This window comes from Pleurodeles waltl, chromosome 5 (assembly GCF_031143425.1).
Source record: "Pleurodeles waltl isolate 20211129_DDA chromosome 5, aPleWal1.hap1.20221129, whole genome shotgun sequence".
In the NCBI taxonomy this organism is placed as follows: domain Eukaryota; kingdom Metazoa; phylum Chordata; class Amphibia; order Caudata; family Salamandridae; genus Pleurodeles; species Pleurodeles waltl.
This window is the reverse complement of record NC_090444.1, coordinates 1,000,301,971-1,000,374,059: the sequence shown is the minus strand read 5'-3', so window position 1 is coordinate 1,000,374,059 and position 72,089 is coordinate 1,000,301,971.

Genomic DNA, 72,089 nt, shown 5'->3' with positions numbered 1-72,089 from the left:
GTGGTTCGACTGCCAGGATCGTAATTTGGCGGTTGGACCACCAGGAATGCGGTGGTCCGACAGCCACTGCAAGTTTGGCGTTTCAAGACCACCAAACTTGTAATGTGGCCTTATGGGCCCAATTACAAGTCTGGCAATCCGAGGACCACCAGACTTGCAGTGACGGTTGAACCACAGCAACTGTGGCAGTCCGACCACCACATTACGACCTTGGCAGTCGGACCACCAGGGGACCGCTGTTCCCATCCGAAACATTGCTTCTGACGGGGTGACGGCAGTCTGAGTCGTGTTCAGCCAGAGGAGCACTGAAGTCTACGCCACCTGGCTGATTATGAATCACCTTATCGCCAGACTTTCCATGGCTGTTACCCTGCCATGGAAAGTCTGGCAGTACGGTTGTGCTGGGGGACCCCCCTGCCCAGCACCACCAGAATACGCACAGTCTGCTTTGCAGACAGTGTGCATTTTGAGGGTGTTGGACAGGCCCTCAGGGCGACCGCATTGGACTCGGCTCCATGTGGAGCCAAGTCCAATGCACTGCACATTTTCCACTGGGCTAACCAGCAAAAGACAGCCCAGCAGAAAAATTGTAATGGGCCTGGTCGGGAGACAGCCAGCTCCGCGGTAGTCTCCTCACTGTGAGTCTGGCGGTCAGGTTTTCTCAGTCCAAAGATTTGAGCAGGTGCAGCCTTTCGTCTGTCTTCGTCGTGTCTAGCAGTTATCTGAAGAAGGTAGCCAGCGGTGCCACTCTGGCTATTGGGGCAATGGTTGGGGAAGGCTTAGGTGTGACTTATATTTGCCTGTGACAGGTGCTGTCCTTTTGAAGCTTGTACAGTTGGTCAGCACAGACTCCAGGCCATTCTGTCAGAAGGAGGTGACACCTCCCCAAAAACCAATGCCCATTTGTTCCTTTTCCTGAAAGCAATTTACATCTCCCAGCACGCTACCAGGTGACAGTTGGGGATAATCTAAGAAAGGGCTACTCAATCAATCAGGATTTATAAAGTGCTGCAAATCACCCGTGAGGGTCTCAAGGTGCTGGAGTTGCGGTGCTCTATTAATTCGAACAGCCATGTCTTCAATACTTTTCTGAATTTTCAGAGCAGTGCAGCATTCCTGAGGTACAGGAGAAGGTTGATCCATGCTTTGGCCAACAGGTGAGAGAAGAAGCATCCTCCACTGTTGGATCAGCAGCTCTGGGGTGGTTGCCTGCAAGGAAGAGGGAAGCAGATCAAAGGAGTCTGGTCGGTTGGTAGAAGGTTATTCATTTGTTGATGCATGCTGGTCCATTGTTGTTCATGACTTTGAATGCCTGGGTCAGCACCTTTGTTAGACCTGACAGCCTTAGGGTAGTCACCCCTAACTTTTTGCCTGCCTCCCTCCACTTTTTGGACACTGTTTTTGCTGGCTTTTAGACTCTGCGCACTTTACCACTGCTAACCAGTGCTAAAGTGCATATGCTCTCTCCCTTTTTAAACATGGTAACTTTGGATCATACCTGATTGGACTATTTAATTTACTTATAAGTCCCTAGTAATGTGCACTATATGTGCCTAGGGCCTGTAGATTAAAGGCTACTAGTGGACCTGCAGCACTGGTTGTGCCACCCACTTAAGTAGCCCCCTTAACCTTGTCTCAGGCTTGCCAATGCAAGGCCTGTGTGTGCAGTTTCACTGCTACTTCGACTTGGCATTTAAAAGTACTTGCCAAGCCTAGAACTCCCCTTTTTCTACATATACGTCACCCCTAATGTGTGCCCTAGGTAACCCCTAGAGCAGGGTGCTGTGTAGGTAAAAGGCAGGACATGTACCTGTGTAGTTATATGTCCTGGTAGTGTAAAACTCCTAAATTCGTTTTTACACTACTGTGAGGCCTGCTCCCTTCATAGGCTAACATTGGGGCTGCCCTCATACATTGTTGAAGTGGCAGCTGCTGATCTGAAAGGAGCAGGAAGGTCATATTTAGTATGGCCAGAATGGTAATACAAAATCCTGCTGACTGGTGAAGTCGGATTTAATATTACTATTCTAGAAATGCCACTTTTAGAAAGTGAGCATTTCTTTGCACTTAAATCTTTCTGTGCCTTACAATCCACGTCTGGCTGGGCTTGGTTGACAGCTCCTTGTGCATTCACTCAGACACACCCCAAACACAGGGTATTCAGCCTCACTTGCATACATCTGCATTTTGAATGGGTCTTCCTGGGCTGGGAGGGTGGAGGGCCTGCTCTCACACAAAGGACTGCCACACCCCCTACTGGGACCCTGGCAGACAGGATTGAACTGAAAGGGGACCTGGTGCACTTCTTAGCCACTCTTTGAAGTCTCCCCCACTTCAAAGGCACATTTGGGTATAAAACAGGGCCTCTGCCCTACCTCATCAGACACTTGCTGGAGAAGAAACCTGAACCAGAAACTACATCCTGCCAAGAAGAACTGCCTGGCTGCTCAAAGGACTCACCTGTCTGCTTTCTACAAAGGACTGCTGCCTTGCTGTTGGCCTGCTGCCTTGCTGAACTCTTGTCTGGCTGTGAAAGTGCTCTCCAAGGGCTTGGATAGAGCTTGCCTCCTGTTCCCTGAAGTCTCAGGACCAAAAAGACTTCTCTTTTTCACTTGGACGCTCCGTGTGCCGAAATTTTCGACGCACAGCTTGTTCCGCGGCACGAAAAACGCTGCACACCGACGCTGATCGACGCGACGCCTTCGGGACGATCGAAACTTTGACGCACGGCCTCGCAAGGACAACGTCGCCCGACTTCCAAGGAGAAATCGACGCGACGCCTGCCGTGAGATCGAAACTTTGACGCACGGCCCCGCAAGGACAACGCCGCCCGACTTCCAAGGAGAAATCGACGCAACGTCTGCCGTGAGATCGAAACTTCGACGCGCAGCCCCGCAGAATGACGCGCAGCCGGAAAACAAGCAGGAAAATCCACGCACAGACCCGGGACATCTGGTAATCCCCGCGATCCACAGAAAGAGACTGTCCGCGTGCCGGAAAACGATGCACGACTCCCCCGCGTGGAAAATAACGACGCAAGTCCGTGTGTGCTGGGGAGAAATCGATGCACACACCCTTTTTCCACGCACCTCTTCTTTTGTGGCCCTCTGAGGAGATGTTCCCACTCCAAACCAGGTACCTGTGCTTGAAAGAGACTTTGTTTATATTCTAAAGACTTAAGACACTTTATATCACTTTTCAGTGATATCTCTACAATTTCACATTGCAACTTTATTCTTTTTGACCTACAATTATCCTGATAAATATTATATATTTTTCTAAACACTGTGTGGTGTATTTTTGTGGTGTTATATGGTAGTATTGTATGATTTATTGCACAAATACTTTACACATTGCCTTCTAAGTTAAGCCTGACTGCTCGTGCCAAGCTACCAGAGGGTGGGCACAGGATAATCTTGGATTGTGTGTGACTTACCCTGACTAGAGTGGGGCTTTTGCTTGGACAGGGGGTAACCTGACTGCCAACCAAAAACCCCATTTCTAACAACCTTGAACTGGCATCTCTTCTGGATCAGAAGCCGTTGTAGTTTCTTGAGGTTCAGGTGATATGAGTCTGTCTGGGGAGGTCAAGGATGAGACTTGTCGGTAAGTTTTGTATTGTCTGTAATCTCTTCAGGAGAAGTGTACTGATTCCTTAATAAAGAGTGTTACCAGATTCCAACCTGCTGGTAATGAGGGTTTGAGTAACGGTCATTCTGGTGTTGGTTGGGAGCCACCTAAAGATCTTATAGAGCATGTGTAGGGTGTGGAAGCAGGCAGACATGACTGCGTTTACCTATTTCCACATAGATAACTTGCTGTCCAAGATGATTCAGAGGTTGTGGGTGTGTTCTGTCAGGGCAGGGGAAAGGGCGAGTTCAGCAGGCCATCAAGTGTGGTTCCATGGCGAGGTGTTGTTCTAAAAAATGAGGACTTCTGTCTTGTTCATATTGAGGTTGTGACAGTTGTCCTTAATCCAGTCAGCATCCTTCATCATAAATCTGTGGAATGTGGTTCTGGTGGTGGAGCGGTCTTCTGACAGTGAGTGAATAAGCTTGGTGTAATTGGCATATGAGATGATGTTGAGTCCATGTAATCTGACGGTGTTCACCAGGGTTGTCATGTACATGTTGAAGAGGGTGGGGCTGAGGGACAATCATTGTGGAACACCGCAGATGATCTTTTTGGGTTCCAAGATGAATGGTGGGAGATAGATTCTCTGGGTTCTTTCAGTGAGGTGTGAAGCAATCCAATTGAGAGTCTCTCCCTGAATTCCGATTTGGTGGAGTCTGTTAATCAAGATGTAGTGGGAGATGGTTTTAAAGGTGGCAGGCAGATCAAGGAGGATGATGGCTGCTATTTTGCCATGATTTAGGATGGCCCTAATGACATTGGTGGCTGCGATCAAGACTGTCTCGGTGCCATTGTTGGCTCTGAATCCCAATTCAGAGGGGTCCAGGAGGTTGTAGTGTTCCAAGTGTTTGGTGAGTTGCTGTTTGATTGCCTTTTTGAGAACATTCATTGGAAAGGAGAGCAGGGAGATGGGCCAGTAGTACTTCAGATCTGCTGGGTCAGCGGATGACTCTTTAGGAGGGGACCTCACTTCAGCCTGTTTCTAGTCTTCAGGGAAGGAGACCATGGTGATGGAGGCATGCATTACTTTTTTGAGCCTGTCACCAATCATCATGCTACAGAGGTTGAAGATGTGGTGGGGACATGGGTCCATGGGTGCTCCTGAGTGTATGAAGTTCATGATGGAGATTGTGGCTTGAGTTGTGAGAGGGTCCCAACTGGTGAGAAGGTGTACAGGGTGTGTATTTGTGGGCGAAAGTAGGCTTATGCTGATGTTGGGGGGGTTAGGGTTGAAAGCTCTTGTAAATGGCTGGGATCTTGTCGTGGAAGAGTATTTAAGCACCAAAATGTCAACTTTTTAAAAGTGCCAATTTCAAAATAGTAATTTAAAATCAACTTTATCATCAGAGTGGGTTTTAAATTTAAATTCCTATTAATTTGAGTCCTTGAATCTTGGTTTTAGCTATTCCCAAACTGGACCAATGCATCATAAGGTGTTATTCTGTAACCCAGTGCTCTTCTACAAGAGAGCCCCCTAATGGGGAAACACCCCACTTGCATACATTATGCCTGGCGCAGGCATAATGCGGTGCAAGGGATTACAAAGTGGCACAATGTATGCATTGCGCCACTTTGTAAATACATGGCTGCCTATTTGCCATAACACCCCCATAATAGCATACTAAAATGATGATACTGTGCCGATATATGGCACTAGGCCATCTTAAATCAAGTCCATTGTATCAGCACAAGACAACAGGGCCAATCTCTCATTGTCCTGATCAGTGCAATTTTCTTTACCAATAAACTCAACAAAATCCCACACCATTTTGTCTAATTTTGTACTTATATTAAAAAGTGCCTTTGTTGTATGGGGTGACTAAGAAGAGCTCTTGAGAAGTGCACAGATTCCCCTTTCAGGTCAGCCTTGGATAAAGACAATCAGTAGGCGGTAATCAGCCCCTTTGTGTGGACTCCAGACACTACCCCTCTGACATGTAAGTGTGAGCCCTTCCCAACCTCCTCCCCATGAAGACCTATCCGTATTCAGATGCATGCAGTTGAGTGTCCTGAGTTGTGGGTGTCTGAAGGTAGTGCAGAGGTGTAGTTGTCACCTAACCCAAGCTAGACGTGTACTTGAGAAAGGCTCTTGGCATCCGGGACAGTGAGTGCAGAGAAATGCTTACTTTCTAAAAGTAGCATAAATCTGACCTCACCAGGAGAGAGGATTTGTAATTACCGTTCCAGTGGTACTAAACATGATGCAGCCACTCCTCTCAGATCAGGAATTATAGCTTAAAGGCAATATAAGGAATTCCCAATGCTGACCTATTAGAGATGAAGGTCTCATTGTAATGAAAAACAACTTTGGGGAGTTTTTCATTAACAGAACATTAGAAGTTAAAAGTATATGTCCTGCCTTTTGCTTACATGGCACCCTGCCCTATGGGCTTCCTAGGGCCTAAGTTAAGGCTTGGCAGAGGTTTTAAATGCCAAATCAGGGTGGCAGTTAGACTGCGCACACAGGCTCTGTGGTGGCAGACCTGAGATAGGTTTGCAGAGCTACTCAAGTAGGTGACACAATTAGTGCTGCAGGTCCACTAGTAGCATTTCATTTACAGGCCCTGGGTATAGGGTATACCACTCTACAAGGGACTTACAGGTAAATTCAATATGCCAATTGTGAATACACCAATGTTACCTTGTTTTAGGGGAGAAGACATGCATTTTAGCACTGATCAGCAGTGGTAAAGTGCTCAGAGTCTTACGCCAGCAAAAAGATACAGCAACAAAACATGAGGAAAGGGCAAAAAAATCTGGGGATAGTCCACCCTACGGAAGCCATGTCTAACCCCAACAGTGTTGGAATAACTGGCTGGTATTAGCCAGTTTGATAGATTATTAAGCTCAAAATTGGTTCTTGATATGTATGAGCCAATCTGAAAAGCAGACTGTGACATTCATCCTTTCAAGGTGGATAAATTGTGTATCATGATTATGGGTAAGAGCAAACCATTTATTTGAGGTGCTAGGAAACATACAAATGCTGTAGCAGATGATACATCACTCTAGATCTTTTTTTTGTTGAAACATAATATAATTTTTCCAGGGTCTGAGAGGTAATTTTGAGTAGGAATGCTTAGTGCAACATGGGCCCGTGAGTGCTTCATAAGGGCTTTGTTGTGAGGCAACATATGGATTCTGCATAAATTTGACTCTGAAAGCTTTGTGGACACAGGGCAACACTGTGCATTTGCTCTGCTGATAATAATTTACAGAATCTGAATGTGCCTCCCAGTCGTGGCTTGCATTAACAGGCATGATGGACATTGCCCTACCATCCTGAGGGGAGAGGCAAAAAGAGGAGACAAAACCCAGAGCAGCTGGAATGTAATGGATACTTGCTGATTAGCCATGAAGCTGGCTGAAAGTGTGCTTTTTTAAGGTTGAGCCTCTGAGTGCATACGGTAGCACATGTGTCTCGCTTGCAAGGCCCTGATGTGTTCACTAAAGGGCTTGGAGCCCGCCTGTCGCTCACCATTTGTTGGTTTGCATGGCACTTTTCTTTACAGCCTCGTAATTCATCACAGCATGCCTGGCATCATTTCCATTCCTCTGTGTGGAACATGGATCAAGCACTAATTGATTTCAATTTAATTAGTGCCCGACCGCTGCTCCTGGTGTCATCGAGGTACTATTTTGTTCTAACCTCCAGTGCCCCGCAAACAGAAGGCTTGTGACTCACAAAAACGTGCCCAGCAGGACAAACAAAATGTCAACGTTTTATTTTTGAAAGCTAACTTTGTTTCATTTTGTTAAGTCGTCTTTTCTCAGTTTCCTCTCATGTTTTTTTGCTGTTTTTGCTTCTGGGCACTGTTGTCAAAAGATGACAATTTACATTGTTTGAAATATGCGCAACCCATTGCATTGCAAATGCTTGTTCTGGATTGGAGGGGGTTCGACATGGTTGTGGCCTGATAAGCAGGTGCCAAGTGGGTGCAGTCTTCTTCGCCCTTGAGGCATAAACTTAGGCATTGACATCACAGTGGGGGACATGTTAGGTTGCAGTGGGATGTATAAGGTTTCATTTGGGGCATTTATTTCAATGGCTTGGGGCGGGGCTAACGGAGCTCCATTCATTTAATTGGCTGAGTGAAGGACATACCAATGTAGACAATGTAGAAGTGGAAGGTAACAATTGTAGGGCATCATGAATTTGGAGGCAATCTTACCATGTAGAAGGAGTCAAAATACTCTCTTCCAGTTAAGGAAACTGTGTGACAGCTTAAGTGGCATGTGTGTGTGCTTATTTCTGCAGCTGAGTGCTGCATTTGGAATGTGCTGTTATGGAGAAAAAGCTGATCCCACATTTTTTTAGTGCACTGCAGCACTAGTTTTTTCCTCAAATATTAGGCAGAAAAAGACCGGGCCCACGAATGAAGGAAGGATTGTGCTGGGACAATGAAGACAGTTAAGGGTGTAGCTGTAAGTTCTACTTCCTTTTCAAGACAGTGGGTCCAAGAAACAGAGGGGGGCCAGCCTACTTGTCCTGTGACTGTCTGCAGTCCACATATTTATTTGTTTGGGCAATGCCCAGGGCTGCCTTGGCTCCCTGTGTGGTTGGGATGTGAGGGCAGATGGGGTGTGACGAACAGGGAGTTAGAAAGGACCCTGACAGGCAGCAAAGTGATGGACAGTAACCTGCAGAATTTTTGTAAGCAGTCTCTGCTCTTTTCAGGCATGAGATCTGGTGTGGCGCTGATACACGGGGGACAGAATTAGGTGTTACTGCCAGAGGTTGAAGTCTCAGCATCCACTCAACAAACAATGATGGAATCTCCCTGTGCCTAAAAAACCGAGGTGAACTTGTATAATGTAACCAGTATTCATGTAAAACAAACCAATGCATTTGAATCAAGTTTGCACTATAAAAAAACAGTTAAAAAAAAACATGACCGGGTAATGTTCCCCTGATGTATCTTCATTTGGCCCGGGCATGACAATGATGATCAGGATATTTTTTTTTTTTATTAAACACTGCAGACAGGCCTCACCCTCAGTTAAGGTTGACTTTGACCCAAGCCTGGCACTGACAGTCTGTCTGTATCCTGTTGAGCGCATGTTCATACATTTACCCTGGGCCGGTCCGGAGCATCATATTATACAGATATTTCACAGTGCATGTTGTGTGCAGAGTTTGTATTTAGGTTCACCCTCCCAACCCTTTTAGGAGCTTGGTGAGTCGCTCCACATCGCCTCTACACATTGGCCGCTGGTGACGTCACAGTTTGGCTGGTGAAACAGACAGGCTTATGTCACATAACACTCACTGGCATTGAACCCTACATGTAGCAACTCACTTTCAGACTATTTGGGTTGAGTGATAGGTAAAGAAGTGTCCCAGTATTCTTCCACTGTGCTTTTTCTTGTCACCAGCGTCTGGACATTCATGACTACCCAAGAATGACATATTGATACAGGAGATGGAGAAACCCTTCCCTTATCCTCCTGTGAAGTCAGGTGTTCAATAGGAGATCATGTTGGGTGCTGAGAAATGAGGAGCATTTGAGGAGACTGCCTCTTCAAGGAAAGAGCCAGAATGCATTGCTGGGGAAAAAAGAGGTTAGCTGTCTGTGCACATGACACATGAGAAAGCAGTGAAGGCTGATTTCAGAGACATGAGATAGTACTAAGGCCCATATTTATACTTTTTTAGCGCCGCATTTGAGTCGTTTTTTGATGCAAATGCGGCGATAAAAAAGTATAAATATGGGCCTGAGTGTAGTTAGCTGGCCTGTCTCCGTCCAGAAGAGGTATACCTGCTATGCTTGGCATCTTGACGTGATTGAGGACTGGCTCCTTTGAGACATCCTGCAATGAAGTTATGATTTAGGAATCAGTAGAAATACCTTTGTGAATGTAACCGGCTAGCTGTGGGCAGAGAAAAGAGTTCATTCGAGAGCAGAGCCCTCTGAAGCCTCAGATACACACACATGCTCATCCTGCACTTAAGTTGCTTTATTATCAATCCTTTGTGCTGCACTGCTTTCTAGTCATGTGACTTGACTGATCTGAGGTTTATTGCCTGGTCTCATGCTGCTAGCTCTTTCTTATGTGAGGCAGGAAGTTACCTTTTCTACCCCAGAGTTTCATCTCCCTCTATATGAGAACTTGTGTTGACTTTGGCTTCTCTGTGTCCTCATTGAAAATTCTTTATTACCACCTGTTCACCCTGTGCAACTTTTGCCACGACTAACACATCCCTTTCCACTTTCTGCCACCCATTGCACTTGCTGTCTTACTACATATCTTCCAGTGACATAATTATACTGCCTGTAAGGCCACTTTTTTTGAGGAAGTTTGAATGGTGGGATGGTGCACCAGAGACACTGAAGCAGCATGAACAATCCCTGTTTGGAATGAGTTATCAATCAGTGTTGTCAAGTTGGATGTGTATCAGGTAAGAATGCACTTGAATATCATTCCCTGGTGCTGATGACGTTAACATTGTCATTTGTCACAGCTATGACCACTCAGTTCCTATGCAGTTCAGCTACGAAGTTTCCTGACTTATCAGTTTTTCACAAATCACCCGAAGCAACGAGCGAAGAAGAATGTATCTCCAGAGTTATCTTTCAATGTATCCCCAGTGCTGCCACTGTCTAGTGTCATTGTGAGCTAGCAGGCCCAACAGTGCATAAAACCCATTCACACTGTGCCTTACGCAGGACTTCTCAACCCTGAAAGTTCACACTGAGGCTTGACCGCCAGATGGGCCTCCCAGGAAACCAGCTGGACTGACTAACTACAACAACCACTGCTAGCGCCTGAAGCACACACCTGTTCATCATTGTGCCTTCCCCACTGGATCTGCATGTCAGACTTTCCAGCAAGAGAGGAACACCAGTGCTAGGTCAGATCACACCAAACATTATGGGCCAGCGGACTTGGTACAGTCTTGGCAGGTTGTGACAGTGTCATCACTTACTACCACTATACACATTGTTCATTCAGATATTGGCTCTTTGGACTGGTGAAGATTTGGTGATACAATTGTGAAGTACACAGCTTGTCATCATTATGTGTTTGGTTGTTGAACACACGTTTATTCATTATACAGGACAATGGTTTATGGCCAAAATAATACTTTCAAGAATAATTTGAGGTGCCATTGGCGTATTCATTTGTTTGTTTTTCTATAGCGATAAACCTTTCTCTTATGATACCTAAAGTGTTTTGTGAGTGGTATAGTGATCCACAACTCTGGTAGATCAATGTTATCTGTATTCTACAATGTGGGCATTTTGGATAGTCATGTATCTCATCTTAGGTGTTCCCATGTTCTGAAATAGTCTAATGTAGTTTTTCATAGTCCCTTGGCATGGGAGTCTTTCGGCTTCATTACACCTTTTTTGTTACATGATGCCATGCACTGAAGAATGAGAAAGTGATAGCTGCTGTAGAGGGAGGTGTTTGTATGTAGGATTCCAGGTCCATGAAATGCCCAGCTGTTAATGGCTTCAAAGATAGACTTCCCAGCTGGTGTCTTGCTTTCTTTATGAGAAGACTAGGTTGTCACTGATTACCTAAATGTGAAGAGCTCTGTGTACATTGTTTTGATTTGACTGTTTACACTACTTCAAACGAACATCCTTTCACAGGTTACTTGACGTCATAATTATTATCAGTGAAAGGTAATCTAAGCAGGACGAATGACTTTGTAGAGACAAAGTCACATGTTGAATTGCTCCACGAAGAGACAAAGAGTAGTTCAAGAAATGAATTGCTACTCTTAATATGACGGTGTGCCCCCCCTCTCAGGGAACATAGTGTAATTTGGATTTCTTACAGGTATTAATGCGCTAGTGAGTCAGGAGTCATACTCCTGCATACAGTACCTTTATTTCACGAAAGTTTGTCCAGGGACAATATAATTCAGGTGCTTTTTTCTCTCTACTCCACATTAGTTATTTATATCATAAGTGTCTAATTTGATGAAACTCATTGAATGCACATCAGAAGGATGATAGGCTTGGCCACACCAAGTGGAGTTGGAATGTTTGGCCCCACGCACTTCTCTGCAGTAAGCGCATTAACCCAATGAACTAACTTTCTGACATTTTTAGTGGCTTTTGATGGTGGGGGTATCCTATCCCTTTAAAGAGCCAAAGGGTTATTTCAGACAGTACTGTTGGGGAGTAGGAGTTGGCTCACTGGGCTCATCTTATTTGGACGCTCTGCACTGGGTCTCTCTTTTCTGCATTCACAGACACGAGTTTATCAAAGTAATCAGGCCTATTAAGTATTATGCCTAGGCTTTTTGCGTGTTTTTAATATTTAAACTTTTAATATTATTAATGCTGTAAAGTCTATACATTCAATTATATTTTTTGTCGAAATGTTTTTGCAGGGGGATAACAGGGGCTCTCTTCCTTCAGTTAGGATTGATCTCTGTGCTCACCCATCATTACACTAGTGTGTATTTTTCACCCGCCCCACCACTTTTAAAATCCACCAGCCACCTCGGGTGCCTCCATCATTCTATCACACCCACCATATCACGCTCGCTGCAATGTACGGAGGGATTTCTTTCTCTGTTTAACATATTTCATTTTGCAGTTTGATTCAGAGGCTTCCTTCACTGTACCTGCTGTAAGTCACTTCTTAATTTGGAAATACAAAAAATAACAAATAGTAACTACAGGGATTGGCGTGCTCTTGCATATGCAAACAATTATTCCCATACACATAATCACGCAAGTGCACAGAGCAGACGCACAAACCTGGCCCTCATTCATACATACACAGGAGGAGCAAGCTGCTGAAAATATAACTTGGCCGAAGTTGTCAGGAACACGTACTTTGCTCTGCACCTCAAGGGCCCACGATTTCAAACTTCCTTAAATCACTGCAAGAATGCCAGGTTCACAAGCCTTTGCCTAACCAGAAGCGAGGATATTACTTGAGGGCCAGTGCCTTTTCCTTTATCCTTGCTTCTGATTGGACAAAGGGCATGACAAGGAAGGCAAACCTAAATTTCATTAGTTGTACTGCAATGCAGATCAAACCGTGGAACCCTCTTCAGCTTTCAATGTGATATTGCAACTTTACATGGAAGCAAGTGACCATTTAGAAATGTTTGTTTTCATGTAAAAGCTGTAAAATGTGAAGGAATTAACTGAGGCGTAAGGCAGGATATTTTAATGGGTCGGTGCCTTTGCTCCCTCTAATCACAAGCCGCCCGTGCCACACAACCCAGTTTCTTACACCATAAAACCACCCATAGGTTTTGATGCAAATCCTTATCTACAAAAGGCAGGGATTTGCACAAGCATTTTACACCTCCCTGAGGCAGGCATAAACAAGGAGAAATATTTTAGTTTTTCTTAGTTTTCTTACTTTGCATGCTGCATTGTACAGCACACACTCAAGGCAGGAAACGTGTTAAAGGAAATCTTTTGTACTGGAAGCGTTCCCTTCTAGAACAAACACATTTCTTATTGAGCGCACACACCCTTGCACTACAGTGAAAGAGTGAGGCCCGTATTTATACTTTTTTTGCGCCGCATTTGCGTCGTTTTTTTACGCAAAAACGGCGCAAACTCGCAAAATACCATTGTATTTTGTAGGTTTGCGCCGTTTTGCATCAAAAAGCGGCGCAAATGCGGCGCTAAAAAAAGTATAAATACGGGCCTGAGTGTTTTTGTGCATGGATTACTAAAGTGCACCACTGCAGGGAGAGAGGAAAACAGAACCAGATATTAGAGGATATGTTGCTGGTCTGTGCGCTACCTTTTACATAATGTAGCGCACTACTGTAGTTACTGCGCTGCTCTGCATTTCTTGAAAGGGAAAGAGCAGAAGTGTGCCATAGTTTAGTTGCTGGTCTACTTTGCATGATTTTTTTGTAATTCTGGGCCTACATGTTTTCCTCAGTGTTATCATGTCAAAGGACAACAAGAATTTGCAATGCAATGGGTCTTGCGTTTGCTCAAGTTAGAGCTATTAGCGTTGTAAATTCCTAACTGGGCTTTTCTTGCCACATGAATTAAAAATGAAAAGTAAAACAGTTCATACAAGTAAGTCAATTCAAAGAGCCACAGCCGCCTTCAGCATAAGCGCATGAGTTATTGGCTCCCTGCGTGAATGTCTAGAAAGGATAGCGGCTGGGATGAAAGGCAAACCGAAACCGGAGGAGGGGCCATCACAAGCTGTAACAGGAGGAAGCGAGACTTAATGTGATGGCCCAAAAAAATGTTCACTTAGTGAAATCGCCTACGAGGGAACTCTGCACACAAAGGAGGGACATTACACAAAACGCACCAATAAAAATGAAGCATTTAAAACAAGCAGAACAAAGAATGAATAGCAAGAGTGGGCGAGGTTAAAAGCCTCCAGAGATAACAGGCTAGAGTGCTTTCGCGTTAGACCCTAAAGACACCCACTGAGCTTGTTGGCATAAGGAGTCAATCAATTGCCAAGTGGCTGAAAGCCATAATTGGCCGATGAGATGCTGCATGGCAATCTGTTTGCACTGGACAAGCACATATTCAAAAAGGTAAACACAAAACTACAAGCCGCACAATGCAGAGTTCCTGGCTAAAACAAAAAGCATTGGCATAGTCAATAGGTCTCACTTTTGGGACATTATAAGTGTTTAGCCATGCAGCTCATTATCCTGGGTGCTGTGTTGCCAGGGATTAAAGAGATATACAAATTTCATGTTGCAAGGTAGAATAGAAATAGCACACCATTGAACAACATTTTATTTACTGATTCTAGAGATCGGTTAAAAGAGAAACGTGTAGTAAGGCCTGCACTTATCATTCTGCTTGACGCAGCCTTTTTATTCATCCAAGGCGGAATAAGGGAGTACCTGGAACCAATCATTATTACAATTCTTTTATGCCATTACTTAGATGATGCTCCCTTCCAGTAAGACCTGGGTGTCAGTTTCTATATGTTGTGCTGTCCGCACAAGCAGCAGGGACAGAGCTTGTTACTAGAGCACCCTGTGTCCGGGCACTAGCGCTGGGAGATCAAATGTGCAGTACCACTTATAGTTGGACGTTTCTGTAGAGCCAGCGTCAACGCAGAGTGAGCTATGGTGCACTATCACAGGCCGTCACTAGAAGTTCCCGGATAGGAATGTACAGTGCTGGGTGAACTATGGGGCACTACCACAGGCCATCACCAGAGGTTCCCGGATAGGAATATACAGTGCTGGGCGAACTAGTTCCCGGATAGGAATATACAGAACTAGATGCACTATAGTGCACTACCACAGGCCGTCACTAGAGGTTCCTGGATAGGAATATACATTGCTGGGCGAACTATGGTGCACTACCACAGGCCGTCACTAGAGGTTCCTGGATAAGACTATACATAGCTGGATGCACTATGTTGCACTACCACAAGCTGTTACTAGAGGTCCCTGGATAAGACTATACATAGCTGGATGCACTATGTTGCACTACCACAAGCTGTTACTAGAGGTCCCTGGATAAGACTATACATAGCTGGATGCACTATGTTGCACTACCACAAGCTGCTACTACAGGTCCCTGGAGAGCCGGACTTCAGCTCTCAGAGTCGGTGGCTGAAAAACCATAGCTTGCTACTAGAAAAGAAGTCTGTACGCGGAGATCACCGCAGCAGGTCCTCAGCTCACACACGTATGTTAGCACTGCATTTTAGATTATTGTAAACGTTTTAGGTTATTTTAAACAGCTAAAGTTGTATTCATTTTTTGAGAAAAAAAAACGTACAGGTTTTGCTAATGGGCACTATTACGCCCCAATCCTACCTTTTAAGTATTTTCCCTCAGTATTAAGTCAATTAAAGAACTGATGAATACACAAGTCCCTCCTGGGACAGGGGTTCGAGAATGTTATCAAAAGACGGCGGCTTTGCTTTGGTTTACAAGTAACAGCGGGAGATGCTAGAAGAATGGCAGCAACAATGTGAGAAGGAGGGGACGGGAACGAAGATGCAATAAAATTCAAGCAGAGACGGGCGTCAAAGCTGAGTATCGCTTTTTAAATAAATAACAATACTTGGCCACTCCCAGCCAAACACAATGAAAGAGTGTCTGGAATGACGCCTCTGCCCACCAACATTTGGAGAAAGGATGTGGTGTGAAATCAACATCTGCTGACTTGGAAATTGGAGAACTGGGTTCGAGTCTCTTGTGCCTACAGCAACAAAAAAAAAAGAGACATGGCAATGTCAAAAATGTAAATACCATGTGTGCTGTAAAACGAAAATGACATTATCTGAGCGCGTATAGATGAAAAACACAACATGCTGAAAAGATAAGCCAACACAAATGAAAAAAAACGCTCGACTTCTGCCAAGCAAGATCGCATTGCCAAAATAGAGAAAAAGTAGTCCACAAACCGAATGGAAAACAGCGAGCCTTGCATGTTTTCTGTACTTGGTCGATGCGCTCGAGGAGGGCTGACCACCGGAAAAGGCATGAGGTATGCGTGCCTTCCACTAATTAAATCAAGCAGATTCTAACAGGCAAGGCCACGCACCAATGAAAGACACTGACGTGACGTGGACGGGGCTCTGAGCCCTTATTAATCACTCGCTAGTGAAATGCATGCGCATGCGACGCAGGCTCGACCCTAAAAAGAGGGGACTACTCTTATCAGCGGGACCACAATTAGTATATCTCAGAGATACTGCATTATGAATCCTTACCAAGGTTACCCAAGAGCCTCTCACATTTAGTCAAGTGCGATGTGTCATTGGATTAGTCACTGAAGTCTGCAAATCTCAGAACGGACACAAGTCAAGGGTGCAGTGCACCTTCATTTGTGCCTGGTGTTATAGTCTGAGGATAACCCCTCTTTTCCTCTGAGAGTCTGTTCATTGTCAGACCTCTTGCTGCTAGCAACTAAATGGATTGATGAACATTACCAGTGCATCTGTACCTATAACTGTGCGTTAACACATACTTCAAGGTAGGAATAGTATTTGTAATAAGAAAGATGAATGATTCCTACAGAGGATCGCCCCATTCCCCACTGCGTTTTCCTGCTCTGTTCTATCCGGCACTTCTGCAGAGAAAGCACGTATTTGTGTACCACGGGAGCCCTTCTATAGAGGATCCCCATACTGTTCATCCAAGCCCCTACAAAAGCTCCTGCTAGCCCAGACCTTTCTCTGAGGAAAAAAAATGATTGTCTGTCTCTTTGGCGTTCTAAGGACGCATTAGACGCTGGGTGGCAATGGGCAAGTGCCCAACTGCCCAGCTTGTAAAAATAAGATGAAGCTGCTATGCAGCCAATGCCCTGAACTTCACTAGACCCACGCATGAACCGCATGGTCCTTGTGATTTAAAGTGAACCCCAAATATTGAGACGGTGAGCCGACCTACACCCTGCTGGTTAGGAGGACACTTGTTGGCACTGCTAAAGCTTTGCTTGCTTGCCCACATGCTGCTAACTTAATTGGAAGCCCACAGACGGACCAAGGAGACGTAGTATGTCCACTCCAAACGTTGACATATTAATGAAGGAACTACTGAATGATCAAATACTGATCACAAACATATGGAGAGCTCCTCACATCCCTCATATGAGACAGAGCCAGACTGCCAAAGACTTTTACCACTACAAAGTACAGGAGATACTGTGGTGGCTCTCTCTTGTGAGTCGAATCCTCTCTTCCATGACATTACTTTTATCCACCTCCATTGATCTCACATTTGCTGTGGCCCTATTCCTTGAAGTATGTTTGGATACTTTTTATATGTTTGTTACAAGTATACACACCAATGAGGTTGCTATTGTTTTGTATCATTTGAAAGCTTGGCACTATTTGGTTCCTTTTGTAGAGCTAACAATGTGTTAAAATTAAACTTTAAGTATAGACACTGTGGATACCTAGGGGCAGATTTACAAGAAAGTGATGCATCGGTCCGGATGCGCAACTTTTCTTGCGTCCCCTTCCCCCCCCAACGACAGCATGGTTGCACCGTATTTACAATATGGCGCACCATGGTGGTTATTACCACAACAACGTCAACATTTTTTATGCTGTTGTGGTGCTTTGCTGCACTAGCCCCAAACAGCATGCTCTTAAGTGCAAGGCTGAGCATCGAGCAAGGTAGTTTTGGTGAACGCCGTGGAGTGACACGGCTGCAGGCCAATATTAGTAGATATGGCACTGCCCTTAATGTTTTAATGTATCCTTGTGCAACACAGCAGAGCACATTTGGATACTGGCCTGCGTTGTATGAAACAATGGTAAATCAGGGCCCAAATACCAAAGTGCAAAATTCCAGTTCGTACACAGGGAATTCACATCAATCAGATGCACGGGCTAACTGAACACAAATAGACTCGTGGAATAAAACATAGGACCACCTACTTGCGAAGCAATGTCTTCACTCATTATAAAAAGAAAATATCAAAATTTTGTGTTTTCTTTTTTCCAAATCCATTAGGTACATCAATCAAAGGCAGAATATCCTCAAATGTTTTTGGTATGGCAAGGACTCAACCAGGACAAAGCCAGGTAGGAATTTATGTTGTTTTTGTCCTACCCTGACTGAACAAATACGTTTGGCAAGTAAGATCCTTATGCTTAGCACATGTGAAAAGATACTCAGTATCTACTTTCATACCCAACCACCTATGTTTGTATGTGCAATTTGTATATAATTTTACTTTGGAAAACCCACCATAACTGCATCACCTGTTTCATAACCATATTGACTATTCAAATTACCATTGAGGGACCTGTGCGTGACATACTGAGTTAATGGTTTGGGAGTGGGGGAACCTTACTTAAGCAGCAACCACAATCCTTTCCTTTTCAGGGTGAGGCTCAAGAAAACCCCAAATTAACCTGTGGTCATCCATTTGGTAGCTTGGCACAAAGCAATCGGTCTTAATTACAGAGACAATGTGTGACGTTTTTATGCAGCACTCCAAACAGTGATAAAGTGAAAGCACAACACAAAAAAACCCACACGTAAGATATTAAATAGATCAAGACCAAAACAACAAAAATCCAATCTTTAGAAGTGGAGAAATGTGATTTTAAAAAATTCAGTGAAAATAGCACCAAAAAGCACAAAGCAGCAACCGTTGATAACTGATTACGCTGACTGGTACAAAGTGACAATTTCCGGCTGACCAAAATGGAGTATAGAATGGATACAGGGACCCTGTTAGGCCCGCTGAACAAGAAAACCTTAAAAGCTGGTTGAGGAGCATTGTGAGGTCCTGTATTGAGGATGCCTCACACAGCCAAGGTGATGCATCAGTTCCAAGGAGCTGCAAAGCTGCAATGCAAGGTCCTGCATCATCATTAAAGATCCCAATGATGAGGGCTTGTGATGAGAAAGCTGGCATTGAGTATGTTTCATGCAGCCAAAGAGATGTATTGGTTCCAAGGAGCTGTGAGGCTGCGATGTTGTTCTGGAGGCTGCTGTCAATAAGAGATTTGTGATGCAAGGACCTGCATCAGGGAAGCTTCGCACAACATCAGTTTCCATGTGGGCCACAAGGTTGATGTGGAGTCCTTGCAGTAAGAGAAACCTTGCACCAGAAGAAATGCATTGCTTCTGTTAAGGATTGTGCAGCACAGCAGAAGCTGTGCATTGGTTCGGCTGGATCCACTGATGGCCTGGCAAGACACCTTCAGGCCCACTTACAAGGGTCTACTGCTCAGGTGACACCACTTTGAAGGGTAGGACTCAAAGATGCTGCAGAGTTCAGGTGCTGGGCTCTAGATTATTGGAGACTGCAGGTCAGCTCAGCAGGGCAGCAGTCTTTCAGAGCAGCAGTCCAGTGGAGGTGCAGTCCTTTCAGCAGCACAGCAGTCCTTCTTCCTGGCAGAGTATCCACAGGTCCAAAAGTGTATCCACAGGTTCAGACGTGTACTGAAGAGCTGGTGTCTGGGCCTAATATTTATGCTAGTCCTTCATTTGAAGAGGAAGAAGCTTCTAAAGGTTTTCCTTTGAAGTCCACATACATCCTGCCTTCCCTGTCCTAGCCCCAGACTAACTACAAGGGATATGCAGCCGTTTGTGTGGAGGCAGGACACAGCAAATTCAATTGTAAGCAGGGCTGTGCCCAGCTCTGCCCTCTCATACAGCCAGTGATGGTCCATACTGGCACGCCTAAGCTCTCATTTTTGTCTGGCTGTATATAAGGAATACATAAAGCTCAACTGTCAGCAACACCCAGTCATGTGACCCAGAGCGAGGCAGCAGACACTAAATGGCTAAGGCAGGAAAATGCCAACTTCTGAAAAGGGGCATTTTCAAAATTGTAGTACAAAATGTGACTTTATCGTAAGAGATGATTTTTCGTTACAGGTCCAAAGACACCAGACATGAACAGATTACCTGCTCCGAGTTGGAAACTATCACTTATTTAATGTAATACAGTAACTTCAATGTCATCCTATGGGAGAGATAGGCCTTGTGATAGCAAAATAAGAATGTAAGAGTTTTTTACTACCAGAACATGTGAAACTAAAAAGTAGATATTTAACTTTTGAAATTCACTGCACCCTGCCCCCTGAGCTATAGAGGGCCTGCCCTAGGGTTGAAATATGTATTAAAAAGGAAGGTTTGGGCATGGCAGTAGGTTTATTTTGCCAGATCGACATGGAAGTTTACAAATTGAACACACAGGCTTCAAAGACAGACCTGAGACATGTTTAAAGTGCTACTTAAGTGGGTGACACAATCAGTGCTGCAGGCCCACTAGAAAGTATACACAACAGTGATGGATAGAATTCTTAAATGAATCTCAGCCACTGGTAAACACTCAGGCCGCATCCCAAGTCATCATTATTTTGCACAGCATGCCACCTCAGTTTAGACCCAGCTAAATCAGTCTTGAACCTGCCCCAATAGGAACAGTCCTACCCAACCTACCAAGCCAGATCCTCCCTGAAAGGAAATACAAGCAGTCCGGGACAGGTTTGACACCATTTATGGGCTCATCAGTCAGGTACAGCTTGGTTCCAGTGACACAGTGTGTAAGGGACTCACATTTGGGCATACTTGTCACACTTAGGGCAACACAGTAAGCATACAAAACAATAATGGATGGAATACTTGAATTAATCTCTGCCACTGGTAATCACTCTGGTTGTATCCCAATTTATCATTATTTTGCACACCATGTCACCTCAGTTTGGACCCATCTATAGGCAAATCAGTTTTGACTCTGTTCCAGTAGGAAAAGTCTAGCCCGAACTGCAAACCAGGTCCTCCCTGAACTGGAACACAAGAAACCCAGGACCAGTTTCGTCTTAGTTATAGGCTCATCAGCCAGGAATTGCTTGGTTCTAGTGAGGCAGAGTGCAGAGGTTCCACATGTGGGCATACCTGTCCCACTTAGGGCAACATAAAAAGTATACAAAACACTGATAGATGGAATGCTTAAAATTATGTCAGCCACTGGTAATCATTTGGAATGCATCCCAATCCATTGTGAGTTTGCACGCCATGACACCACAGTTGTGACCCAACTATATGCAAATCAGTCTGGACCCTGCTTCAATAGGAACAGCATAGCCCAAACTGCAAATCAGGACCTTCCTGAACCAAAACACAAGAAACCCAGGACCAATTTCACCCTAGATATAGGCTCATCATTTGTGTACAGCTTGTTTCCAGTGACACAGAAAAACAGACAACAATTGCTAATGTTAAGTCAAGGTCAATTTTCATGCATGATTTTAGGAATACAGAGGAAGCTTTTTGAGATAGCAGGGAAATTGAGGATGAAAAAAGGGAACCAGCACCGAAGCAAAGTGACTCCCCGAGGGATTAAGAGGTGCTGAGTCCTTTGGTGAAATTTATGGTCAGGGAGAACAACAGGGACAGACTGCTTACCAACTGGAAATGTCACTAGGAAACTTAATACTGGCATTTGAATGTGCAATAAGATGAGGATATAGTCCTGGGAGAAAGGCATGCCACAATTTGTCAGATGGAGAAACATGGACAAGTGATGAGTGAAAAGGAGTCCTAAATGGGGAAATACCTTGAAATAGGTAGAAGTGGCACAGTCCTAAAGAATAAAAAAGTAGCAGGCAGAGCTCCCAAGTCTAAAAAGTCAAAAATAAGAACAGCGACTCATCAAATATGTGGATTCTAGCAGGGCTAGAAATTGGGGGCAAGGACAGCTGTGTAAAAAAAGTCCATGGGTTACCTCTGTATGTTGGGCGCCAATTGCGGTCTGGGGGAACAGCAGACCTGGGCTGTAAGTGTAGATAGATGACCTAGTGATTAAGTAATCACCATGGATAGACTTCTGGGGGTAAGTTATACAGCTATAACACCCCTGGAGGTGTAAACATATTCAAGGTGGGGCTCCATTTTGAAAGTATGTTGATGGCTAAGATGCCTGAGACAAATCAAGGTGGGAATGACTATCAAAAAGGTCTGGAATGAACATGGATTTTAAATGTTGGAAAGGGTCGGGCAGGTAATGTGAAAACCAGGGCTAGAAAGGATTATGCAAAAACCCGATGTGAGATTACAAACCCCATGGTATGTCGGAAACAGGCTTCCTGAAGAAGATTGAGGCACTGGGCTGCCTCAATTTGAACAGGCAAGGTCAAAATAGGTGCCACATTGGGTTTACACGAAAAGGATTTACTAACTGAATAAGACAGGGGCAAAAGAAAGGGGGTGAGGGTCCAAGTAATAGAATAAGGTTTCGAAGAAAAGGAAGAACGGAGAAGGAGACTCTATAGCACAATTTCAGAAGTACATTGAGATTGCAACATCAGTTAGCATCAGTCAATGAATTGACACAATCTGCAACAAAGAATCATATAATAGTCTAAACACTGTGCAGCCAGTAGTGCATTTCTGCATTTTTGTTGAGGCTTCCTTTTATCGTATTGTACCTCAGGATGAGTTTACTTTCTCGTTGACATACACATAGTTCACTGTTACTTCCTCTTGTGTTCTTGGGCACAATTCCAATGTCTGCAAAGGAAAAAGTTCTCTTATGAGGGTGTGTCATATGGAAATGGTCTGAGAGTGAATGACCTGCAGCTGATTTATGAATATTCCTGTAATGTTCTTGGATACCCGTGCATAGAGGTCTAATGGTACTCCTAATATACGGTAACTGACAGGGACATATAATGATGTAGATCCTGAATGTAGACAACTATTTAAGAGTGATGTCACAACCAGAGGGGCTGATAAATAGGTTTTGAAAGGGTTTCACCCGTGTCTAAGAACTGCAAAGCATGTATAAAGAGTCCTAGCAGGAAATCGTTCCGTGTCACATTTGGGAAGGGTGAGAAAACTATCATCCAGTTTCTTACCTGTAATACAACCTTTACTATTTACATCTTGGAGTGCCCATGCATGAAATGGTGCATTGGCAGCATTGTACATCCAGTAAATAAAAGAATATTAGAGCACATGTGTGCCATTGACAAGGATGAACATCATTACCCCGTAGTGAGCCATTTTGCCCAACACCATTACCAAGACAGGAACTAATTAATGTTTTTTGCCATTAAATATATTTTAGCCAATGTTCATGGGGGTAACAGGGAACTCAAGTTGAGGCAAAGAGAATCAAGATGGATCATTGATTTGGGGACTAAAATCCTGCAGGGCTTGAACAGAGAGGAGGTGCTGAATATCCACCCACTTGAAATATGAATTTCTTAGTGATATTTAAAAAGTACATGGTCTGAATGTCTATATATTTCTGTGTTTTGAACTGTAGTTTAGTGTTTTTCTTCTTCTCTTTGTGTTTTTTCAGTTTTAGGAGGAAAGTGAAGGAAAGGGATCTCAGTTGAGATGCAGTGGTGCCCAAATGGCTGGGGCCCCCCTACCCTTTTCTCAGGCCAGGTGTAGCCATAGATGTGGTGCAGACAGATAACATTGTTTTTCCTTTTCTCTTATCTTTAAGATTATACACACATTTTATTCACTGAGAAATATGTTTATTTATTCTTGTTTTTCCTCTTTCTATCTTTGCTGCATTCTGCAGCACACATAGAAAGAGAAAAAAAGCCTCTCTGGATTGTTTTTTAAGCAAGGTGCTCCTGCATGCAATGCAGACACCCTTGCACCATGGTGCAAAGGTGCCTACATTGGCGATAGGCTGCCAAAGGGGCACCAGCCCAGTTGAAAGGACAGGAATGTGTGGTATTCTTTTAAATACTGTGCATTCCTGCCCTTGCCCCCGGATTCAGGACAGTGAAGCAAGGTGACTTGCTGCGCTTCTCTGCACCACAAAGCCCATAAGTTGGGGTATTTTCCCATTTCTAACTCAGCACGAATGACACTGTGCTAATCCTGTGCTTAAATACTTTGTTAGAAAAACATACATTTCAGGTGAGCAGTGTCACCAGTGTAGTAGGGTGCTTTAAAGTAGCTGCTCTTCATCTAAACTTGGGGGCTACCCAGTTTTCTCTGAATTTTTTTGTTTGTTTATATATGTTAGAAATGGGGTCTTTGGTTGGCAGTCAGCTTACCCCCTGTCCGAGCAAGGAAACTCACTCTAGTCAGGGTAAAAGAGAATCACCCTAAGCTAACCCCCGTTCACCCCCTTGGTAGCTTCGCACGAGCAATAGGTTTAACTTCAGAGTGCTAGGTGTGAAGTATTTGTACCAACACACACAGTAATTTAATGAAAACACTACAAAATGACACACCACAGGTTTAGAAAAATAGAAAATATTTATCTAAACAAAACAAGACCAAAATAACAAAAATCCACAATGCAGAGGTCAAGTTATCACTAAAAATGCAAAAAGAGTGTTCATGTAATTTTAAACACACACTAACATGGTTAGCGTGAATATGTACCTTGGGTGCATCAAAAATAACCCCGCACGGGAGAGTCTGTGTCAAAAAGGGGCATCTGATGCGTCGATTTCACTCACAAGCGAGACCTTGCATTGTTTCTCCTTTAGTCGGGTTGGCGTGTGTTGTTTCTTCTCTCCGCAGGAGAGCGATGCGTCAATCTGGTCAGCACTCTCGGGTCCGGTCAGGCCTTGCGTCATTTTTACACACTCAATGGTCTTTGCGTCGGAAATCTAGCCGCACGATGATCCGAAAGCCACGTAGCGTGGGTTGAGATCTCACCAGCCTCCGTCAGCGATGCTGTGCGCCATTTTTCCAGCTCCAGGCGTTGATCTTCGGGTCGCGTTGCATTCGAGCGTCAATTTTCAGCCGCAAAGCTGGTGGCGCGTTGATTTTTCAGCCGCAGATCAGAGTTGTGTCGATCTTTTCCCCGCACTGCGGTCTGTGCGTGGCTTTTTCACTCTTCGTTTGCCAGCTTCTCCTTTCAGGGTCCCAGGAACTGGATGGGCACCACTTGGCAGAGTAGGAGTCTCTCCAGAGACTCCAGGTGCTGGCAGAAAGAAGCCTTTGCTGTCCCTGAGACTTCAAACAACAGGAAGCAAGCTCTAAATCAAGCCCTTGGAGAGTTCTTCACAAGAAGGAAGGCAACACAAAGTCCAGTCTTTGTCCTATAGCAAAGGCAGAAGCAGCAACTGCAGGACAGCTCAACAAAGCACAGTCACAAGCAGGGTGGCTGTTCTTCCTCAGCTCTTCAGCTCTTCTCCAGGCAGAGGTTCCTCTTGGTTTCCAGAAGTGTGCTAAAGTCTGTGGTTTTGGGTGTCCTTCTTATACCTATTTTGCCCTTTGAAGAAGGCTTACTTCAAAGGAAAGTCTCTATTGAATGTGAAATCCTGCCTTGCCCATGCCAGGCCCTAGACACACACCAGGAGGTTGGAGACTGCATTGTGTGAGGGCAGGCACAGCCATTTCAGGTGTGAGTGACGACTCCTCCCCTCCCTCCTAGCACAGATGGCTCATCAGGAAATGCAGACTACACCCCAGCTCCCTTTGTGTCACTGTCTAGTGAGAGGTGTAACCAGAACAACTGTCAAACTGACCCAGACATGGAATCGTCAAAGAGGCAGAGTCACAGAAATGGTTTAAGCAATAAAATGGTCACTTTCTAAAAGTGGCGTTTTCAAACACACAATCTCAAAATCAACTTTACTAAAAGATGTATTTTTAAATTGTGAGCTCAGAGACTCTAAACTCCACATGTCTATCCGCTCCCAAAGGGAATCTACACTTTAAACATATTTAAAGGTAGCCCCCATGTTAACCAATGAGAGGGACAGGCCTTGCAACAGAGAAAAACGCATTTAGCAGTATTTCACTGTCAGGACATATAAATCACATTACTATAGGTCCTACCTGAACTATACACTTCACCCTGCCCTTAAGGCTTCTAAGGGCCTACCTTAGGGGTGCCTTGAATGTAAGAAAAGGGAAGGTTTAGGCCTGGCAAGTGGGTACACTTGCCAAGTCATATTTACAGTTTAAAACTACACACACAGACACTGCAGTGGTAGGTCTGAGACATGATTACAGAGCTACTTAGGTGGGTGGCACAACCAGTGCTGCAGTCCCACTAGTAGCATTTGGTTTACAGGCCCTGGGCACCTCTAGTGCACTTTACTAGGGACTTACTAGTAAATCAAATATGCCAATCATGGATAAACCAATTACCCACACATTTTGTATAGGAGCATTTGCATTTTAGCACTGGTTAGCAGTGGTAAAGTGCCCAGAGTAACAAAAACAGCAGAAACAGAGTCCAGCACACATCAACAACCTGGGAAACAGAGGCAAACAGTTAAGGGAGACAACGCCAAAGAAGTCTAAATATATATGAAAAAATCTATATTTATATCTATCTATCTATCTATCTATCTATCTATCTATCTATCTATCTATCTATCTATCTATCTATCTATCTATATATATATATATATATATATATATATATATATATATATATATTACCTAGTGATGACTGCCACTAGGTTGTTATAGTTAGGTCCTAGTTTCTATAGATAAAGGTTTTTTTGTTTTATTAATAACTTTGTCGCTGTATGATGAACCTTCGTGAAATTTGCCAAGAAAATAATGTACTCACTTCAGCATCTGACTGGAAAGTTTTGGGTTGATATGTCAAGTGGGGGCTGAGAGAAAGGGGGAGGTCCCAAAACGCTTTTTCTCTGTAGGGATTTTTCGGAGCAATAGCACCCGAACCACTGAATGGCATTACACTAAATTTGGTAGAAAGGTAACTCTTGATTCAGAGAGTGCCCATTTTAGAGTTGAGTGAACAGGTGTTCTGGCGTATGCTGTAATCTCTCTGTGGGCTTTTAACCACGCCCATGTCACACCCATCACTTTCATTGGTTCGTGGGCTTGCCTTTTAAAATTGGCTTGATTTCATTAGTGAAAGGCATGCATACGTCATACCTGTTCCAGTGTTTAGCCCTCCCCGAGAGCACCGGAAAAGGATCTCTGTTTTCCGTAGGGTTTCTGGACTCCTTTTTCTTTTTATTTAGTTGGCAGCGTTATCTCACTGGGCAGTAATGGAGCACTTATCAGGTCTACCAGTTTAATTCTATTGTTTAGCCTAGCTCTACTTCATGAATTCAAGGTTTTAAACAGAGCGATTGCGCTCATTTTTATATTTATTACTATGCAAAGGTGAAACCGGACCGGTCTTTTTGTTCTTATTAGTCACCTTCACACTCATGGCTTGGCACTTTAAATCAGCTCCATTATGTAAAATTGTATTACTTTTTAATTTTCAGTTTATGTGGCAAGAGAAGTCCTGTTAGGAGTTTACAACGCTAATAGCTCCAACTCAAGCAAATGCAAGACCCATTTCATTGCAAATACTTGTTGTAATTTGGTGTAAATCTATTCAATAGTTTTGGAGAAAATAAAGAAAATCCAAATTTGGATTTATAGGGACGCAAAAGTTCATGAATCCTCCAGATCTCGTGCTGAGATCTGATTGGCGGCCTACACTTCAACCATACTTCACCCGAGTCCTAGAAGAAAGGACAAAAAAACAAGCTGGGGTAGAGTCATCCTGACACCATTGTTCTGTTGCTGGGGTCCCAGAGGGACCCTCCCCCCCCCCACCACCAAAGGAAAAAATAATTTTTTTTTAATTTTCGGCAGACATTGAGGTGAATCTGTGGATCTACTGAAAACATTTTAAAAACCCAAGTGCAGGCTCCTGTGCTTGTTTCTGTGAGACCCTCGGGTGGGCCACGTCCCAGGAGTATGGAAATTATCAATGCGGGGTGGCGCCTGCACCCCTGCAGCCCTGGGGACCCCACCTCCTCCGGGCACTAATCACAAACTTTGCGAGGCGGCTGCCTGGCTTCCCCACAGCCCTGGGGACCCCCACCTCCTCCGGGCACTAATCACAAACAGTGCGATGGAGCTGCCTGGCTATCCCACAGAGCCAGGGACTGCCACCTCCCGGGGGCACTAATCAAAACCACTGCCAGGGGGCCACCCATCCCCCCGCAGCCCCAGGGACAACCACCTCCCCAGGGCTCAATTCAAACACAGTGCATGGGGGCTGTGCAGGCCTGGGGATCACCACCTCCCTGGGTCTCAATTCAAGTACACTGCTGGGGGGCACCAGCCCCCACCCCCTGCAGCACCAGGGACTGCCACCTCCCCGGGACTACAGCTCCCACCAAATCACAGCAAGCTCTCTGCTAAGATGAAGTGAGAGCTGTCAAATAGTTCTCATTTCATGCGAGCAGAGGTTCCCTCTGTTTCCCTGCCCACAGAGATGAAGGCAGCAAAACAGAGGAAACTACTCTAACAGAGAGGGGCCTGCTTTAGCAGTGCCTTGTCTGTGACAGCAATGCCAGCTATCACGGGAGGTGAGGATCCAGTTGGGACCGTGGGGGCCTTCAGACTGCCCTTGTGGTCCCCAACATTGCACTGGATTCCCTGGGCACATTGCTGAGCCTGGGGGATGGAATCCCCAGGGCTGAGATTGGCACTAGGGTGTGTGGGCCATGTGTCCCCCCTCCCCAATAAAAAATCAATAATTAGGCTGGTCCTCGGGGGATGAGGTCCACAGGACCATAATCGGCCAGGGGAGAGGGTCATGCAGACCTGCGACAAACTACTGCTGTGCATGGCCAAAGGCCATGGACAGCAAGGGTTTGGGAGGTTATATGGGTTAGCTGCAGGGCCTGGGCACAGCGCTGGGTTGGATGGATATCCCTCCAGCCAACTGCTGCTGCACACAGCCAAAGACTGTGTGGGGTGGTAATTGGATTAACGTATAGTAATGATAATTACTTTACGTTAAAAATATGAAGAAATTCACTGAAAAAACAAAGGTTACAGGGACTTTATAGTTAGGAAAAAGAATTAAAAAAACATAGAAATTCACTTAAAAAAACAAAGAAATTCACCTTTTATAGTTAGAGGTGTCTCAAGTAAATACAAATTGTGCCCTAAGATAACTATAACTCATGCCCTTACCATGCACTGCTAATTACCCTACAAATTACAGTATGCAGGACATCTTTGATAACTTCATTGATAATATCAATGTAATATTTGCAGTAAAAGTTTTGATGAAAAAACTGTGCATGGTGGGGGTGCAAGGTATAGTTACCTTGGGGGAAACGTTATAGTTACTTAAGTTAGCTCTAACTATCACAGGTGAATTTCTATGGTTTGGTACATTTACAATGTGAGCCTAACTATAACGTTCATGTAACCTTTGTTTTTTTAGTAAAAAAAATAATATATATATATATATATATATATATATATATATATATATATATGTGTGTGTGTGTGTGTGTATGCATACATATATATAATATATATACATATACGTATATATTCATAAATATATATATATATATACATATACACACAACACATATATGTGTGTGTGTGGGTGTATTTGACTAAATTCACTGTGAGTGACAGTATTCTGCTTTTTCACAGGGAGTACAAATTATTTCTCTGCAGTGTCAGTGACTGCTTTGGGAATGTGTGTGTATGAAATCAAAAAAGATTTTTGTTTGTAACCATTTTTTTTTATATTGGCAAAGGTCCGGCAGCTACCCCGACAAGAAACTTTTTCAAAAGCCATGACAAAACAAAGCAAGCATTGACAAAGTCAGAAGCTGGCAGCCAGCACCAGATTTAATGCCTTTATCAATGCTTATTCTCAATGAAATGAGACAAGGCTGTGAAAACTGTTGCTGAGATGACCCATCCACATATGTGCTCCCATGTGGGGCTGTTCATCATAATTTTTCAAAATGTAATATGATACAACCACATACTCCTAGAAACCTGTGATAACAATAGAAAGTTATGAAACTGTAATGAAATGATAACAAAATGATGTGACAATGTAGAAATAGGGGTACTTTGCAAGCAGGACATACTTGGATTCTTTCCACCACTATGCAATATTTCTCTGCATCAGCACCTGAATCTCTTAGTGACTTTTGATACAATTGACTTTTGATTGCTGCTTTAAATTTGGTGTGTCTGAATAGACTTGTGTCTTCTTCACTAACACTCACACTTGACTCTTCCTAGTAGGTGGGTATCAGTGCGTGCCTGTTCTCATGATCATTAGGGTACACAAAGAATGTCCTATTACCTTCTTTACTTTCAACCTGAATAAGCAAAGCAAGGGAAATCAGGCAGAAACCTTTTAAGGCATGGGCAACATGGACTCTGAACCAGGGACCAAACCATTCTAGGGGCCCGGCATTAACCTTCCAGAACTGTCCCAAACAGTGGCATAACACAACAAAATAATGGCCCACTACCACACTGTGAAAATGAGCTCATAGGGTCTCCAGTATCGCATAAAGATTCAAAGGCTTTGCATTGAATGTGGTCCCATTAAAGCTTAAAGATTTTGAGTCAACAAAGAAGGTTGTCAATGATCAGACCATAGTTGCTGAGGAAGTGAATGAGCTGACAATGGATAATAAATTTGGCGTTGTTCCGAACAGGGGGCCCCAAATTATGTTTGGCCTGAGAACTCCAAAATCCTTATAATGTCCCTGAAATATAATAGTCAAGATACTTTCCTGAAATCAAGGTGTTGGATGGTTGAAGTTCAAGACTTAGGCGGTCATTCTGACCCTGGCGGTAAAAACCACCAGGGCCGTGGTCCGCGGGAGCACCGCCAACAGGCTGGCGGTGCTCCTTTGGGCATTCTGACCGTGGCGGTACAGCCGCGGCCAGAAACGGAAAGTCGGCGGTCTCCCGCCGGCTTTCCGCTGCCCAGAGGAATCAGCGCCGCCATGGGGATTCCGACCCCCATACCGCCATCCTGTTCCTGGCGGTTTCGGCCGCCAGGAACAGGATGGCAGTATGGGGTGTCGTGGGGCCCCTGCAGTGCCCATGCCAATGGCATGGGCACTACAGGGGCACCCGTAAGAGGACCCCACTTAGAATTTCAGTGTCTGCTTAGCAGACACTGAAATTCGCGACGGGTGCTACTGCACCCGTCGCACCCCTTCCACTCCGCCGGCTCCATTCGGAGCCGGCTTCCTCGTGGAAGGGTGTTTCCAGCTGGGCTGGCGGGCGGCCTTTTGGCGGTCGCCCGCCAGCCCAGTGGGAAACCCAGAATGACCGCTGCGGTCTTTTGACCGCGGTACGGTCTTCTGGCGGTTCCCGCTTAATGTCTGTTTCTTTCCACCTCACATTGAAAGTTTCTTTGGTTTTATGAATTGTCTACATGTGGTTCTCTCACTTGCAACTCACACTCATGATCGACATTTGAACATGTCTGCACTTTATCATTTTCAAGTAGTCCTTCCTTTTCACTCTGTTCTGTAGCTCAAGCTTTAGCCATTTTTATGGTCTCGCTTGACAGCACAGCTGTCATCAGACAATTATGTAAGGAACACTAGTTGAGGGGCTTCGGCTTCGTCCCCATAATGAGAGCCAGGAGTACATGTTTTGATTGCACAGAAGTTGGGTTCTTCCACAAAAAAAAGTGTTTCCCCTCCACCAGCTGTGATCATTTTGTTTATTTGCATAGCTGGTTGAGCTTGGAGTTTCAGGGGCACACCACAACATTATACTGCTGTAAAAGTATCTTATATCATAGATCATTTCTGATGTTTGTCTTTCTCTGGCTGTAGCACAGGTAGGAGGAGAGTAGTCATTAACCCGTTGGGTGCCTAGGACGTAACTGTTACGTCTAGATGGGGGCCCTCGGGGGAGGCACTAGTGTTCCCCCCAGGGGCCTCGCATCCCCTCCCCTGGGCAGGGATGTAAGGGGAATCGCTTGCCCTCCCCCCCCTGCCCCTCCTGCCCCCCTGTGGCGTCTGATGACATCAGCGCGCGATCGCGCTGACCTCATCAGAGGCCTACCCTTCCGTGCTGGAAGCTCAGCTTCTAGCGCAGGTCGGAGGAGAAATACAAAAGCATTTCTCCTCAAGCATTTCTCCTCCGATCACGTGGAGGGGCCGAGAGGCACATCAAAGGAAAAGACTTGCCTTTCCTTTCCTATGATGTCTCTGCATTTTGCTGCCCAATCGCGATGCGATCAGGCAGCAGAAATGCCCACTAGACACAAGGGAGTTTCTTGTTTTTGTTTTATATTTATAAGGAGAGCACCCCCTGGGACCAGGGCCACTCTCCAGGGGGGCAAATAATTTTACGGCTGGGGAGGTCAGCCTATTATAATTAGGCTGATGTGCCCCCGGGGGGGGGAGCAGAAACCGCTAGACACCAGGGATATATTTTTTTCTTTCTTTCTTTTTTTTATATATATGTGGCGAGCAACCCCTTAGAAAAGGGTCGCTTTCTTGGGGGGAAATTTACTATTAGGCCATTTCTGCCCCCATCAGGGGCAGATCAGTTTTTTTTATTAGGCCAATCTGCCCCCAAGGGGTGCAGAAACCACTAGACACCAGGGATTTTTGTTTTTTATTCATACTTATACATAAGGGGAGCGTCCCCTTAGGCAAGGCTCGCTCCCCTGGGGGTGAAATTGTATTTAGGTCATCGGCCTATTTTTATTAGGCCCATCCGCCCCCAAAGGGAGTAGAAACCACTAGACATCAGGAATTTGTTTTTATGTCAGTTTCAAGTGAGGGGAGCAACCCCTTAGGCAAGGGTCGCTCCCCTGGGGGGCAAATTTGTTGTAGGCCATTCCTGCCCATCTTGGGGGTAGATTGGCCTTTTGTAATTAGGCTGATTTGCCTGGGGGGGCGAAAAACCCAAGACACCAGGGATTTTTTTTGTTTATTTTATTTTGTTATATGTGGGGAGCGACCCCTTAGGCAAGGGTCACTCCTCTGGGGGGGCAAATTGTCTTTAGGCCATTTCTGCCCCCCCTCCCCTTGGGGGCAGATCGACCTATTTTTATTAGGCCAATCTGCTCCCAAGGGGGGCAGAAACCACTGGACACCAGGGATTTTTCTTTTTTTTGCCTCAATTTCACACAAGGGGAGCGACCCCTTAGGCAAGGGTCGTTCCCCTGGGGGGGGATTTATTTTATGCCATTTCTGTCCCCCTTGGGGGCAGATCGGCCTATTTGCAATAGGCCGATCTGCCCCCAAGGGGGGCAGAAACCACTAGGCCCCATGGATTTCTTTTTGCACTAATTTCACGCAAGGGGAACAAACCCTTAGGCAATGGTCGCTCCCCTGTGGGGGGGAGAATTTATTTTAGGCCATTTCTGCTCCCCTTGGGGGCAGATCAGCCTATTTCTATTAGGCCGATCTACCCCCGGGGGGGCAAAAACCACTTAGGCACCAGGGATTGGTGTGTGTATCTGTGTGTGTTTTGTTTAGGGGGGTAGCCCCTTGGGCAAAGGTTACTCCCCATGGGGGCACATTACTGTTGGCCCTATCTGCCCCCCCTTGGGTGCAGATTGGCCTATTTTTGGAAGGCCCATCTGCCCTCAAGAGGGACAGAAAGCCCACCAGAGACAATTTTGTTTTCAAAATGAGAGGGTTGGGGTATGGCCAAACCTCCACCCCAAGTAAATTGTGCCAAAGTTGTTCTGGGCAATTACCCTGGATCCATACCCGGGGGGGCAGTAAGTCTACTAGATGCCAGGGAATAAAAAATAAAAAAATTGTGGGGTGGTGGCTACCAACCGGTATGGGCTTGGTTATGCCCCACCCCAACTGAAGGGGGTAACAGTCTTTCAGCTCTCCCCGCACCCTAAAACATCTTATCCCACAGCAAACAAGAAGACATTTGATTATTAGGGGTTTTGTTTTTAAATTTGGGCCATGAGAGCTTGGCTAACTCTCAAAATCGTTCCACTTGGAATGGTGAGGGCTGCACTTTTTTGACTTTGGGACGCTGCCATGTAGAAAAATCCACAAGACCTAGACACATCTGAAAACTAAACATCTGGGTGATTCCGGGGTGGTGTGCTTCACATGCACCCGACACCATTTTCTTATCCACAATGTCCTGCAAACCTCCAACTTTTCTGGAAATCACACATTTTTCCCACATTACAACATTCCTACCACCCACCATTGTCTCATCTATACAGATAAAAACTCTGCCGCACTTGTTAGCCTAAAAATGTTTTTTTTCAAACTGCCCTTTTGGACCAGCTTAGGTTCCCCCTTAATTTCAACATGTTTTTGGCTCTTCCCTGTCACAGGCACTTGGCCCACCTACATAACTGAGGCATCATTTTTACAGAGAGACTGACGGGAACATTGGGTGGTAGGACATTTGTCTCGGTGTGGTGATCCCACACAGAAATGTGGGAAAATTTGATTTTTTAGCTAAATTTGAGGTTTGCTGAGGATTCTGGGTAAGAAAACATTGGGGGATCCATGCAAGTCACGCCTCCCTGGAATCCCTCGCGTGTCTAGTTTTCAGAAACGTTTGGGTTTTGTAGGTTTCCCTATATGGCTGCTGAGCCCAGGACCAAATACGCAAGTCCCCACCCCCGCAAAAACAGGTAGTTTAGTATTTGATAATTTTGATATGTCCACATAGTGTTTTGCAGCATTTCCTTTCCTGGGCAGTAGGCCTACCCACACAAGTGAGGTACCATTTTTATCTGGAGACTTGGGGAAACACTGGGTGGAAGGAAATTTGTGGCTCCTCTCAAATTCCAGAACTTTCTGTCACCGAAATATGAGGAAAAAGTGTGTTTTTGTGCTAAATTTGGAGGTTTGCAAAGGATTCTGGGTAACAGAACCTTGTGAGAGCCCCACAAGTCACCCCATCCTGCATTCGCCTAGGTGTCTAGTTTTAAAAAATGCACAGGTTTGGTAGGTTTCCCTAGGTGTCAGCTGAGCTAGAGGCCAAAATCCACAGCTAGGCACTTTGCAAAAAACAGCTCTGTTTTCTTTGGGAAAATGTGATGTGTCCATGTTGTGTTTTGGGGCATTTCCTGTCACTGGCGTTAGGCCTACCCACACAAGTGAGGTACCATTTTTATCGGGAGATTTGGTGAAACATAGAATAGCAGAACAAGTGTTATTGCCCTTTGCGTTTCTCTACATTTTCTCCTTCCAAATGTAAAACAGTGTGTAAAAAAGACATCTATTTGAGAAATGCCGTGTAATTCACATGCTAGTATGGGGACCCCAGAATTCAGAGATGTGCAAATAACCACTGCTTCTCAACACCTTGTCTTTCGGAAATACAAAGGTTTTCTTGATACCTATTTTTCACTCTCTATATTTCACCAAATGAATTGCTGCATAACCATTATACACTGTAGAATGAAAACACATTGCAAGGTGCAACTCATTTATTGGCTCTGGGTACCTAGGGTTTTTGAAGAACCTACAAGCCCTATATATCCCGCAACCAGAAGTGTCCAGCAGACGTAACGGTATATTGCTTTTAAAAATCTGACATCACAGCAAAAAGGTACATAGTAAAACGTGGAGAAAAATACTGTTTCACCTCAATTTCAATATTTTTTTATTTCAGCTATTATTTTCTGTAAAAAAACTTTGTAGGATCTACACAAATTACCCTTTGCTGAATTCAGAATTTTGTCTAATTGTCAGAAATGTTTAGCTTTCTGGGGTCCAGCATTGGTTTCACACCCATTTCTGTCACTAACTGGAAAGAGGCTGAAAGCACAAATAATAGTAAAAATGGGGTGTGTCCTTGTAAAATGGCAAAATTGTGTTGAAAAATTGGGTTTTCTGATTCAAGTCTGCCTGTTCTCGAAAGCTGGAAAGATGGTGATTTTAGCACTGCACATCCTTTGTTGGTGCCATTTTTAGGGGAAAAAGACCACAAACCTTCATCTGCAGCCCTTTTTTCTTTTAACAAAAATGTTGCTGTATTTTGGCTAATTTCTTGGTCTCCTTCACGGGAACCCACAAACTCTGGATACCTCTAGAATGCCTAGGATGTTGGAAAAAAAGGACGCAAACTTGTCATGGGTAGCTTATGTGGACAAAAAGTTATGTGGGCCTAAGCGCGAACCTCCCCAAATATTCAAATAAGGCCTGGCACCTGAGGGGAAAAAGGAATGTATGTCGGAACAACGCATGCTAAAACAACGGATGCCTGAACAACGAGGTCGGAACAACAACCGCGTTGTTACCACTAATGCCTTTACCAGGAATGCCTAAACAATGATTTTTCGTTGTAAAGGCATTCCTGGTAAAGGCATTAGTGATCGGCATGCATGGTTCCAGCATGCGTCCCCCCTGTCCCCCCACCCCAAAAAATTACAGCGACCCCCTCACCCCCTCCCCTAAAACCACGCCAACCCCCCACCCTTGCCCCTAAAACTACCCCAACCCCCACCTCGTCCCTAAAATTACTGTGACCCCCCACCCTGCCCCTAAAACCATAAACCACCCCAAACCCCCACCCGCCCCTAAAACAACCCCAACCCCTACCCCATCCCTAAAACATAAACTACCCCAACCCCCACCCCTAAAACCACCCCGCCCCTAAAAATACCCCGAGCCCCCACCCCACCCCTTAAACCTAAACCCACCCCAACCCCCCACCCCGCCCCTAAAACTACCCGACCCCCCAACCCACCCCTAAAACCTAAAACCACCCCAACCCCCACCCCTAAAACCACCCCAACCCCCACCCCATCCCTAAAACCTAATCTACCCCAACCCTCACCCCTAAAACCTAAAACCACCCCAACACCCCGCCCCTAAAACTACCCCGAGCCCCCCACCCTGCTCCTAAAACCTAAAACCACCCCAATCCCCACCCCTAAAACCTAAACTACCCCAATCTCCCACCCCACCCCTAAAAACCTAAACCACCTGACCCCCCACCCCCTAATACTATAAATGCCCGACCCCCCTTCCCGCCCCTAAATTAAACCACCCGACCCCCCACCCCTAAAACAAAAAAATACCCCGACCCCCCACCCTCACACCTAAAACTAAAAATACCCCCCAAACCTAAACCGCCCGACCCCCCTACCCCTAAAACAAAAAATACCTCGACCCCCCACCCCGCCCCTAAAACTAAAAATACCCCTCCCCGTCCCTAAACCTAAACCGCCCGACGCCCCCTCCCCTAAAACTAAAAATACCTCGACCCCCCACCCCGCCCCAAAACTAAAAATACCCTGACCCCCCTTTCCCCACCCCTAAACCGCCCCTAAAACAAAACAACCCAACCGCCACTAAACCACCCTGACCCCCCAAAACTAAAAATACCCCAACCCCCCACCCCTGCCCCTAAAACAAAAAATACCCTTACCCCCAGCCCCTAAAACAGCCCCACTTACCTGACTGATCGTGTCGTCCTCCTCAGCCGACTCCCTTCTTCTGTGCCATAACCACGCATGTGCGTGGGTGTGGTTCAGCACATGCGTGGTTAAGGCACCAAACAACGAAGTCGTGGTTAACAAAAGCGTTTGTCCGCTTTTGTTGTCCACGACTTTGTTGTTACGAAGTAGTGGTAAAGGCTGCTTCCTGGGAAAAAGGCCTGGCAGCGAAGGTGTTAAACAACATGGATTTTTAGGTCCGCTTGAAAGAATTGTACTGGCCACCCTGATCAGTTCAATTACAGTTTAAGATGTTGTGTCTCACCAAGAGGCTTAACGTTTTTACCTTAGGGTGAAAAGTATCTGTAAAGCTGAAGAGCCAAACCCTTAAACTTCGTAATCTCAGGAGCTTTAGCAGCACTCAAGTGTCTTTCCTCTTCTCTGAGAAAAGTAGTTCGGTTTTGCAGTTCAAGAAAATCCTAAAAAGCCTTGGCCTTAGATGACACCCCTTCTATTTGACTTTTTTATTGTATTCTTGTATTTTTCTCGTTGTTTTAATTTCCATGTGTTGTTTTGTAACCTACTTATGTGCATATCCTTGTGTTTTGAGTGTGTTGGTGACATTTTCAATGCATTTCTCCTTGCAGCGTGCTGTGTTGCATTTTCGTGCTTGTTTCCACAATATGACAATATAAATAAACACATAAAGCATCGATTATCCCGTAATAAACATTGTATTTTATGCACTGAGAACTGGTTCACTGCTAAGCACTTCCTCGAATGTTTTAGACATGGATGGCGAGGAAACAGAGAGACTTTTTGTTCATATGGAAGTGTACAGCCAGACTAAGCGATGCCGCTCCCAATCCTGCTCTGAACAGAACAGCATGTTCCTTCCTCTGGAGGAGTTTCTGTTATTTACATCTGGTGTACACAGGAACATACCATAATGAGGCTGCAAGTCTGCTTTTATAAGGCAAACCCACTGAAAGCCAGAACACAACCCTGGATTGAACTATTTCTGCGACAGCGGTGTGGTGTTTTTCAAAACCTTCAATTAAACTGTTCTACATGATCTGTGGCACCTTGTGTGTTCAGAGTAAGTTAATGATTTAAGTTAAAATATATATGTTCCCATACGGTGTTGCTCCTGAATATCAGGTCCAGGATATTGAAAACTACTAATATTGTGTACAAAATATCAAGGGACAAAATAGCTAAAGATAAATATGTATACATTTTCTATACTTAACTTCACATCTATCTATCTATCTATCTATCTATCTATCTATCTATCTATCTATCTATCTATCTATCTATCTATCTATCTATCTATCTATCTATCTATCTATCTATCCATACCTTCAAGATACAGTTAACAATAGTAAATCTATACTTCCCTTTGTGTACTTACCTTCACATATTTTGTCTGTAGATATTTTGTCCATGATATTAGTGTGCCACAATGTTCTACCCCGTCGTGGTGCTCCCCTCGCCCTCCGTCCCACCGGTACCCTTACACTCAATGGATTCGGCCTCCGGGGCCATGTGGGATGCAGCTCTCTCCATCACCGGTGCCTCTGCTCCTCCACCAGATGATGCTAATGCACACAAGGACAGGGTGACAAAACAAAAAGGGGGGGAGTTTGGCAGGGTAACTGAGGGGGTCATTACGACCTCGGCGGTCTTTTCGCAAGACTGCTGAGGTACCGCCGTGCTGAAGACCGCCAGTGGTGGCGGTCTTCCATGCCACTTATTATGACCGCTGACAGGCCGCCATCCTTTTTCGAACGGAAAGCCGCCAGCAGCCATACTGGCAGACGGCGGGAAAGTGGAGGTTGCTCAACCTCCACCGCCACGTCAACAGAGCACCGCCCACTGAATCACGTCCCATGATTCGGTGTGGCAGTGTTCTGGTGACGGTGTTCTGGTGGCGGAGCTGCCCCCATGGATCCCGTCCCCTCCCGGAGGATCAACGGACAAGGTAAGTTGATCGTCCTTTAGGGAAGGGTGTGGGGGGGTGTTGTGTGAGTGCATGGGGGTGTGCGTGTGAGAGTGTAGAGGGGGTGAGTGAGTGAGTGTATGCGTGCAGGGCGTGTTGTGTGTATGGCAAATGTGTGCGGGTCGGACGGTGTGCATGTCTGTTTGTATGTGTGCGGATATGTGTTGTCGGGGTGTATGTGTGCGTGTAGGGGTGTGTATATGTGCATGTTGGGGGTGTGCGCGTGTAGGGGTGTGTATATGTGCATGTTCGTGGTGGGGAGGGGGGTTGTGGCACCTTTGGGGGGTGGCAGGGGATTGGGGGGAGGATTCGTGGGGGGTAGCGTGGGTTGGGGGAGACCCCTATCAGTGCCAGGGAAGTGCCTACCGCCATGGGGCGGTTCCCAACCACCCGAGATCCATGGCGGTATGCAAGGTCCTGATACAGTCGGCGGTCTAGTGACGACCGCCGGGCTTCACCGCCATGGCGGTCGGAATGGTGAAGTGGCGGTTGACCGACGCAGTAACCGCCGCGGTCATAATTCCATTTTTTTTTTTCGCCGGCCTGTTTGCGGTCTTACCGCCGCTTTAACTCCATCCGCCAGGGTTGTAATGACCACCTGAGTGTCCAGAAGTCCCTGATGGGCCAGGTTGGTCATCGTGATCCAGGTGTGCAGAGCTGCTGTCATCACTGTGGGCCTCCTATGGGGGGGGACAGGATGTTGCAGGCACCTCCTCTCCGGTGACGTTGAGTAGGGGTCCTGTGGGGATGAAAATGCAATATTATTGTATCTGCGTGTGCCATCTTGTGCATGGGTGTGTTTCCCTGTATGGTTGATTGCCCTGTCAGCTTTGCCTTGTGTGCGTGGTGATTTTGTGGGCTAGGTGATTCTCTCTAATGTGCATGCTGTGGTGATGGGTGTCCCTGCAGGTCTGTGATGGGGGTCCATGGATTGGTGTTACATGAAGGGCTTGGTTTTGGGATGGGTGGGTTGTGATAGTGGGGTATATGTGAGGTGGTGGAGTGATGGGGGTGAGGGTAGGGGTTGTTGTTTGTGATGGTATGCAGGTAGGGTGGGGGATATAGTAGTAAAGATTTGACTTACCAGAGTCCAGTCCTCCTGCTACTCCTGCGAGGCCCTCAGGATGCATTATTGCCAAGACTTGCTCCTCCCATGAGGAGGAGGTAGGGGGTCACCGCCACTCCTATGTACAGCTAACTGGTGTCTTGCAACCACGGAATGCACCTTCCCCCGTAGGTCGTTCCACCTCTTCCTGATGTCATCCCTTGTTTTGGGGTGCTGTCCCACAGCATTGACCCTGTCCACTATTCTCCGATATAGCTCCATCTTCCTTGCAATGGACGTCTGCTGCACCTGTGATCCAAATAGCTGTGGCTCTACCTGGATGATTTCTTCCCACATGACCCTTAGCTCATCCTCTGAAAACCTGGGGCGTCTTTGGGTGCCATGGATGTGGTGTGAGTGGTATGTGTGAATATGTGTGGGGTGATGTGTGGGGTGTTGTGTTGTGAAGTGCGTGGATGGTGTATGGGTGATGATGTATTGTGCCTCTGATTGAGTGGGTGCTCCTGGCTTGTCTCTCTCTGCTTGCTATCTTTTCTTTTTGCTGTAAGGGGTTGTGGGTAATGTGGGTGTGTGTTTTATAGTGGTGTGGGTCTGGTTTGTGTATGTGTGTCCGGTGTGTGTAGTTTGAATTGTCCAATGTGGTGGTGTCTTTTAAGTGTGTGTGTATTTTGAGCGCGGCGGTGTGTACCGCCAATGGTTTACCACAATTGAAAGACTGCCGCCGTGATTCGTGGGTCCTGATACTGTTGGCGTATTCCTGTTGCCGTGTGGGTTTTGCTATCGCCAGTTTATCACTGACCTTTGGGCTGGTGTACTTGTGTGGGTGTCTGTATACAGGCGGATTTCTCTGTGTGGGTCATAATAACCGTAGCGGAATACCGCTGCGGTCACGGTATGTTGGCAGCCGTCGGCACAGCGGTAGGCAGCATTTACAGCAAAGGTTGTGATGAGGGCCTTAATTTTGTTGATGGTGGTTGTCGTTATTGGGGGTGAGTAGGCAGTGCTTCCTAGAACTGCTATATGGTTCCTCCAATCCCATTCACTGAATGTCAACATTTCTTTACATCTGGCTTTGCTGCTTTAAGGGATAAGGTTTATTTCAAATAAAAGTCAGCATGCAGTGAATTGGTAATGAATGACTAGAATCTGCTGTCTCTCCTTCATCTCTGAATTAGCAGCCATTTACAAGAAGCTGGAAAAAGACTCCTACAGGAAGTATATTATGAAAAAAAGGAGTTTTGTGACTTCCTGCCTATGGGTTTTCTGTGCAGTGACTGATAAGTAATCAGTCACAGTGCAAAACGAGGTGAGGTCACAAATCAGTCAGTGTGCTAAAAATGTGCATCTTGGTACATCAGGCACCCAGTTTGTAGATTCTACTGGAAACACCTTTTGCATTTTCTCTGTCAGTTGCTGGGAATTATTAAGGTAGCTCAGGCAACAACAGGCAAATGGTCCCACAAGCAGTGCGATCTTGATATCCATGAGAACGAAACTCCCATTGTCCAACTGCACAATAGATTCTGAGCTGAGAATGAAACCCACACAATACATCACTTCGTGTCTCATTAAATCGATCAAGGTTTTGCGGCAGAGCTATTTTGCAAGGTATATTTAGTGGCCATTACTCATGTCAGCACATTTCATGCAAGCTAGTACCAGCACAGACAGCAGAAGAGTTGTTGTGTACTTGTCCAAGTTTCAATATATCAGCTTTCCTCCGCTTTACTATCAATCAAAGACCTTGGCCTTGTCTACATGATTGACAACTCTAGTCCTTAGTTATTCCCTTGGGTGCCCCCTAACACCCAGGTCAGACTGGGACCGAAAACAGGCCTGTGCACGGAAATAAATGTGGCTCTCATTACTGAATCAGATTGCTATAAAGATGTCCTATGTTTGAAAATTGGGGCAGTTTAGAATTTGTAAAGAAAAGACGTATAAGTGTTTGCAAAGGACAGAAGATGTGAGCTTGCTGCAGGCAGTGTTTGTTTTAATACCTGGGAAATCAACAGGAAAAGAAACAGGTGCAGCAGACCATAAAACAGACCCACAAACAGTCAAAACCTGCCCTACACATTAACCGTCCAGACCAACCCGTCGGGCACTACCAGGTTGCTCTTTAAGCCACTGCTAACACCTGCCTTGTGTAGAGAGCAATCCAGGATCTCCTATGCTTTGTTGCCCTCTGAGGGCAAGAGGGAGGGGGAAAGCGGGAGTTAATTAATAAAGATACGGCTGCTGACCTGGCAGTTGGTTCTGGTGCCAAATGATAGTGTGGTCTCCCTTACTGGCTGAGTGGGTGGGGCCCCACATCACATTGTTGATGAAGGTGGGATCCGTGAAGGTGCGGAGAAAATAAAAAAAAATCTTGACAACCGCAGCGTGCACGGCTGAACCAGACTCGCTCCTCTACACTTACGAGTCTGGTGGTGGATCCCTCTTCCCTGCTGTCAGACTGCAGGCACGGTGCGAGCCCCGTGTACCAACACCCAGCATCGGCGAGCGGCCTACCTGCCCTTGACCGCTCACTCTGACTCTCTGCAGTACGAGGGGTGTGCGCGCTCACTACACTGAGCGCAACGTGTAGACACTGCATTGCAGGTGCAGTGGCTGTGGAGGCCCCGTGGTGAACGGCCTCATGGGGCGTCTCCGTCCCAGGCAGGCCGGCGTGAGGACCCAGGAAGGTGGCCCCCACAGTGCCTGTCTACACAGCGATCGGAAGCAAGGTAGGCTTGCCATTCTCCCTGAAGAACACAGCTCACCCCAATTTTAACAACAACAAAAAACACAAGAGAGAAGATAAGCAGCCCAGGTCAAGCGGTAATGTAAGCTGAAAGGGCAAAGAAGAAACGTAGACAAATCTCACATTAAAATAACATGCCCCTATGAAGGACTGACTGCATTTTGACAGACAGCAGTGGCTGAAGTAGGGCAGACACCCTAACATGCAAATACACTACCTGGAAAGAAGAAAAAAAAAAAAAACAACAACAAGAGCACAAAATCAAACATACGGACTCCATGTATAGCATTCACTCGACAAGATGAGTACATCACAGCAGAGCCCAGAACTGCAGCCTGCTCCTGCTCTCCCACACATTCACTCCTCCGTAGCGGCTCTACCCCCATTCAGCCAGATTATTGACCCTGCCACTGCTGCACCACCCTGGCATCTCTGGCTTGGACGTTTAGACAACTACTTCTGTGCCCCAAGGGAAACCGACAGGGCGGTGCGTAGATCTTTGATGATACATATGGGAGTCAACGAACTTCACAAACTCTACGACACGCTTCCTAGAACAGGAGATGCTACAGACTACAACACTGTGGTGGGGGCACTAAACCAGCACTTTGACCCTCAACTTAACCCTGATTATAAAGTTTCAAACTGCATCAGGCCCAGCAAACAGATGTTGAATCAGTAGATATGTTCTATGCCAGGCTCCAGAAGCTCGCTAGCACGTGTGTGGGCCTGAACCAACATGAGGAGATTCGACCGCAAATCATCCAGGGGTGCTGGTCCAACATGCTGCGGAAACTAATCATGCAACAGCCAGGTATCTCCCTTGATGAGATCCTGATCTTGGCACGTTCCCACAAACTCTCTGCCGTCCATGCAGACACCGTGGTCACTGTAAGGGGTCAATCCATGGCAGCCGTCTCTGTGCCTCGCCCATCACCTGTGAAGGAGGAACAGGTCGAGGCTATACAGACCGGCCAGAGTCCCGCACATCGTCAGAGCAACCTAAGACAAGGTGAGGGTACGTGTGGCCGCTGCGGATATGAGCATAAGATGCAGGGGAGTTGCCGGACAAGAGGAAAGTCATGCAAGAAGTGCGGCAAGGGTAACCATTTTGAAAGGATGTGCCGGATGGGAAAAGGAAGACAGTGGGAGCCCAAAGCAAAGGTGACCACAGTCAGAAACATACGTTCGGGGGTAGACTGCACCTCACGGACACACAGACACGAACGTGCAGACGTTTGAGGTTGACAACGAAGAAGATATCTTTGTCATCTCATTTACAGGATGGAGGCAACAGAAGAGGTGACCACCTCCCATGAGCACGGTAACAAGAAATAACACTCCGGCAACAGTGCTCATCGACACAGGGGCCTCGGTTAATGTAATGGAAATGCTTTGTACCAACAACTCTCACCCAAACCGAACCTGACCCCTAGTACAACAAAAATCTACACGTATGGAGGTCGTGACCCTCTTCCCCTGCAAGGCACCATAGAGGTTTCCATAGTGAATGGAAACTGCACCACCGATACAAAATTCTATGTTGTCAAAGGAGACCGAGGCACTCTTTTGGGGTGCCATACAGCGGAAGATCTGGAACTAGCCTTCTTTGTGCATCAAGTGTATGACTCACACACCAAATCTCTCCTTAGCGATTTCCCGCAGCTATTCACAGGGCTAAGGAAACTCAAGGGCAAATGCGTCAAACAGCACATTGACCCTGATGTGACACCAGTGGCTCTGAGACACACGGAGAGTGCCTTTTCATCCAAGGCCGGTAGTTGAAAGAGAACTAAAGCTTTTGGAAGACCAAGGGGTGATTGAAAAGGTTGATGGGCCCACCCCCTGGATTTCACCGTTACTGATTGCTCCCAAGCCCAAACAGCCAGGGGCCATCTGCCTCTGCATCGACATGCGTCTCCCCACCCGTGCTATCAGCAGAGACCATCACAGAACACCCACCATGGATGACATTATTGCAGACTTGAATGGAGCTCAGTGGTTCTCAAAGCTCGACGTGAACTCTGGATATCACCATCTAGAGCTAGACCCGGACAGTAGAAACATAACCACATTCTCGACCCATATGGGGCTAAGACGATACAAGAGGTTGAGCTTTGGGGTGTCCTCGGCAGCTGAAGTGTTTCAAAATGCCATCAGGGAGACACTCTGAGGACTGGCAGGAGTAATCAACCTCAGCAACGACATCCTGATCTATTCTGAGACACATGAGGAACATCACCGCCGCTTGAGAGCCCCCCTGCAGAGACTTGCTGACGCAGGGCTCACCCTCCACAAGAGAAAGTGTGCCTTTTACCAGACATCGGTTGAATTCTTTGGGTACATATTCTCCAGGGATGGCCTGCAGGTAGACCCGCGCAAAGCAGATGCCATCCGTCAAGCTCCAACTCTGCGGAATGCAACTGAAGTCAGGAGTTCCTTGAGGATGGCGACGTACTGCGGCCGGTTCATTCCCAAGCTGGCCACGATGGTGGAACCACTTCGGCAGCTCACTAAGGCAAGTCATACGTGGGAATGGAGCCCAGACACCGACAAAGCGTTCCACGACATGAAAGAGGCCCTCCTTGGTGGCAAGGTGATCATGGCCTATTTTCATCCAAAAAAGCGGACTGAGGTAGTGGTGGATGCCAGCCCTATAGGTCTGGGAGCTGTCCTACTACAAGAACAGCATCACCAGGAGTTGGCCCCAGTGGCGTATGCCAGCAGGGCTTTGTCTAACGTGGAGACCCGGTACGCCCAGGTAGAGATGGAGGCATTGGTGATTCAGTGGGCGTGTAAACACTTCCATCTGTACCTCTATGGGCATGAGTTCCACGTGGTGACGGACCATAAGCCTTTGGTCTCATTGTTCTCGGGGACCATGTGCTTGGCTCTCCCACGGATCGAGCGCTGGCCTGTCCTGCTCCAACCCTATCAGTTCATGGTCACTTACAGGCCTGGTGCGAATAACCCGGCAGACTACTTGTCCAGGCACCCATCAACGGATACCCTTGACGCGTCTCACGAAGGGGATGAAGAGAACACCGAGAACTTTGTGAACATGATCATCCAGTCAGCCTGCCCTGTGGCCCTAACAGTGACGGACATTGCAGAGGCTGCGAAGGTGGACCCAGTGCTGACCCCCCTCAGAGAAGTACTCAGCAGAAGACAATGGAAACACTTCCTCTGAGGGGTGAGAACATATGACCGCGAAGAAAGAGCCACCATGCAGGGGATGTGGAAGGTGAAGGATGAGCTATACGTAGGAGGTAATGGTCTTGTCCTGCGTGGACAGAGGATAGTGTTGCTACACTACCTCTTGAACCGTGTGGTGGAACTTGCCCACCAGGGCCACCAAGCGGCCGCCAAGACAAAAGCGCGGCTTAGAGCCAAGGTATGGTTCCCCGGCATGGACGCTAAGGTGGGCGCCCTAGTTTAAAACTGTCACTCCTGCATCATCACCTGAATTGAACAGCCTGTTTGCCCAGTGGTCACTGAACCTCCAAGTCAGAAGCTGTGGTCCACACTAAGCATAGACTTTGGAAGTTTTCCCGATGGGTGGCTATTGGCTGTCATGATCGATTCATACACCAAGTTCCCCGTGTTGGAGGTGGTACCCTCCACTTCGTTTGAAAATGTGAGACCTGTGTTAGACAAAACTTTTTCAGTTTTCGGGCTCCCAGATGAAATCCGCACAGACAATGGTCTGCCCGTTCAGGGCCAAGACTTCAAGAACTATCTGGAGAGATTTGCAGTACGGCATCGCAAGTTCATACCCTATTGGCCACAGGCCAACTGGGATGTGGAAAGATTTAGGAGGACTTTAAACCGCACTTTGAGAATGGCAGTAGAAAGGAGCGAAGATGCAGAACACTGTTTGCACCAATTCCTAAGGGCCTACAGACAGATGCCCTACAGCACTGCCAACTGTGCTCCAGCTGCTTTGATGTTTAAGGTAGCCCCTCGAGATTGCATCCCCGCTGACTCTCAGTGGGAGTTTCCGGAGTTAGACGTGGAAGCCACCCAATGACGCCAGATGCGGACCAACCAGAAGGCAAATGAATGCAGGGGAACAAACCCCTGCGACTTCCGCATGGGTGACCATGTAGTGGTGAAGAGCCGGCGCCCTGGAAGGAAGTTTCAGACACCATTCGAGTCGGAGGTGTGGGAGGTAGTAAAGGTACACGGATCCATGGTGACCGCTTGTTGAGGAGAGAGGCGAGTGACGAGAAATGTGTCACACTACAAGTGGGCCGGGGTATCAAGGATTCCCGAGGAGGAAGAGGAAGATGGTGCAGTTGTAGAAAGTGAACATGGAGTGGAAGGAGGAACGAACACTCAAGAGGTCTCGCCACCAATAGAGGTGGATCGGTCTGGTGACGTTGAAGAGGAAGCGCAAGTAGGTCGGAGTGAGAGGTATCATCTTCGACCTAATCCGGCACCCAGCCAGAGACTAAAAGATTTTGCTTGCTGAATAAGAACTTAAGGCCGAGAGACCTCTGCTGCCTATAAATAGATAGAGACACCCTACCTTAAGGACATGGCGGTGACAACTGTGGGTGAAGCGACTGCTTCGACGGGGGCACCTGTGTTTGAAATTGCATTACTGCTACGTTTTGCTGCCTCCTATTTCTGTTGTTCATTTCACTTTTTTTTCATTCTTTATTAAACCTTTGGAGAGGTGAAGAGAGCCACCGGGCTATCCTATACTTTGTTGCCCTCTGAGGGCAAGGTGGTGGGGGAAAGCGGGAGTTAATTAATAAAGTTACGACTGCTGACCCGGCAGTTTGTTCTGGTGCCAAATGATAGTGTGGTCTCCGTTACTGGCTGAGCGGGTGGGGGCCCACACCACACCTTGGACCATCTGACACCGGTTTTAATAATCCATCTTTCTGTCCACAATTAAAAACTATTGCTGCTGTGAGTGATCGAATGACATGTGTAGGGTTTTTCTCTAGAAACCCAAAACAGTCTGTGCCGGTACCGAAAGGAATTAAAGACTTTGACTAGTTGAAATGACCATCGTGGGAGCGGCAGAGGAAACACCCTTGCCACACTGTTGGTCGACTGGGGGACACAAATAGAGTTTGTTGCTCTTGCTGTGAGCCTATTTCCCTAGAGGTGACCTCCTCTGGAACGGTGGAAACTGCCTCAGGGCAAAAATGTTATCACGGTACTTTTACGAATGCTTTACAGCATGGTGGAGTTGTCGTTACTAATATTTTTTTGAGAAAGATGGGCAAACAGGTGGACTTACATTTCTAGCCCCCACATTACAAATGTCCCTGAAATGCTGTGACCTTTCAGTTTCAGTGAGTTTCGGTCTTAATGATCGTGACTGCCCTGGTATACAAGGAAGTATTACGTAAAGCTGGGAAAACAGCGGCGATCTTCACTTAAACTACGACCGAAATTTTCAGTCGCATCACGGCCTCCTGATCTTCTCAATCACCCATCAGGAAGACTGCCTTCCCCAACACTTTCAATGACATGATGTAATACCAGAGGAGGAGATGTTACATGTTTTGGTGATTGTCCCATTAGGATCCATCCCTAAAACGTTTCCTGCGGTTCACCTTATGAATTAGGTGCTTACTCATAGGCAAATAATCTTCTGTGGAATACCATTAACTCATTTAGGAATTCCAGTATTACTCCTGCATTTGCATGCAGTAAAACGTGGTAGTGGTGGCTGTAGCATACATGTCTTACTACAAGATTTGCCACATTAATTAACACTGGCCTGAAAGGTCACCTCTTGCGATACTTAGGAAGAAACGTACTTTTTACTAGCTTGCTTGACTTTGCTTATTATTAAGGTATTCACATGGCCTATATGATATAGCCACTGTTTTTGCTTATTCCGAGGCCTCAAAACACGAACGTTTTAAGGGTGTTTTATTGCATGCTGAAATTCCACACGCAGTGTTGTTGTATTTTTTAAAGTACACTGATATAACAGAATTCCCTGTTAATTTTAAATAAGGATAAACGTGTTTAACTGACCCTTTTTATTTTACTTGTGAAATAATATAATTTTTTGTATCTCTCTTCGGTTAAATAAATAAGGAGACCTTTAGGCTCCGTGTATACACGTGCAGCTCATTATGGTTTTCTTTCTGAGCTTTAACTTATTACAAAAAAAACAGAAGTTTGAATGCCTCCCTCCCTCAGCATTTAACACTGAAATTCTGGAACGTTAATTTCGCAGTTGTGGGGCAGGTTTAGAGATTCACATGTGGGTAAAATCCACGAAATTCATGGAAGATATCGTTAATCTGTACTTTACTGAATTAACACGTGGAATTGTACTTGTTCCACTGTAACATGGCCGCAGCATTTATTGTTTTGGTATATCGCTCATTATGCCTAAAGTGGTACATTATGTTGGTGGTAATACAGCAAATGATAGGTTTAGCTACTACTAGGGTATTTTACATTAGGACCCACCTCTAAATCAGGATTTAAGAGGCTCAATGTATGTTTTGTCTAAACCTGTATACTGAGTGATCAAGTGGAACTATCGATAGGCATATACCATTACGGTTAGCTTTCCAAAAACAATAACCCAATTTTGCTAACTTTTATCACAACAGAGCACAGCAGCCAAAGCAGCTGTGCTGTTTTGCATCAAATAGAGAGAGGAAAACAGCATCATAATATGCTTTTCTCCCTTCCCTATCCCCATGCGCAGGTGCACTTTTGGCGGCCATGAGCCTATACGCACACTCTTCTACCATAGTGCAAGGGTGTGTGTGTGATGTCAAGCATCGGTTTAGTACTGGAAAGGTATGCCTCAGGTACAAAAACAAGCATTTCAATGCAATGGGTCTCACGTTTGCTCGAGTTAGAGCTATTAGCGTTGTACATTTCTAACTGGACTTTTCTTGCCACATAAATTGAAAATAAAAAGTAAAGCAGTTGACATAAGCAAGCGATTCAAAGCGCCACAGTCCCCATGAGCATGAGCACAAAGGAGAGACACTAAAGGCAAAAGAAGTTCACTAACAGTCAAACTTACCGGCAAAGGTGCAATTATCCATGTAACACCGTCTATGGCCAAGGTCAAAACAAAACTGTCCCAAAGAGGGACAAAGGTAAATCAGTTACTAAAGATAACAGAGGATTTTTGAAAGACAAGCCCAGGGAGGAGTGATAGTGATGGGCGTGTGTTGCGTGTGGTTAAAAGCCCACAGGTAGATTACAACAGGCCAGAGCCCTAGTGCGCTGAACCTAACTATGCTTTGACTTAGTTTAACATTTTTCCCACTTTGCATTGTTGTAGAGTGGAGCGCACATAGAAAGTTGGAAAAGTTTTCAAAAAAGAAAACATTCTGTCAAACATGCCTGCTTCAAAGAAATGTTAATTTTGGAGCAAAATCAGGACTACCGTTTTTGAAATATAAGGCTTCCCCCCATGCCCCAGGAATCACCACCTCCCCAGGGCACATACTAAATAATGTAAAGAGGGTCCGTTTCGGACCTTCATTAGATCCAGGGACCACCACTTCCCCGGGGTTATGCTTACATTGGAGAAGGGCTGCGTGGTCCCCCTCGAGGAGCCACTGATGGCCCTAGGATCTGGCATTCCCCAGGGCCGGGTCCACCTATGTCCCGGGGTGCCCACCCCTGGGATATAGTTGTTTGCTGTGGCTTGGCTGCAGCTTTGAAGCTGTAGCCAATCAATTGCAAACACTCCACTTTTAGACAGCAGACCTGTAAAGCAGTGTAGGGAACAGAGATAAAATGCTTCAGCAAGCAGGGAGCTGCTGTTAAAAGCAGCTCCTCGCTTGCTGAAGCAATGGCACCGCAAGTTAAGCCTTGAGGCTTACCCCATGGTGCCAGAAAGCCTGTAAAGGGCATTTTGTTAAATAATAAATAAATACATATGTTGGGACCACGGGGGAGCCCCTGAGGGCTCCCTCCCAGTCCCAGATAGCCCATAAAGGGCTAACAAAAGTGAACAAAGAGAAAGCCACACCTCACTGTGAAGGTTGCCGATCTTCTCACTGAACATTCAGGGTTTGAGTCCAGCCAGACACGCCTCCCCCCTTTTTTTTTTTTTTTTAAAGTACAAATTATTTAAATTTTTAAAAATGACAGATACATTTTTTATTTAAAATTGTGCACAAATATCTTATCCTAAGTATATGCTACATCAAATCCTAAAAAAATTGCTCTCTCTCTCCCTCTCACTTTTTCACTTTCTCTCCATTTCTCTTTCTACCAATTTCTCCCACTCACATACCCACTCAGACACTTATGTACCCACTCACAGACCCGCTCAGATACTCATGCATCCACTCACAGACCCACTAGACCCTCGTGCACATACTTATAACCCCAGATAGACCCTCACATACCCACTCACAAACCCACTCAGATAGTTATGCATCCACTCACAGCCACACTCAGGCTCTCACAGACCCACTTAGACACCCACTGACAGCATCATACACCCACTCACACACCTGCGCACACAGTGACACACCCACTAAAACACTGATGTAAGCACTCTCACACCCAGGCAGACACTCTCACAGCCACTCTCATCCCCAGGAATACACTCTCACACCTATTCTTACACCCAGAGAGGCCACTGCCAACTTCCACTGCGCACACCCAAAGGGCTGTGCAAAGCATGAGGTCTGATGGTTAAGGGAGAGGGGGTTGGCTGCAGGGTCTGACTGCAGCCCAGGGCCTGTGGCCAACTGCAACGGTGGTTGGATTAACGTGCAGTAATGTATAGTAATGAAAATTACTATAAGTTAAAAAAAAAACATTGACATTCACTTAAAAAAATACAAAGGTTACAGGGAAGTTATAGTTAAGTTCAGATTTTGAATATATATATATTTATATATGGTTTAACTCAAATCTAAAGTTACTTTCTGGCACAAGCTATCATTCCTTTGGATACATATAACTATAACTGCTGAATTTCCATGGTTTTGTGAGTAAACATGGACCTACCCATAACGTCCCCGTGACCTTTGTTTTTTCAGTGAGTTTCTATGGCTTTTTTTGTATGTAATGAATATAGAAATACCATGCATTAATACAACCACTGCCATGCACAGCAGACCCCAAAGTAGTGGTATGTTCTGTGAGATTCAATTTCAATTGGGCTTCAAGTCCCTGGGTACCCTCAGGTACCTTCAGATCCACATAGGATTCACGTCCCTAGATATACACATTTTTATTTCTTTATTATCTCCAAAACTCCTGAATAGATTTGCAACAAATAACAAAAAGAGGTCTTTAAGGACCACAATCTAGCTTACCGCCAAAGTTGGTGTAAATCTGTTCAGCGACTCGGGCTGTAGTCTTGTTCAAAAAATGTAAAATCCCCATAGACAATACATTTGCAAAATGCGTGTTGGGACTGCCCCTTTTTCCTACCCCTGCTTGACAAATCACCCTGAAACTTTCCACAAATCAGCTAAAGTGAGTGGATAACTAGTTTTGAAACTTTCATGACGATTCCTCAAACAACATTAAAGTTATTAGCAAAACAAAACCCTTTGTCTGTGGGAAAGGTTGGTCCTATATACTGTACATAAACATATATTGTTCACATTTAACTGTATAGACAAGGTATAATAGACAGACAGATAGAAAGCATTGACTTACAGTTAGAAAGATAGCGAGACAGTGGGAAGTATACGTGGATGGATGGATTGATGGATGGACGGACGGGAAGGATGGATATTATTTACCTTTTAGTAATTGTATTTAATAATGCACGATAAATAACATAATGTTGATTGCTCGTGATCTGGATCTTCTCTTTTCATTCAAGGTGCATATTCATGATTGTGCCAGCCAGTCATGCTTACAAGGTATTATTTGCCAAAATATATCAATCAAAATCAGAAAGAAACCTCAATGTGCTTTTTAGCGGAAGTACAGGAATAACTTCCACATCACCTTCACTTTGAATGGTGAGCTGCAAGATCCTACACGAATGTTTGGTTACATATTTTGAATCTTTTATGAATGAATAGGCAAATTGTAAAATGCAGGAACGGTCTAGGCACACTTTGAAGTGCATGGGCCAAAAAGATCGGTTCAACTTTTGAGCTCTGCTACAACATCCTGCTGTAGACAGTCAGCCTCAGAAAACCTGTGTACAGAGGCAGCTCTTCGGCATTAGCAGTTTACAAAATGTCTGGTCTCCAGACTGAGGTGTACTGAAGTAAACACCTAAAAGAACACAGCACCCAACCGCAGGCGAACGTGAACCTCCCCCGCCCCCAGCAAAGTCTGTCAGATGTTTCTGTTGTTTGGCACTTTATCCGTGAAAGTATGTTCTCTTGTACATCTTAGAACAATGTAGAGAAGAGGTGCACCACAAGTTGTATGCCTCTAAGAAGCACTTCTCAAATAGAACGTGTCAGACATTTTAGCAAACACAGGCGAAAACTAAATCAGGGGACTCCTGACTCTTCTTTTGTTTTTGCCAAGTGCCATAATCACCTGCCTCTAAGTTTTACAAAAAAAGTATTCCAGAGAAAGAGAAAATATTTCCTCTGGTGTCAAATAGTTACAAATGAACTTAAGCTACATTTGTTAATGAAGACAACAAGCTTGATTTCAATTAAAAAACAAATAAATTAATTTTGCTTAAACAGCTCAGGGCCCTAGAAAGGTAAAGGCTTGGAGCATAATACCCTTTCTTACCGTTCAGAGTAATTTCGCTAATTTTGCATTGCCTAGTTAAAAATCCTGAAATTACATTAATACCTCACACAATGGAAACATTTTACAGTGAAGTCAGGGGAACAAGGCACACTGTTATTCTTGTTCTTTTATTTTTTTGGACTGTTTTCAGCGCACAATGCATCCTCGAGTTCAAAGTGGAACGGAGGATGCATTTCACGCTTAAATACAGCACTAGGTATTAGTCTTGCATGTTGCTAGTGACGCAAAGTTTCACATAATTTATCTGAAATTTCACCTAATTAAACTTAAGCAAATTCCCCTAGTTTTGATGGCCGTGGTTGAGACTGATTGCTTTTGACTTAGTCTCACCTACCAAGTACACATGGTTGTAATATGATATGATTTTCTGTGCGGCTTCTGTCCTCTCTCACATCTCATTTCCCTCATAAAACTTTCACTTGCTTTTTAGCACTTTAATGCTTCTTTTAACAACTACTAGATATATTACAAGGATGGACAATGTTTTAGAAGTATACTTAGTACGCAAGCACCAGTGGTTGCACAGTGTGAAAGCAGCTCCCTCTGTGAGGAAGGAGCGAGAGTAGTCCCGTGGTTTGTGAAGATGGTGATGTATGCACATACGTTTCACCTAAATCTCGGGAAACCACATTTGTCTCCACCCAAAAATACCGACAATTTACGAATTTGCCCTACTTACGACCGCAGGTAAGTGTCCACGAGAGGTCGGGATTGTTGGAGCTCAAACAGATCAGAAAACAAGCAGAGGTGGGCGAGCCAACAAGAGAACCGAGCCAAGGAGTTTGCTCTGGCTCAGTGCTTAGAGCCTGTGCACGAGCCGAGTCATGAATATGTTTGATATATAAATCATACAGCAAACATCACGTGATAAGGTCTCTTCATAATTCAAAAAAGTGTATTTCATTAACAAGTGGAAACTGTGATATACATGTCCTCAACTCAAATTAACTTATACCTCCCTATACTAATACTGTACTCATATTTCTCTTTACTAATCCACAACTAATCCCTTTGGGTTCCAGAGTAGCGTGCTACTCGCCAAAAAGCACTTTGATGTATCGTCAGGGGTAGTAAGCGCTATGTAATTACAATACGTAACACTGTACTGAGAAGTATTTATTAAACATGAGAGTTTTTCGAAACTTAAACCATTATTGAACTAAACAGCAAGACAGTTATCATGTAAACCCTGAATGTCGTCCAGAATACTGTGGTATACTGAACTCACAATATCCTTCTGCTGCCCTACCCAGCTCCTCTTGCTGCTGCTGCTGCTACCTCTGCCTTTTGCTTGGGACAAACTGAGAGCCTCCTGACTCTGAGGGGCATATTTATACTCTGTGTGCACCAAATTAGGGTCATTTCTTTTTAATCTAATTTGGTGCAAAACTAACTCCATATTTATACTATGGTGCTAGACCCGTCTAGTGCCAAATTTAAGGAGTTAAAGTCATTTTTTGGAAGTGGAAACCTACCTTGCCTTAATGAGATGCAAGGTAGGCGTTCCCATGCAAAAAATGACTCTATGGGCTTAACGCCACATTTATACTCCTGTGCAAAAATGGTGCACGGGAGGAAAGAGGGGTCAAAAAATGGTGCAAAGCTTGCTTTGCCCCATTTCGTAACACCTAGGTGAGGGCAGGCGTTAGGGGACCAGTGGGCCTATTTCCATGGTGGAACACCATGCAGTAAGCCCACAGGTGCCCTCCCCTGGCCCCAGGGATGCCCCACCCACACCAGAGGGACAGCCGCGGATGGGGGACCCCATCCCAGGTAAGTACAGGTAAGTATTTTATTTTATTTTTTAAACTGCCATTGGGTCCTGAAATGCCCCCCCCCCCCACATGAGACTGGGTGCATTGGCTATGCCCAGGGGACCCAGGTCCCCTGAGCTGGCCATTGGGGTGGTGGGCATGACTCCTGTCTTCTCTAAGACAGGAGTCATGTGGTATGGATGGTTTAGAGTCAGAAAATGACTCTAGGCAGTTTAGGGTCATTTTTTTACTCTAACCTGCCTAACATCAGACAGCTGGTCTCCACACCCACACACATTGCAGGACACAAACTGGACCCCATCCTCACCTCAAGCAACTGGATCACCATTGAGACCATCTCCACCCAAGATTGGACTGACCACCACTGTATACACTTCACAATCTCCGCACCCAGCAGCTGCACCCGCACCCCCAGGAGCTCCCACAGGAAATGGAATGAACTCACCGATGAGCAACTCACCTCAGCTCTCGCCAAATCCCTGCTTCCGTTGATGCCAACCCAGCAGCACACAGTCTCAACCATGGATCACTGAATGTGCCAACACTCTAGCCCTCCTCCAGCTGCGATCGGCCAAACACGTACCTAAGAAAGCCTGCTGATTCACCACCGAACTCCAAGAATCAAAGCGTACCCACAGATGTTTAGAGAAAAAATGGAGGAATAGCCAAACCAGCAAAGACCTCGTCTCCTTCAGAGCAGCAACAGCCGCCCACCACCGAAACATCAACAATGCAAGGAAGGACGCACTCTGGGATCGCATTAACTCCTCCACACACAACTCTAAGGAACTCTTCTCAGTCATCAATGAGTTCACTAATCCCCTCTCCGAAGCCACCAGCATCCCCCTGTCACAGGATCTCTGTGACAAACTTGCCACCTTTTTCCACCACAAGATCCAGGACATCTATGACAGCTTCCTCTTGGCAAATCCTGGCACTGGATCCTGCGACGACCCATCCTCCCCAGAACCCACCCAGACCATTCACAGCTGGTCCACGCTCACCATGGAGGAAACAGTCAGCATCATGAACAACAGTCACTCCGGAGCCCCCAAGGACCCCTGCCCACACCACATATACATCAAAGCCAGCACATCCATCGCCCTGAGCTCCGAACGCAATGAACTGCTCCATCAACACAGGCACCTTCCCCAAGGACTGGAAACACGCCAAAATATGCCCTCTCCTGAAGAAACCTTCGTCCGACCCATCAGAACTAAAGAATTTCCAGCCCACCTCGCTGATACCCTACCACGCCAAAGTACTGGAGAAAGCAATCAACGCACAACTATGGAATTTCATCAAGGCCAACAACTCCCTGGACAGCTCCAAAACTGGTTTCCGTAGCAACCACAGCACGGAGACAGCCCTACTGGCAGCCACCAACGACATCCAATTACTCCTAGACCACGGCCACACCGCATCGCTCATACTCCTCGACCTCTCAGCAGCCTTCGACACGGTCTCCCACAGCACTCTAAGCACCAGACTCCACAACATAGGAATCTGCAGAAGAGCCCTGGAATGGATCCACTCCTTCCTCTCCAGGAGGACTCAGAAGGTCAGACTCCCGCCCTACACATCCAGACCACAGGAGTCAACTGCAGGGTCCCCCAAGGATCCTCATTAAGTCCCAAACTGTTCAACGTATACATGGCCCCTCTCACAGCTATCGTCAGAAGCCACAGTATGAACATCGTGTCGTATGCCGATGACACACAACTCATTATTTCCCTTCCACTCAGATATGGAAGCCGTCGCCACCTGGATGAGAGAAAGCTGCCTCAAGCTCAACTCCAACAAGACTTAGCTCATCATCTTTGGAAATGCCACCTCAGCTTGGGATGACTCCTCGTGGCCCACATCCCTCAGCCCCCCCCCTACTGACAGAGCAAGTCTGCAACCTAGGCATCATCGTGGACTCCCCCCTATCTATGACCAGCTAGTTAAACTCAGTCGCCTCCTCCTGCTGGCACACACTCTGCAAACGTCGGAAGATCTTCAGATGGATCCCAGCAGACTGCCGCAGGACAGTCACCCATGCCTTAGTCACAAGCAAACTCGACTACGGCAACGCCCTCTATGCCGGCACCTCAACTAAAAACATCAAAAAACTACAACTCTTCCAGAACACTGCCGCCAGACTCATCATGGACCTCCCACGGCAAGAACATATATCCGAACACCTGAGAACCCTCCACTGGTCAAGAAACAAATCACCTTCCGCCACCCAGCTGATCCTGGCCACCATCCCTCGCATTCGTAAAACCACCGCCAGAGGACGATCCTTCACCTACATCACAGCAAAGAGCTGAAACAACCTTCCCCTGCACCTCAGACAAAGCCCATCGCTCACCATCTTCGGGATGAACTTCAAGACATGGCTCTTCAGAAGAGGACCCTCCCTGCCCCCACAGCACCTTGAGACACTCAGGGGTGAGTAGCCACACTTTACAAAAGTTGATTGATTGGTAGAGATAAGTAAGGCTTAACCATGCTTATATCGAAAGACACAGCTTATCTTTGTAAGTACAATAATGAAAAGATTGTAACAAATGTGGTAAATGATGCGTTTGGCATGGGAACAACTGGTAACTACAGGCATGATAACTCTGAACAGCTTTTCACTGTGTGCCAGAGGTTTTAGACAGGAGAGGGGCTTAAAGTACATCTATGCCTGAGGAGCTATATACATACAGGGAGAGATCCCATAGAAAGGGGACAGGGTTTTTGTCAGACTGTTAATAAAAGACCACACCTACCCTTCCTGAATACCCCAACTCCTTCGGGGATTTTTGTAAACCCTGGTCATTGGAGATTAACTCTGCCGAGTTTCACTTGGTGACTTGGAAACCCAGTCCGTATACAGCGTTTCTAGCTTGCCCCTTGCACGCTGTGTGATAGCAGCATTTTAACAGGTAACCATGCATATTTATAGGAAACACAAATGTGTCATTTTGACCTATATGTTAGAGCAAATATGTTTTTGCTCAGTTTTTGGCTTCAGGAAGTATTTAAATAAAAGCAATGCAAATTACTGCCTCCCACGTTAAGTTACCATGTATGTGCAGTAAATGTTTACCATGAATTGCGCAATTTCCAACAAACATTTACCACAAACGGTGCAGAATGGCGTGAATTGGGGTATTGGCTTAATTTCAGAAATTTCACGTAAAAAAGTCAGATAAAATTCTTGAAATTATGAAAATTATTCTGGTATAATTTAGATTTCGCCCAGGCCTAGTGACAATGTGAAGCCTGCAGACATCATATGAAACAAAATGGCGCTGTGTCAGTTTGCAGGCCTGTAGAATTGTGATTTTCAAAACACATAAAGAATCATTTTGGGTCACTAGGAATTACAATCGGTTAATCTGTCCCTTGGGGGTTTGGGGGAGCAAGGGCTCGCCCAGTGTCCCCTCGGGCATATCAGGCATTGGTGGTGCAATCCACAATTGGTTGTAGCTGTGGGTAGTGTGGGGCTTAAGGTGGGCTATATATAGTTAAGTCGGGTGTGGGTGGCCTCTTTTGGCCGTGTCACACCTCAAGGAGACAGGGTGTGGTTGTTTCGGAGCTATTGCTAGTGAGGTAGGCCTTAGAGCTTCGGTTTATTTTTCTGGTTTCCCTTTCAGTGAGTTTGAGATTTGATAATGGTGCAAGGTAGTAAAGTGGACGAGGCATTGAAAGTATTATTGGAAGAAGGAAAGGAGGATTTTTCACAGGCGGGGTTTTTAGAACAGGCTTGGGTGTTATTAAAACGGCCTGCGGAGGGTGTCGGCTGTGGTAATGACGTGTGCTTTGCCTTTGCGCAATGGAAGAAATATAAACCAAAAAATGTGTCAGTTCGGTGGGTGTGTGGCTCACCTGAGCGTGTGTTTTAGGAGGATGCGTTCCAGAGTGAAGGGATCACTGTGACGGTTGAGTGGGTTCCACATGGGGGCTTAGATTGCTGTGCCACATGGGAATGTCAGGGAGGCAGAGTTTGGGGGGTAGAGGCAGAGGTGTTCAGGGGAAAGGTGCACAGTGGATAGAGTGAGCCACTTGGGGGCTCAATTTGTAGACACGCATGTGCACTCCGATCTTGGAATAGAGATCAAAGAGGGACTTGTGGGTGAGTCAGGACAGGCATTAAGCATGCCTGGCTCATTAGAGGAAAGGCCCTGGGGCAAGGATGGCCGCCCCCATGGACATTACCAAGGAAATTGTGATATCGGACTCGGAGGATGATGTTATTGTGCATGGAGGTATCGCAAAGGCAGGCGCTTTTGAACATTGGCAAGAACAGTCATTTAGGGTGGTTTCTCACCCTAAATTGCAAATACTGCACAGATGGCAAGCCCAATGGTAAATAAAGTGCAGAGATGGCAGGTAGATGAAAGTAGTATCAGGCCTGTGGAGTTGGTTTTGAGACCTGAACAAATGGTCAAACACTTTGTGGCAGGTGAGGAAAGCTTGAATAAAGTGTGACAGGTGCAGGTGGATGAGTATAGTTTGCTGGGTGAAGGTACTTTTTAGGGAGGCATAGCACGGGGGAGCTGTGGTAGTTACAGGGTGTGTCAAATCCCCGGGGCTTTGCGGCTCTGGGAAATTGGCCAAGCAGAGGAATGGAGAGCGATGGAAAGGACGTTGGGTTTGGTGACACTGGTGAAGGTCTGGGCACCTTTGGGACATCGGAAAGAAGAGAGGGTGGTATCCGGAGTGAATGACCCCACTACGAGGGAGCAGCCTGGTAAATCTGTGGATTAAGGACACAGGCGCAGCAGGGAAATGCCATCGTTCAGCCAGAGCGCTGTTTAAAGGATCCAAAGGAGACTTTTGATTATGAGGAGAATAAGGAGATGGAGTACAGTGACATTTGGAAGGATGAGGAGCAGATGGTTGACAAGGAGGTACAACGGGGAAAGGATGGGATGAGTGTTAATAAGGAGAGGAGCCTTGGTGTTTTGCAGGAGTTGACATCCAGGATGATCCAGCGCAATTGGACAGGCAAAAAAGATAGCCGGGTACCTGCTTGTGAATTGCTTCAGAAAGGTAAGAATAAGACAAGGGGCGGGTAGGGGGTCAATACAAGGGTGGCATGTTTGATATCTGTAGGTGTTGGTAACAGTCCGATTGCAGCGGCATCAAGGAGTTGGGGGATTTTGAGTGGTAAGGTGGATGCTAATGGTGAAAGGTTGAAGGAAAGAGTCAACAATAAGTTGGCTGTGGGCAAAAAAGATGGAAGCACTGAAGATAAGTTAGCTGTGGGTGGGGGGCTTCCACAGCGGAACAAGGCAAGGACGGGGGTGTTTCAGGTGGTGGTAGTGTGAGGAATAAAAATTGCCTTATAAAGGGGTGTTGATACCTTTGGGGGCACATCTCACTCAAGCTATGAAAGACAGGATATGTAAAGGTGAGTTTGTAGATGTTTTTAAGTTATTGCACTGAGCGGTGCAAGCAAAAGAAGGGTCAAAGGAGGAGGAATGGGAGTTATTGAGGAGGCCAAGAGTGTCCACTACAATTGAGAATTGGACATCTACATTCTTAACTTTTGCTAGCGTTTACTGTGAGAAGCACCCGGAGGGATGTGTTTCTCTTTTTAGATACATGAATGTGGTGAGGCGGGCTCAAATGGATCATGGTGGTTTTGGGTGGTTTAGATATGATGAAGAATTTAGAGCTCGGATGGCACTGTTTCCGTGATAAGGAGTGCGGTGATATTGACAATGAGCTTTCAATGTAGTGGTTGCGTACTTCTAAGACTGCACCAGTGTTACATACAGCTAGAGGCCTTACGGTTCCTTATAAGCCCTTTCAAAGGAGTCCCACCCAAGCCGGGGTGGGTAGTTTCGCCAGAGGTCAATTTCCACAGAATGGTTCCTGTTGGTCTTTCAGAAGGGGTTCATGTACAAAATTACAGTGCAAGTTTAGGCATGATTGCTCCAATTGTGGAGTCAAACATCCCTTGGTGCAGTACTTTGAAGGACTGCAGTGAGGCTGGCAGGCGAATGGAGGTAGGAGTGGAGACAAGGGAAGGGACCAGGTGCAGCAAGTGGTGGGAAAATGGCCCTACGGCTATTAAGTTGGAGATTTGTTTTTATTGGTTGCAGTTTTATCCAAATGTTGAGGAGGCAAAATTATTGTACTGGGATTTTTTTTACAGTTTTGGGTTATGTTATGAAGGTCCGAGAGTGCGTATATGGGCAAAAAAAATGTAAATCTGCAGCTGAGGGGGCAGAGGTGGTAAAGAAGATATTGGAGAAAGAACTAATGGCAGATAAAGTTGTGGGTCTATTTGATTTTTGGCTGATTCCTAATTTGACTTTTTTGTCATTGGGAGTTGTGCTGAAAAAAGCAACAAGGTGAGTTTAGATTGATTCATCATCTCTCAGGGCCGGCGGGTGAGTCAGTTAATGATTTTATTGCACAGGAAGATACTATAGTTCATTACACGTCAATGGGTGAGGCTATTAGATTAGTCAGGTCTTTTGGAAGGAATGCTTTGATGGCAAAGTTAGACATTCAGTCTGCTTTTAGATTGCTGCCAGTACATCCTGAAGATTTTTCATTATTAGGGATTCAATTTGATGATCGGATATTCGTGGATAAAATGTGGCCAATGGGTTGTTTGGTTTGTTTCTTGCAGTGTTTTTTTCAACAAAAGACAGGGTTGAGGTATGTCACTCACTACTTAGACAACTTTTTCTTGGTGGGTGAGAGGGGATCCAATGTATGAACCCGAGGTCTAGTGGAGTTTCAGGAGTATATGAAGGAGATGGGCGTGCCATTGGCCCCCGATAAGACTGAAGGCCTTGCTACTTGTATTACGTTACTGGGTACTAAGTTGGATTCAGTGAAGTTGGAGGTTTGTTTACTGGAAGAAAAGGTGCAGAAGTTGATTTCCTTGTTGGAGGAAGCGCTTTCCAAGGATAAGCTTGAGTTGCAGCAGCTGCTGGCTTTATTAGGCAATTTGAACTTTGCATGCTGCGTGGTGAGAGTTGGGAGCTTTCTGTAGGCGGCTTGGATTTTTAATTAAAGGTGCACTTTTGCTGAACCACAGAATTCAGTGTAAGGCAGGTACAAGGGCTGTTTTTAGGATGTGGATTTCTTTTCTGAGGAGTTTCAACGGTGTGACCATGTTGTCAGTTGATGAGGAATGGTGCTGGCAGGTCCATATTTTTTCTGATGCTGGAGGTGCCCATGATTTTGGTGTGTTTTGGGATGGATATTGGTGTGGTAGAGCCATGGCCGGAGGAAAGAAAGAAAGGGTCCGGAAGCTTTTATAATTAAAGGAGGAAATATGGTCAGGAGATGTGGCAAGAAAATCATTCTTTTACCTGTGTGGAAGCACTTTTTGTTTTAAAGTAAGTGCGCATGCAGCCAAGAATTGGTGAAAAATCAATATTGTGTTTTATGACATTTGAATTTACCTATGGGGGTTTGATGTCAATTAAGCTTGGAAGTTCTGTGCTGATGTCAACAATATAGATGAAATTAGTGCTTTCAGGTGTGAGTGACATTATACTACAATTCCCAGAAGGCCTCTTAATATATAAAATGTGGCAGTAGGAATAATTAATTGTTACAGACAGAAACCATTGTAAAGAAGATAGGAGGCGAAACGCATCATGGTGTCCAGTTCCCAGGGGAATTGTGGGACTGATAAAAGAGAAGGGTGCGTGGGTGCTCCCCTCCTAGGGCTTCTATTAGACACAGGGACTACCACCTCCTCAGGGCTATGATGCAAAAAACTGTAATGGTGCCCCACGCCCCAGGGACCACCACCTTCACAAAGCAAAATCATTATTTATAATTGGGGAGGTCCGTAAGGCCTCCCCTCAGCTCCATGGGGCACCACCTCTCCGAGACTAAATCTGAAATGTATGCAGGGAGGCCATCACGCCCCCACCCCGCAGCCCCGGAGACCGCCACCTTCCCAGAGCAATTGATTGAAATTAAGAAGGGGTCACACAGCTTTCCAGCAGCTCCGGGAACCACCACCTCTCTGGGACTCATATATAATATGATGAAGGGAGTCCATTGCAGACCCTTGGCCACAGGTATCTCCACCTCCGCAGGGCCAAATGAAAGATTGGAGGCAGGTCATGAGGCACCCCTCATGGAGCCAATAATGGCCCAGGGGACTACCACCCCTTAAGGCCTGCTCCTGCTGTGTCCAGGGGGGGCCATTCCATGGACACAGCTTTTTGCTCAGACTTGGCGGGAGCTTTGACAGCTCCCGACAAGTAAAAAAAAACACCCCAGTCCCAGCAGGCGAGAGCTGTCAAACAGCTCTCGCTTGTTGGGATCTGAGGTTTCCTCTGTTTCCCTGCCCGCAGACATGTGGGCAGGAATAAAAAGGAAGCTATTGCTCTCACAGACAGGGAACTGCATGTTTAGGCAATCCCTGTCTATGAGGGTATTGCCGGCTCCTGCAGGAAGTGGTGAGCCAGCTAAGACCGCAGGGGCATTCAGGCTCCCCCTGTGGTCCCTAATGGTGGGGACTGGGTGCCCTGAGGGGCACCCCGGTGACATGGCCGGGCCCCAGAGAATGTGGTCACTGGGGCCGAAATCAGCCTGGGGAGGGGGGCTCCATTGAATTGTTGAAGGCCCCGGGGATGGGGTCTCTAGGGCAAGGCCCTGGCCAAACCCCACCAAGCTCACCCTCTGGCTGTGGTTGGATTGGGCGGTTATAGGGGGTTGGTCCCAGGGCCTGGCCATAGGCCTGTGGCCAACCCTCACCGCACACAGCTGAAGGCTGTGTGTGGTGGTGGTTGTTTTAGCGTTTTAGCATATAGTGATGAAAATAATGAATATAGTAAGGAAAATTACTTTTCGTAAAAAAAAAACATAGAAATTCACTGAAAAATCCAAAGGTTACAGGGACGTTATAGTCAGGAAATGGAATTAAAAAAATCTTAGAAATTCACTTAAAAAATCAAAGGGGAGTTATAGTTAAGTTCTGAATTTACTTGCACAAGACCAAAGAAATTCAGCAGTTATAGTAATTTCAAGTAACTATAACCCTCAACCTAAGGTAACTATAACTTGTGCCCTCAAAATGCACTTCTACTTACCCCAGATATTACAGCACTTACATTGAGAATTTGTAAAGCGTGGCAAACCACGTTTGAGGGTCTCAAGTTGTTGAATTGTGGGCACAGGGAGATTAATCGATTTGCCAAGAATCATAAGATGTTGAGCCGACGCCCAGAATGAAACTTTCTTCTCCCAGCTCCGAAGTCAGCAGGTCAGGCCATTATGCCACACCCTCTCCTTACTTTTATAATGTCGATAAAAATATCAATGAAACAATAGACGTCAAATTATTGAAGAAAAAACTGTATGTGGTGGGGGCACAAGTTATAATTACCCTAGGCCGTTGAGTCAGAGTTACTTGAAAAAACTTTAACTATAACTGCTGAGGCCCATAAAGGGGTTTGTAATAAAAATTAAAAAATAACATAGGGAGTGTGGGGGAGCCCTTGAGGGTTCCCTCGAGATTCCACATATAGTTAGAGTTACTTGAAAAAACTCTAACTATAACTGCTGAAGACCATAAAGGGGTTTGTAATAAAAAATAAAAAAATAAAATAGGGAGTACGAGGGAGCCCTTGAGGGCTCCCTCGAGATTCCACATAGCCCACAAAGGGCTAAAAAAAAAAAACATCCTCATAGCTCACGCAGACCTTCACACTGAACTATGGGGGGGTTCAAGTCGAGCCTTTTTAAAAAAAATTAATTAAAAACACTTACACTTTTTAAAATATATTAAATACATGTTAAATCGAACAAAAATAGCTCATTCTAACTATATGATATATTAAAGCCTAAAAAAACTCTCTCTTTCTGTCTCTCTTTCAATCAATTTCTCCACTCACACACCCACTTAGACACTTACGCACCCACTCAGAGACCCATTTAAACACTCATGCACCCACTCACAGACCCACTGACACCCTCATTCAGCCACTCACAGACCTGTGTACAGACTGGCACGCCCACTAAAACACTGATGTACACATTCTCACACCCAGAAAGACAATCTGACAGCCACTCTCACCCCCAGATAAACCCTCTCACACCTATTCTCACACCCAGAGAAGCTGAGACTAACTCTAGTGGCGCACGGCGAAAGGGCTGTGCAAAGTGTGGTTTTGGGTGGTACTGGCTGCAGGGACTGACTGCAGGTCAGGTCTTGCGGGCAATCTCCCCCGTACATGTGTGAAGAATGTGCACAGTTGAGTACCTATTGGGGGTTGGTCTCTGTGCCTGACCTCAGGGCCTGGCCTCTGGCCAGGCCCTGCGGCCAACCACCACCACACACGGCCAAAGGCCATGCGCGGCGTGGTTGGATTAATGTACAGTAATTAAAATTATTATATGTTAAAAAAACAGAGAAGTTCACTGAAAAAAACAAAAGTTAAAGGGACGTTACAGTTACAAAATAGAATTTTAAAAAAACATAGAAATTCACCTAAAAAACAAAGGTTACAGGGAAGTTATAGTTAGACTTACATTTTAAACGTACAAACTCATAGAAATTCACCAGTTAGAGTTACCTCAAGTAACTATAACTGGTGCCCTAAGGTAACTATAACCCTTGCTATGCACTGCAAATTACCCAACAAATTATGGCAATCATGCCATCTTTCATAGCATCAATGACAATATCAAAGTAGTATTTTCAGTAAAACTTTTGACGAAAAAACTGCATGGCGGGGGCGCAAATTATAGTTGCCTTAGGACATGAGTTATAGTTACTTGAGGTAATTCTAGATATAACTGGTGAATTTCTATGGTATTGTGGGGCATATTTATACTCAGTTTGCGCCGAATTAGCGTCGTTTTTTTCGACGCAAATTCGGCGCAAAACTAACGCCATATTTATACTTTGGCGTTAGACGCGTCTAGCGCCAAAGTATGAGGAATGAGCGTCATTTTTTTGCGTGAACGCCTTCCTTGCGTTAATGAGATGCAAGGTAGGCGTTCCCGTCTAAAAAAATGACTGCGACGCAAATGCGTCGTATTTATACTCCCGGGCAAAAATCACGCCCGGGAGTGGGCGGGGCAAAAAACCCTGCATTTGCGCCTCTTTTTAACGCCTGGGTCAGGGCAGGCGTTAAGGGACCTGTGGGCTCAAAATGAGCCCACAGCTGCCCTCCCATGCCCCCAGGGACCCCCCCTGCCACCCTTGCCCACCCCAGGAGGACACCCAAGGATGGAGGGACCCATCCCAGGGACATTCAGGTAAGTTCAGGTAAGTATAAAAAAAAATTTTTTATATTTTTTTTGGCATAGGGGGGCCTGATTTGTGCCCCCCTACATGCCACAATGCCCAATGACCATGCCCAGGGGACATAAGTCATGTAAATGGCGTCTGGGCGTCGTTAAAAATGGCGCAAATCGGGTGGAGGCGATTTTTTTGCCTCAACCTGACTTGCCCCATTTTAAGACGCCCTAACGCCATTTTCCCCAACGCCGGCGCTGCCTGGTGTACGTGGTTTTTTTCCACGCACACCAGGCAGCGCCGGTCTGCTAGCGCCGGCTAACGCCATTCAATAAATACGGCGCCCGCATGGCGCTTCAGAATGGCGTTAGCCGGCGCTAAACTTTTTGACGCTAAACTGCGTTAGCGCAGTTTAGCGTCAAAAAGTATAAATACGGGCCTGTATGTTTAAAATGAGAACCTAACTATAACTTCCCTGTAACCTTTGTTTTTTTCAGTGAATATATCTGTATATTCACTGAAATAATCAAAGGTTAAAGAATGTTGTGGTTAGGTGAAAATTTCAGTTAAATCACACCATTTTAATTGAAAAAAACACAGTTATAGTTATCTCAAGTAACTATAACTCGTGCCCTAAAGTAATTATAACTTTCGCCCCCACCATGCACATTGTTGTCATCAATAATGCAACTTCAGATGGTGCAGTGATGTTATCAATGATGTAATTGAACATGTCATGAGTGATGTAATATTGGAGGTAAGTAGCAGTGCATGACGAGGCTGCACGCCATAGTTAACTTAGGGCACGAGTGCCTACCTGAGGCGCTCACATGCAGCAAAATGTTGAGGGCCCAAAGCCCCTTACCCCTGCCCTCGAGGGCTCCCTCAAACATCACCAAATATGGTGCAGGCTGGAGCCAGTTTAATGTCTTTGCTCTCGCTTTGGCAGAAGCAACTTCTTTTTCTGCTCCTGCCTGGACAGGAGCAAAGTTGTGTTTCCTGCCCGGGAGAGTGCAGGAGGGGATGCCTGTGCTCACCTGGGCAGGAAACTGCAGTGTCCTGGGGATAAGGTCTCAAGCCCCCGTTAAATAGATAGCGGCCTCAGGGATGGGGTCCACGCTGTCTTGTAGAGGCGCAGGAAGGGGTCTGCATGACTATGAGCTGGCCTCCTCAGCAGGGGCTTCATAAACTTTGACCACTGATTGAAATGGCATATATATATATTTTTTTAATGAAACTTCGTTTTTATTAAATGCGAGCAGTGACACACTATAAGGTCAGCAATAACAACAAATGATGCAAATACACCCGCCTGAATCAGCATAATTCATTATTATAAATAATTATTACAAATGCCAGGCTGCATCTCCCTGAAGTGGCAAATTTGTAATAGTTGGGGTACTAGGCAGACTTGAGACATCAGGCATATTTGGCAAAATCCTAGTTACTTTTGTGGCAGCAAAGGGGGTTATACTTGGTACTACATCGAACCTTTTTGCTAATCTGCTCAATACTAATGTCAATATTGCCCCACACCACACTTTCACTGAATGCACGGGGCTAAAGAAAGGTCTAACATGGTCTTCTGTAGTGCAGAATTCGAATTTCATATCAATATATTTTCAGACAGTGCCTAGCCATGTCCCAGGGCCAATCACAAATCACAGTTTTTTTTATTAATTGTGGGAGTGGTATTGTCAAATGTAGTCTAAGTGGAAACAAACTGCATTAATTCAGTAGTCAAATAATGAGTAATTAAAATATTGAACAGATCCCATTTTTTGTAAACGTATTTATTGGTTTTTACAACACAGAAAATAAACCTTTTGTGATCATTTGTCTGATAAACATTCAAATTGCTTTCTTAGTCATAAAAGAAAACTGTAAACTGTTACGGAGCTTTTGTTCAAAGTCTGACTTTACGACTTTAGCTGTGAAGGGCGAGGGACTAAAGGCAGATGGATGTAACCAGCATAGAGTTGCAATTTCATCAACAAGCATTTGCAATTCACAGGTTTCACGTTTGCTCGAGTTAGAGCTATTCGTGTTTTAAACTCCTACCGGACTTTTCTTGCCACATAAACTGAAAAAGTAAAGCAGTTTCACATAAGTGAGCCCACAGCCCCCATTAAGATTGACGGAGACACACAAAAGGAAACAGAAGTTTGCTCGCAGTGAAACATATTGGCAAAAGTGCAATTATCCATTTAACCGGCAAAAGTGCAATGAGCCATGTAACAGGATCGATGTCATGCAAGTACACGACTACTGCACAGTCGAGATTGCGCTGCCTATGAAATAAAGAGAAAAAGTAGTCCAGAAATCATGCTGAAAACATGGAGGCTCGTATGTTTTCAGTAGTTGGCGGGTGAACTTGAGGAGGGCTAAACACCGGAAAAGGCATGACATGTGCATGCCTCTCACTAATGAAATGAAGCGAATTGTAAAAGGCAAGCCCACAAACCAACCAAAGTGATGGGCGTGGTTAAAAGCCCGTAGAGAGATTACACCAGGGACAGAGCACTTTGCGCTTGACTCTAAAAAGGGGTGAAGTGAAGAAGTAGGGTAAGAGTGAGGTATATATGGGAAGTGGCAGTGATAGGCTGTGTCAATTGGGAGAGGAACTTGGGAATACATGCGGATATGCTTGTTGAGCAGAGGTCGCTAGGTGAAAGTGTGGACCACGTGCAAGTGGTTTCATGAGACAGAGTGCGTCCAAGGGACCCCCCAGTTATGTGATTCAAGGGAAACAGGGTGTATCGGACAAGGTTGGGACATTAGAAGGGACGTTCCTGGATGTGTGTGATCTGGGTGTAGAGCGTGTGGATGGCCTGTGTGGTTCACATTGGGATATTGTCGTTCCAACCATGTTGCAGGAATTGAGTGAGAAAGTTAGCCCATTGAGGAGATAGAGATTGCTTGTGTAAGTGTCTGATCTTTTCATAGCGGGGGGCTCCTTCTCTGCCCCCCACCCCTTATTTGCACATTGCTCCCTGCCAAGCCACCACTGGTGGTGCAGTCGGGGAAGCGCTAGTGGCGCAATCTATTGAACAGCTCACATAACACAAAAAATCATACCGCGCAATGAGATTAACTACATCAAAGACAATAACGCTGACAAATGTAGGGCCCAATGCAAATGAAGATGACAAACGTCTCTGCAAGAGTAATTAAGCAACCACAGTTACAAGCTGAAAGCAAATCAAAAAGGCGCACATATTGTCCAAACAAAAATAAGTGCACAGAAACCCAGTGATTTCCACTTCCACGAATTAAGTCTCGGCACCCTAGACACCATTCACCAAAGAAAGATTCACTGGAGTTGTCACTTCCGTAGTCTATGTCCCCTAAAATAACAAACTACTATTGTAAAAGTGATACACAACAACTACAACAAAAGGCACGCCTGACACCATTAATTTAGTATCATTACAAAACATGCCTTTAAACCTAGATAATTTTGCGGAAGTTTCACTTCCTGGCAAAACTTCAATCTCTACCAGGCCGATCGACAATTTTGTTATGTCACTGACCTCTTCAGATCTTAGCAAATCAATAGACACCACAAGTTTGCAAAAACGTGCATTTCCTAGCATAATGAATAATATCATACTGCAGAAATTCATAAGGAGCCTGAAGAAAACAAACTACCCACCTTCCCACAGAGAAGCCGTCATCCAATACCAAACGAGGCAAATGGCTCTCCCTTCTTCGCCAAGTTGCTTTCCTCTGAAACAAAGGGCACCGAGACCTCAGCCAATGCCTATTACCCCCTTCATATGGACGATTATGATCTATGGTTGGTGGACACCTGTGGTTCACTACTAGTGCCCTTTATATTTAATTTAGTCAGCTAAAGGGCCCCATGAAGGGCTTAACCTGTTTAAACCTCCCACAAGACATCCAGGAAACCAGTAAACTAAGCCTAGAGCAACCAGAGACACCACTGGCTCAACCAATGCTGGTCATTATGAGAACAACCTTAGGGCGCTGGACAAGGTAAATGGAGCTTTAACCACTCAGATATTAAAGTTATATGATCAAAAGTCGGGAACATCATCTTATATAACTACTAGCAACAAAAGAACGGATATAAGGAAAGATCAGATGAAACTTAAATTTGGTCAGCAATTTTATCAAAATTAGGCGAGGTGCCACAGACTACAAAAAGAACATTACTACCGACGGTTCACTACTCCAAGACTACTTAAAAACAAACTTACAAACAAGGGCTGCAAATCTAAATGTAAATTATCTTCCTTAATAGGACTCAATCCAGACTATGCTCCGGTCCAGCAGAGTTTAACTCCAGAACCGGATGGTAATTGTATTAATAGGAAGAAACCCAGACAAGGCATAGAAGTCGGAAAAGCTCCCAGAAACAACCAAAGATCAAAGCAGTGTGGAGCGTATAAAGCCTTTGAGAAGCTGAAATAGAAGAAACAGCTCACAAATACGTAGCAGACAAGATTCCTCTCCAGTCTATAGTGGAGTAAGAAAGGCTGGAAAAACAGTGTTCGATCTCAAGATCACACTCTGATCCAGAAAGCAAAGTTCTTGTGAATATGACTTCAGTGATTCCAATATAATGAATCCATGGAGACAATACAGCCACCCTTAAGACAACATATTGGACCCTGCAAAGGAAAAATCAAATGAAGGTAAATCATCAACCTTTCCTGAGGGCACTATCTGGGTTAGAAGTCATGCTCCAGCAAACATCACAAGATTACCTAGAAATGAATGCCCTCCCATGCATCAGGGCCTTTTTAAAAAGACAGGTAATAAAACTGTCCTCTTTTTTCCAAAAAATCACTATCACTATCATGATTACTTTATTCGGGGACTCAGAACCAAAAAAGCAGATAAGAATACAACACATCAAAAACATAAAATAATTAAAATTCACAATGAAGAATTACATAAAATGAGCATTCCTGTTAGAAAATATATATAATAAATTACAAACTGCTAAAAAGCTCCACTACTCGCATCTTAGTTAAAGTGTTAAAGTCGAAGTTTGTTAATCAGACAGTGCAAATATGCTAATACCATATCCAATTATAAGACAGAATCTGCACATAGTTCATTGCAGCTATACAGAAATTCCCAAAAAGCACATTGACATGTTGTAGCAGATAAAAAAAGAATAAATGTACATAGAGCTTCAGTACAATTATATGGAAAGGCATCCTCATTGGTGGTCCAATATGTGGGTAAATACACAGAAACCACTGATAGCTGATCTATAGTTAAGGAATCATTGGTTCAATCTGAAGAAGACACAAAGCAATGGCGCTGGTGCCAGACCACCATCAAGAAACGACTCACTGCAAACACAACAAGATCTGAGGTGTCATTTTTAAAATCCTGTGGGCCACAAGATAACGAGTTGTTCCAAGACATAGGCATACAGGACGGATCCCCCCTCAGTCTAAAGTTAGCTTATGCCAG